This window comes from Coptis chinensis, unplaced genomic scaffold (assembly GCF_015680905.1).
Source record: "Coptis chinensis isolate HL-2020 unplaced genomic scaffold, ASM1568090v1 utg3369_pilon_pilon, whole genome shotgun sequence".
Classification (NCBI taxonomy): Eukaryota; Viridiplantae; Streptophyta; class Magnoliopsida; order Ranunculales; family Ranunculaceae; genus Coptis; species Coptis chinensis.
In genome coordinates this window covers 21458-82405 of record NW_028238145.1, presented here as the reverse complement: position 1 = coordinate 82405, position 60948 = coordinate 21458, and the positions used below count along the sequence as shown (strand labels likewise).

Here is a 60948-nt window from a genome sequence, read left to right as displayed (position 1 = left end):
ATCAGTAAAAATACTTATTGGAGTATGAACAATCATTGTTTATATCTCAACATGAGTTATGAACAATCATTGTTCATATCTATTTGGGATATGAACAATCATTGTTCATCCCTAAACATAATGTATGATCAATAATAACACTTATTGGAGTATGAAAAATAATTATTCATATCTATTTTGGGTATGAACAATTATTGTTCGTATATCAACATGAGGCCATGAGCTACTGAACAATCATTGTTCATACATATATTAGGGTATGAATAACCAATGTTCATGTGAACAATTATTGTTCATACCTATTTGGGGTATGAACAATCAATGTTCTTACCTAAATATAATGTATGATCAATAAGAACACTTATTGACGTACGAACAATCGTTGTTCATACTCCAAATGGGTATGAACAATCACCTAAACATAATGTATGATCAATAAGAACACCTATCGGAAAGATTTAACAATCATCGCTTTACACTCAACATGATCTATGAATAATCATTGTTCATACATCAGCAGAAGGTATGAACACTCATTGTTCATAGTAAAATGACAGAAATGGTAAAATCGGAAAATATTTATTTCAAATATTGGCTATTTTTCATTGAAAATTATTTTTAGGCGAAAATTGGTTTTCAGGGTTATTTTTACCCGAAATTTGTGATTGTTAGTGATTATAAAAAAACTCTGAACTCTGTAATTTGTGATTGTTACTGCTGTTGATAAGCCAGCACTTGTCATTTTCTTCCTTTTTCTATCAATTAGAAATTTAGAACTAAAGAACTACAAAACGAAGAGAAATTCTGTTACAGTAGTTTAACGCCTCACTCCATCTTTTTTTCTTCAATTGCAACAAACGTATATCCTTTAACCTGTACCAATTGGAACCTTGAAATATACATGGAGATTTAATATGAGGGTGATGATATCAATCTTGTTGGTAGTGTTGATTGGGTAGAAATTTCCAGCACACAATTGGAGGGTCTGCCTCCAAATTAATTACTTGGTAAGGGTTGTCTTCACTTAGTTTTCTTTATTGATGTAGTGAAACACCCAAAATACACTTGATTAGATATATTGTTTTCACCCAATTTTAATTATCAGTTGAACATTTGAAGTTTCTTTTGGAATTTTCTGACGTGTTGGATTAGGGTTAAGGAATTAAACCCAATCTCTCGACTGATTCTCTGCCCAAGCTATTAAGGGAACATTATACCTCTTGTATTTTCTGGATGGGTGTTTTCTAGTTTGTATGAGACTATAGGCCAAGGTTTAACTGTTCAAATGATTTCCTTACTGCCTATCGAGATTCGAATATTGTTTTCTCCGTTTAATTAATCGACAGGTGAGTATTTTTCCCAAATTGTTAGTTTAGATTGAAATGAACTAACGCGTTGTGTTTCGTTGGATTAGAACATATTTTCAGTGAATTGAATTGGGGTGTTATGATATTGCCTATTGTGGAGGAGACAGTTGCTATAGCTGATGATCATTTTGATGACTTGGGTGAATTTTAGTTTGTTTAATGTGAGAGTCTGAGAGAGTTTTGTATATATTTCTACAGTTGAATATGTATATGTATAACAGTTTACACTTAACTTGTATGTAAATATTATCACAATCATGTATAAAGCTAAGATAGTTATTTTGTGTATATAAAATGAGTTAGTCTTTTAATTTTTCTATTTCGTGAATGATGAAGTCAGCACTTGACTGCTGCGTAAGTTTTTTTTAAACAGGTTAGAATTGATAATGTGTATCCATAGTGCTGATGTAATGCCTTGGGATACGTCTCGTGTCCTCGAGATATGAGTTGGTCTGGAGGCGTTGCAGACATAGACATGTTATCGAAGCCGAGGATAGCTCGTTTTTAAGGTAGTGGGATTGTGATACCTTTGGGCGTAGCCCGAGGAGGGGCATGATGGAAATGCACCTAGCCTAGGTATGGTCACGGTTGCGCCATGGTGTGATCCCACTTCGCTTAGGCAGCTGTCCAAAGATCTTGGCTATAAGTAATTGATCATCCAAATCCTAACATCGATAAGTAATTGATCATCCAAATTCTAACGTCGTGGCTTTTTCCGGATCGTTCGGTTGTGGATTCTAGGGAACTCTGCAGTTAAGCGTGCTCGTGTAGAAGTAATCCAAGGATGGGTGACCACCTGGGAAACTGCTATATGGAGTCCAAAAACTAGACATTGTCAGATGTCCTCAGTAACCAAGTGGGGACAATATCGGCATGCTAGGATGGGGCGGGTCGTTACAGTTCTTCACCTGAAATTGGTCGATGAACAAAGCGAGTGGGTTCCTCTCTCTCTCATGCATGGATTTAGTGTTTGGTATTGTATCATTTTGCTGTTCTGTTTTGGCTTCTTGCATTTGATAGTTATTTGTTGTTTTTGCTGATGTCTTTGTCCTCAATTCTGTCTGATCTGTTGTGTTTAGTTTGAGAGTTACCTCTCCTTCTTTTGCTGTATTTGATGCTTGAGTTATTGAACATGATATGTCTTTGTTTGTTCAGGTTTGCACCATTTCGTCGGTTGCCACCCTCAATACGTAGTACCATAGCAACATCACATTTTAAGAAGAAGAGTGAAGATCGACAAAGATAGTTAGTTGGTCTGGAATGTCCATTTTGTTTCCTTTGCCATATCGCTCTTGTTATTGTGCGTTTCCAAAGTTCATGGCGAGAAGGAAGAAGTCGTGCACGCCTTCTAAGGTCATCTACCCTGAATTCTTGTTCCTTTTAGTTTGTGCTCGTCTATTACTTGTCTTTTAGTTTGTGCTCGTCTATTACTTGTTTAGATTTTCTGAGTTGAGATAAACTTATAGAACTATACTCTTTTGTTGATGCACATGTTTGATTGTCCCAACAATTTCTCTCATAGATAAGTAGATTAGATTTGCAAACTGGAGTGCTGGTGTCTAAGTTAATTTATGTTTGTATATGTTTAGTTTAATTTTGGAGATAAAGTTGATGCTTTATTTATATTTGTTAAAACGAATGATGCAGACTTGAGACTAGCGTGTGCTTGTGCTTTGCATTTGTTTCACATGTGGCATGTATTGTTACAAAGGGAGTTTGGATGCTATTTCACACATTCTATACACATCCATATTAACGTATAAGCTAACAGTGTATGGACATAAAAAAGTTTTAAGGACAAAAGAAATGATAGAAAAGGCAATAATAATAATAAAAAAACATATCTTAGTACTTGACCTTTTGGTGGTGATCACTCTGCTTCAATTAGTACTTTGGTGGTGATTGTTGGGAATTGTTTTAAGTAGCTAGTTTTGTTGGTGTTCTTTATTTTGCTTTGTTATGGTTTATAGTCTATTATAATGGGTCTAGTCTTTTTTTAGTTGTCATGTGACTAGCATGTGACTATTAAAATAAAAAGAGGGCTGAGATTTAAAGTTTTCTAGAATATGGATGGCTAGGATCTTAGGGTTGTTGGGTCACATTATAAATAGTCTTATTTAGTCCTTGTAAGCAGCATTTGTTCATTTCTATAAAGAATTCTGATTATATGAACTATAGGATTCTAAACCCTTCTCAATCTTGTGTTCTGATTTTATTTATATGCAACTCTTGTGCAATTTCTGTTTGATTTCCTGTTAAATCTCCTTCCCTAGTGTTGTCTATCGTCCTTTGAACTACTAGACTCCACCAAATTTTGTTATCATAGCTAAACCCTAGATCTACAACAATGGTTGGATGGGGTAGATGTCGTGGTGGAAGAGGAAATCAAGCCCAACAAACAGAGATGGCTGAGATGCAGCGTGTGATTGAAGATTTATCGCGACCTGTGCAAGCTCTTCAGTAACAAGAATGTGTGGATGCCTGTATGGAGACTCCGGAAGGCAACCACAAACCCTTGGTTCGTACCGGAAGGCAGTCTAGAGGATGATGACTTTGAAGGAGAGGAAAACCCATTCTATGTTCCTGCACAAAGAGGTTTTACTGATTGTGGTGGACTAGAGGACATGTTATTACATGCATTATATCTGAACAATGAGGGAACTAGAGTTGAAGTTCTTGAGTTCTTTGGAAAGATGCACTCTGAAGATTACTTGGAATGTGAAGCAACTTTACAGAATTATTTTGACTGGAAACCCATGGTTGAAAAGCAGAAAGTGTTGTTTGTGAAGCTGAAGTTGAAGGGTAATGCACTTCTGTGGTGGAAGAGGATTGAGGAACAACGTTCTCGACAGGGCAATCAGCAGAAATTCAGTACATGGGAACACATGAGAGTGAAGTTGCGGAATCAGTTCTTATTGCTTGATTAAACCAATTGGTGATAAGTGGAGGCCCCCTGACTTATATACTTTTATGCGTGGCTTAACATATTCCATATGGGACTAAACATCCCACCCCCCCTCATGTGTGGCATTACTTGAGCCTAACACGTGGACAAACATACTTGGGTTACGTGGAGTAAACAACAAACCCTTTGGGTCAAACACAATAGCCCGCTCTGATACGATATTAAAGATGAACTTCTAACTTAAAACCAATTGGTGATAAGTGGAGAGGTCCCATGACTTATATATTTTTATGTGTGGCTTAACATCTCAACAGGTGCTACAATAATTCCTTAATTATTTCACAGTTGTCGAACTATATGCAAGTTCATATAGTCGACTGTTCTTAGAGAGATGCAAATGTATTCAAGGAACTTTAGCTCAAGTATGCATAAACGATTAGAAGCTTGACATGCTCATCCCCCCTAGAAGGACACAAGGTGATTCATTTTTTGGTCCAAATGGATCCCAAGTGTAAGATGGTTGTCGTGGATATTATGAGGTTGATGAGCTCTATCTTTTGTGCCTTGAAGTGGATTCAATTATGGCCTATTATGTGTGATGTTTTGTATGTTTTGGTTAACTTTTGCAGAACTAACATTAACTTAGTAACTAACCATTAGTCTCTGATGTAGAACAAGTTTGTTACAACAAAAGAAGAAAGGAAGATGCCTAAAAACCATATATCAAATTACTCTTGCCTAAACCCTATTTTTATTAGTTGGCAGGGCAATACTTAAGTACATAGAAGTGTTTATAGCGTCCATCTTTTTTTGACACATGCATGTAATGAGAGCTTATATCTTATAGAACCTGTGTGGGTTTATCTTAAGATTTTTTGATGTAAATTTATGAGCGGAAGTGATTAAGAAGAAGAAATCTACAACTTATATGAAAAACAATTAAGAACCCTAAAATAAAGAAGTCTCTTTTATTGACTCCGAGAAAGAAAATCTCTATTAAACATCAACTGTCTAACCCTAACCTCAAGTCCCTTATTTATAACTATCCTAGAAAGCAATAAACCAATAGTAATATGCCACATGGCATTCTAAAAATAAAAGACTACTAAAAAGATGGACACCACTTTATGCATCTAGGCTTGGGCCTATTGATGTCCACATCATTTTTGGTAAGGATGATCTCGACGCCATGGGGATCGGCATTAATAAAAAAACTAGCTACTTTCGAAATTTCAAACTCTACCAAATTCAACTTGCAATTTTCAACAACTCTCAATTGTTTTCTGATGTTAATTTACATGCAATATTAAATCAGTTTTTGTGAGCTTAGAATCATTAAAACGAGCTGTTTTTTTGGTATGACGGCGTCAAGATCTTCTTCATTAAAAATTATGACTTGAACGCATTTGTGTCCAAAGAAGTTGCACACTATTATTATCTTTGTGCTAGATGTGTTTAGGGTCCCCATCTATCGTACTAATTGTGGAATGTGAAGGGAAATAACTCTGAGTTTTAGCATTTGGCTAGAGAACGCACCATTTCATTTTTTTTTCCTGAATTTATTGCGTTTCCAATTTAAAATGTATTGATTAATGACTAACAACTTTTTCGATTACAGGATTCTGATCTAGGTGCTCGAAGGATTACGTCAAATGTCAAACAGAATTTGCAATTTTTAAAACTATGGAGGGTAAGGAATTTTGGATATGTGAAGAACCCTAATCACTTTTCCATTAGATCTTGTCAAGTTATGGGAAAACTATTTCTTCGATGATAAACTTATTCTAAAACTATTCCAGGAGTTTCACAAGAAAAAGTCCAGCACACCTAAGCCTGCTACTAGTTACCGCAAAAAGAAGGGGCAGAAGGAGGAGCAGCTGGAAGATACAGAACTCTATCTAGATCCAACTGTGACGCTATACTAGTAATTATGTGTATCCATGCTGGTTTCTGTTGTCGCAGGACTGGACATGATTTTGACTGTTAGCCAATTATCTTCAGAGGTGCTAGGATGTTGAAGTTGTGGGTTCTTTATTCTTTTTACAGTACAAGTCAGGGTATTGAAACTGCTGTACCCGTTCTGCTTGTTGATGGTTATAATGTATGTGGTTATTGGACAAAGCTGAAGAAGCATTTTATGAATGGCAGACTTGACATTGCTCGCCAGAAGCTCATTGATGAATTGATAACCTTCAGTACACTGAGAGGTTTGTGTCCTTTCTTTAGTAGCTTTCATAACTGTTCAATTGGGAGGTTTGTGATGTGATCTACAATATAATATCCTGCTAATCTCAGCTATTATGCCCGATTGCTTCATTCTTCATCTTCGTAAAAAGCATAAGCTGGTTTTTTTTTTATTGTTATACACAACATATCCCATATGCGATACAACTTTATTCCTAGATTTAACTATAGAGTAACAATACACTGAGACATAATTGTCAACTATACCTCTATACCCCTTCCGTTCGGCAAAGCTGAGAACATTGAGTTTCTGTTTTCTACGTTTACTCATGTTGCCAGCACTTTAAATCTGAAACTAATCACCTCACTCTGTTTATAAGGGTCATCAAGCTTTCTCGTATCATTGGATAAACATATCATCAGTAAGACAGATTAGCATAGTACCTGAAGGCTGTATTATAACCCCCTTTAAGAGTCAAAAGCTGTCATGCTTGGTGCTAAACAAGCTATCTCACAGAATTAGAGTTACTGATCACAACACCATTTTTCGAGCTAAATAGCTAATTCTCCAAGCTTTGAGCCAACAAGATTTATTTTGTATATATATCCTCCTCTCCTCTCCCCCTATATATATATATATATATGGGGAGAGAAAGCCACTCCCAAGAACTTAAAAGTTGAATTAAGGGATGATATTTTGTAGATATGATCTCCCCACCATGAATAACATGCTCACAAAATTTTGGCTCATTCAAATATGTCTAACCTATTCAAATGTTATTATAAAATCGGAAAATTTTGGACCGTTAGATAAAAGTTCAAAATTGAATATTAGTTTTCGCAAGGTTAGACATATCCAAATAGGATGATTTTTTGTGAGGATGATCTATATTGTGAGCTGATCATATCCACAAAAGAAATCAAGCCCTAATTCATTTTGTACGTCTTGGGAGTGGCTAGGATGTGGCTCTATGGGTTTAAAGGGCGTACGATGGTTAGTATATATATATTGTCAATCCCGCTCTTAGAAGTACATACAATACGCAAGTAAAATTTCACCTAGAAAATGAATTAAAACCTAATGTTCTGTGGATATGATTTATTCATCATAAATATCATCTTGACAAAATTTCAACTCATTTGGAAACCTCTAACCTAGGCAAAGATGATTGCAAAAACTCGACATTTCTGGATTGTTAGATTTCTTTTTAAAGATGACAATTTTTTTTATCTATATTAGGTTAGATATAAGTCTACTTGATCTTCCTAGAGATTTAGGTTTGACCAAATTTAGGTTTATAGTCATAGAAAACGAAAGTAGAAAAGTCTCTTATAAACACAAAGCTTAACTCCTTAAAATGCAAAAAAAGTAAAAAACAGTTATTATCAATGATTACCAATAGAAATACCAAGGTAAATTGTCTAGCAAACAAAAAGTAGCAAACAAAAAGTACTTGAAGGACAACACTAAGAAGTAACTCTGGAAGTGAGTGTAGTGTAAAAGAGAATGTTAAGAAGAAACATTTGACATACTACAGGAGCGTAATTGACACAGTTGCAAAACGCAAGTCATGATGTAAAGTAGGTTGATTGAGCAGTATCACAACGACAAAGAGAGAGTGAGAGATAAAAGGAAGAGTTGTCCGTCCATACACTTGGTCAATCAGTTCCAATGCCTTGAAACCATGTATTATGTTTTACAGAGAGAGGGAGGGAGGGGTGCTGATCTCTTCTTTACATTTTGGGGAAACTGAATGAGAATGGTAGAGTACAGGAAAGTAGTGGGATGAAGCTTGTGCATGGAGCGTGGAGTAGTGGATAGAGTTTTTTCTATGGTCATCTTTAGACATTTTTATCCTTCTAGTCTTATAGTATCCACTTAACTTTTGATGGGAAAAAGGTATAAAAAAAGACCTGTTTTGGGGCTTTGGCTATCTATATGGTACAGATTTTTACAATCGTTAGTGCTTACTACGTCTGAGTTAAGATTTTTTTTTCCCTGAACATTTGAAAGAATTAGTAAGGAATCATTTGTTTGATAGGTGAAAGTGGAATTTGTACTTGCTTAATTTGGTTCCATTTCTCTATGTAGTTAGCTCACACCATAATCTGTGGAAAATTTACAGAGGTAAAAGTGGTGGTGGTATTTGACGCGTTGATGTCCAGATTCCCTACTCACAAGGAAGATTTTGCTGGGTAAGTTTGATAATTCATGTCTCTTTTTAGTTTGTTGGTATGTGTTATTAAATTACTAAGGGGTCCTTATCCTAACACGAAAACGAATCAGAGAACACAACACTGTAATTCTGGAACTAAGCAACCACAAGAAAGATCTCTATATCATTACGCTAGTCGCAAACAATACCCTAAAGTGTAATTGTGTCAATCAAGAACCCAGATCTCCTTCATTAATACCCAGACAATCCACATAAAACAAAACAACTTAAACACTATAAGGTAAAACATAAAACCTTGAATTTGGCTAGTCATCCGTGGTAGATTGACATTTAATTGCTTGCTATAGTTACTGACATATTTGAAGGAGATGAAAGAACCCCAAGAAATCGGAAAAGAAAAGGATCAATTATGACCCAAATGTTAATACTTACAACTGACCTGCAAAGGTTGAAATCGTTTGTTCAGAAAATTCCCATGAAATTAAGATCGTAGTACTAATAGGCCCAAAAAAAATCAATCAAGATCATAGCCCTACCACCGGTCGACGAGCGACGGCGGTGGTTGAGCTCTCTCTCTCTCTCTCTCTCACAGTTGAGCTAAGTTGTTTTTAAGTTAAAATCACCAATCCTTGCAATTTAAAATGATAATGAAGTACCATATTTAGTTCACTATTCCGAAAGCTTAGCGTGGTAAAAGGAATGTTATCTCATGTGACATCTTTCTACTAAGTAATGTAATGGGTCTGTTTTAGTACAAGTGTAGAAGATAAATAATTTAAAGAGTGATTTCAGGAATTTGGATAGAATGCCCTTACAAGTATGCCTAGATTGATTCCCCTTATACAAGAAGAGATTCGGTGGTTGTATGTATGGATAATTGAGGTTTTATATGAATGCTCTATTTCATTAATTGTATGATGTAACAATCACTGGCATGGTAGGATATCATGCTTGTTTACTAGTGAAATTATTCTTTTTGGTTTATCAATTCTATTAACTTTGTTTTTTTCACATTTATTAATCTTTCATTTCCTTTTCGTTTTGACATTTTTTCCCAAGTTCTTACCAGGGTCATGATATTAACTTTATGTTCCTTCTGTCTTTTAATGCTACAGTATTGATGTAGTTTTCTCAAGTGAGTCATGTGCTGATGCATGGATTGAGAAAGAGGTAAGTTAAGTAGAATCACATATAGGTCCTTTAAAACAACTTTGGATTGCTTTATATGCAACTGCAAGGTCGAGTATATTTATTTTCGATCATCAATAATGCTTCACCACGTATTGTTTATTTGTCCTTCTATTGCTCTTTGTTTTATTATCATGAAATAGTTAAAATGATGTAGAATGTTGGAGCTGTTGTTTTAATTAGGAGTTCAAGTTAGATTAGTATCTTGTTTTCATTTCAAGCAAGCTTAAGAATTTCTATATTCTTGGTTATGTCCTTGTAAGCAGAACCATCTACTACTGTTGCAATCCGTTTACAACAAACTTGTGGATCAACTTGTTTCGTAAATCCTGGAATAGATAACTATCTATCTAAGATTTTAACTTGAATACAGGTTAGGGTCTGCCCAGCCCCATAACCTTAAAAAAAATAAAAAATCGGGAATATCAATTTTGATATGAAATCACATTTGTAGACATTGTCACGATTTCCATTTGCCTACCTTTTGCGCATTAGACATTAGCTGTTCGACATTATTGGTTGGAGGAAGAACACCTCATTCGAAGAGCTATTTCAGGTGCTTTTATTTGCTTGCTCTCGGATTTCGGAGTCACCTTTATTTAATCATCAATGACTTGAAATTCCTTGTTCTTCACTGTATTGTTTTTTCTCAAAGATTTAAATCAATTTGGATATTACCCTCTTCAGCTAGATGAGGTAAAGCAATAAAAATGGAAGAATAGAGAAGATCGGAATGAATCAAGTATTGACGTGACTGTTTCCACGTTCTTCAGATCAATTACAGAAGTGAGGAAACGAAAAGCAAAACTTGAACTTTGCACTATGCCACTAAGGATGAACGTTGTATCTCCATAACTTGGTGGTCTAATTTTACAAAAGCAAAACTTCTTCTGTCATGGTCATGTGCCTTAAAATTTAAGAGAAACCAAAGAAACATACGTGTTTAGTAGTTGAGATGCTGGGTTTTCAAGTTACGGTGCACAATTGAAGAAAGGAAAGGTGTCGAAACTGATTAAAATGTGAGTCGAAATGGTCTTTGACAGGTAAATGCTGCGCACTTTGGTACCAACTTTGATGTAGACTGGTTTTGACCAAGTAATTAAACTAAATTTACATGAGTTTCCAACTTACAACTCGATTTCATTTTATTTTTTTAGAAAACCTGACAATTATTTAGAAATTCCGGGATAGTCTTTACAAGAAATGAAATTCGATTTTAAGATCCATTCCTAATTAAATAATAAAGAAAAGTAATATTCACCTTTCATTGAAAGTACAGTCTGTTCTGTTACTGAAGCAATGGTTTTTTATCCTTGTCATATTTATTCTTATGCTTCCTCTCTTGAATGATACCACAGGTTGTAGCTTTGAAGGAAGATGGTTGCCCAAAAGTATGGGTTGTGACATCGGATCGTTGTCAGCAGCAAGCAGCACATGGAGCAGTATGCCTTTTACCTGTTTATTGGTTATATATATATATATATATATTGATTGATTGTATGCATCTACAAGTGAGCATGCAATTCACGTGAGTGTGCACTAGAATGAATGCACAACACTTGATTGATTTATTAGAATTAGCTTTAATTGCTATTTTTCGAGTATTTAATTCCAAATTTAGAGAGTTTTATTTGTTTTAAAAGTTATTCTTCTATATAAGAACTTGTAGACCTTTGGCTAATTTAGTTTTGGAGATTGAATTAAATTGATTTAAGTTGGGAATTTTTGGAATTTGTTTTTTTTGCAATTGTGATTGCATCAATATCCCTTCGGCCTCCCAAAAAAAAAATAGGCATTTTAAAAAGGTGATTGTTCAAAATAAGCATTTTGGGGAAGGAATCACTATGCTAAAAGAGATAGACGGAATTTACAATCCCTTGCTAATATTTGAGATAGACGGAAGGAATCACTATGTTGTTTATTTTGTTATTTTTCAAGAAATGAACAGTTATAGAGATGGTTTGGCTTTTACTAGAAGTGCCGCTATATTTCGGTGTTGATTTCCCCCAAAACCGAGATTTCACGATATTGCAATTTTTTAAAAATGAAGTGGTATTTGTAATATGGTTTGTTGAATATATATGACTTTGAAGTCACGTGTGTTGTGGTGCTAAGCTTAGGTGTAAACAATTTTCCACATAATTTTATATTGCCGAATGGAACAAATGTTCACAAGACAAGTCAGCACTTAACTGACGTCCATCTAGATTTAGATATAATTGTTAGATCGACAATAGTACATTTACATAAGTGTTAAAAAATATTGTACATTGCTAAAAGTGTTCCCCTCCAAAGTACGTTGTTCAATTAAGCCAATTAAGAACAGGCATCTCTTTACTTTACTTTTATTGTTTGTAACTCATTATTTCAATCTTCATTTTGGGAGAAAATGTTAAATCATATGTGCTATTGTGCTAATAGTTGTGCACTAAAGCTATCATATGTATGATTGTTGATTGAAATTTTACTTTGAATTGTGTATCCCAGGGTGCATTCATTTGGAGCAGCAAGGCTTTGGTTACGGAGGTGAGATATCTTCTTGACTCATATAACATTGTTTGTAATTTTTCTTTCCTTGTTTATTTATTTTTATAGGAGATTTCTGAAACTTGCTTCAGGTTACTCTTTTTTAGATGCATCTATGGATCTGATACCATGTTTTCAGTTAACCTAGATGTTGTAATGCTACGGTTAACCAAAAATCTAATAATAGAAAGGGATTTTGAATTGTTGGGTTTTAACAAGGGTTATTTTGGTTTTGTTACCACTTTTTAGACTGATATTAGAAAATACTACCACTTTTCAAATAAATTAAGAAATAGTACTACTTATGTTAATTGACCGAGTTGACCACGGTCAAACTGTTTCAATATGTTTGAGTTTTCATATTGTCTACAGTACCCTTTCATTGTGTCTTTCACGTAAAAAAACATAGGGTTTTTTACGTTTTGGTACAACTTTTAATAGTGATATTAGGAAATAATACAACTTTTAAAATAAATAAGGAAACAATAAAACTTAGGGGGTGTTTGGATCCTATTTATTTATTGCCAAAAAGTGTTTATTAGTGAAAAAACATTTTTTGAAAAAATAAATGTGTTTGGTTTCTATTTAAAAAAAAAATAGTTTTTCATCCAAAAAACACTTTTTGATCCCAAAAACTTGTTTTATGATAATTAGGTAAAACTTGTTTTTCAAGTTAAAAAACTATTTTTCTTTGAAGGAAACACTTTGGGTGCTAAAGGCAAATGAACTCCCCGGATGTTTTAGACTTTAGTGATTTATGCCACGATATGCCAAAATATATCGAGAAAGATAGTGCAAAATCTATTTTGATAAAATAGCTTTTAAGGAAAATCACAACCAAACATGTTTATTGAAAAACTGTTTTTAGAATAAATATTTTTTCATAAAAATATTTTTTAAGAAAAAATGATTTTTTGAAAAAATGAGAACCAAACACCCACTTATGTTTGTTTTAAAATGACGATGAAATTTAAAGATTATGGTAATAGTGGTGAGAAGTAAGAGTTTATGTTCTAAATTTTAGATTTCGAGGAAATTGTTTCATGTGTAAGTGTTTGAGAAAGTGAATAAGTGTTAGGGTTTGAGTGAGAGAAGATGATGGGTCTGATGGATAGAGAGGAAGATATTGTTATGATGGATAGAGAGAATGATATGTGGGAATTTACCCTCCTTATTTTATCAGTTTTTTCGAGATAAGCAAATTATAAATTAACGGCCAAGAACATATATGATCGCAATGACCAACAAGGATGTAACACGTGGTGAAGTGACTACTTAAAAGGTTGTAGCAAAACCTAATTACTTTTTAAAAAGTGGTACTAAGTCTAATTACTTAAAACATGTTGAAGGGTAATGTCGCCATTTTGAAAATATTAGCGGATTGACCACGGTCAATTGACAACAAGAAAAAAAGTGGCACTATTTCCTAATTTATTTGAAAAGTGGTACCAAAGCCTAAATAACCCTTTTAACAATAGGTCTTCAATAACCATTGGAAACATATAGCTTCAATTCCTGCAAGTGTTGTTACTTAAAAGTGTAATAATGTATCACTGGATCATAAATGATGGGTTTTGATTTCTCTTTTAGAAGAATGAGACCCTTTTCTTATACCTTTGTGTAATAAGAATTATTCTTTTTATGGTGTTGAGCGTAAACATTGTTAGTAATGTACATCTTCTCGAAACTATGGAAAAATTACAACCAAGATTGATTGGATTACTTTTGGCTCTATCTATGATCTAGATTTTATTTTTATTTTTTATTTTTTATTTATTTTGTTTATTGACTTTATTCTATTAAAACAATACAAAACCAAAGTCGAGATACACGAGGTTTACTATATTAACCTATTTATAAAGGTTAAAACACTTATTAGTAAGAGTGGGAGTCAATTCCCCATTCCAACTAGGATTATACTACTAAAACGGTTGATCCCGTAGTGGTAGGCTTATAATAAAACTAGCGTTGTGGGACGAAAGTGTGGTAGGAACTGTGGATCCTGATAGGTAAGAATTGTATAGCTGGTTTGGTAGGATGGTTGGACCATCCATTTTAGTAGGACCTATCCCCTTTCCTTAGACCATCCACCGACCTGGTAAATCCTTTTGAATAGATCCTTCGAGTATAAACCCTTGTTCTTATCTTGTCGAGCTTCTTTGAGCCTTATTGATGTGATTAACCACGAAAGGTTCGATTATGCAATCCAACATCAATTAAATAGATGGAACCCAAAATTACAGTTAGCGGAAAGAGAAATAAACCCTAAAAGCCTAGACTTTTAACACTTTTAAGAACAAATGTACCCACCTCCAATCTATTACAAAGCCCTTATTGGTAACTTAGGGTTTGTCTGACAATAATGTAAACCAATAATATGCCACGTAAACCAACTGAACAAAAGTAATAAAAACAAAAACTCATAAGAGGAGATGTTTCTTCCTTGCTTCTTATCTCCCTGTTAACCGTTGAGGTAGAATTATTCTTGATTTTCGTAGATCTTATATTTTGATTGCAAAAATACCTTGTCATGTGGTGTGCAACTCATAATAAGATCTTAACTATTGATAACCTTATTAGGAGAAAACAAATAATTGTTAAATTTTGCCCTTTGTGTATGATGTATGATTGATGGCGAGTAAGTCACACTCTCATCCACTGTCCCCTCTCTCTGGGGTCATTTTGTGAGTCAACCTAGGATTTATTGGGTAGTTTCTTGGTCAGTGAAAGAGTTGTTGGTCTCTTGGGTTTCAAGGGTCCATTTGTGGCTCTGGGTTCATTTCCCTTTGGTCAATGTTTTGGGAGTGAAGAGAGTCCACGTTTTTTATATTCAGATTAGAGAGGTTACTTGCTTGGCTAAGTATAATTGAAGTTCCTAATTGTTTGTTTTTGTTTGTATTCTCTTTGTATTCTTGCTAGTGTTCAGGATTACGAATGAAATATCGGAATTCCGCCCAATATTTCGGTTTTTCAAAAAACCGGAAAAAACAACATAAGGTCGAAATATTAGTGATTCCGAAATTAGTCGATATTCCGAATTTGACATGGGTCGAAATGTTATGAATTTCGGTTTTTGAATTTGTCGGAATTCCGATAATTCCGAAATCCCGAACTATGATTCTTGCTCAGCCAAGCATGATCGAAGTTCCTAATTTTTTGTTTTAATTTGTATTCTCCTTGTATTTCTTTTATTTTCGTAGCCCTTCTTGTAATCTTGTCGTATTTCTATGGGATACTTATACTTATATTCTGATTATATATATAAAAATCCACTTTGATGATAAAAGAAAAATGTAATAAAAACACAAAAAATAATAAAATGAAGTCTTGGGTTTGGCTTGGACAGGTACTCTACATGATTCACATCATTCTCCTTGACTTTGAAACTCTCGTCCTTGAGTTTCACTCTAAATGAGTCAACCAAAAGACTTCTCCCCGACTTTCAAGTTTAGTGTGTATTCGGCATCGTTATCTTTCCTTGTAGCAACTTTTAAGATAACTTTTGAAGATCGAAGACAAGCAACAAAATGAAGCAAAGGTAGAACCCAGCAAGACAGAAAAGTGCAAGTGTAATCGTATGGGCAATATATGATTTCGGAGCATCTAAAACCTTTTATTTTCCCTTATCCTTGGCCCTTAGAGGATCAGCCCATCTACCCGCCAGACTAGGATCATCACCTTCTTGGCTCGGACAAGAAAACGTGATTGAGGACCATTCATATATGTCATATATGAAGGCTTCAACAAACCTTCGGATGGAAGAAATCGAGGCACGAGGTACCTCTCTCCATCAGCTCTACTAACTTCCACTGCATAAATTTTCGGAGCCATATCTTTCACCCCAAAAGTGCTGCTAGCAGCATCACCAATATTCACCTCAGCATCAGCAGTTGCAGGAGCATTATGATAATCAACTTCGATCTTCTTAACATCACTTACACGGGGCAAAAACGTGTTAACAGAGCCGACCCAGGTAGTCTTGATGGGCTCCACCATGTGGACCCTCATCCCATCTAAGAACATTATAGGAGATTCAAATCTCCTCTCTTCCGCAGATGGCTCCATCACAGTCTCATTAGCACGTCTTCCTTGAAAATGTTTTGCAAAAGTCTCAAATAAATCCTTGGCAGGATAAGACGAGAAATGCACTTCATCAGTACCTCCCACTTCTCTGATCCTGCCTTTGGAAGCAGAACTCAGATCATTTGGGGCACTCCCCCTTTCATCTCTTCAGAACCATGGGCCCAATCGGATCTAGCCTAGTAGCAATCCGTTGAGTTTTCTGGTAAACATACACGATCTCATCATCTAGAGAAAGATCATAACATACGTCTGGAATTCCACCAGCAAACACTGATTAGATGATCATCTTGTTTATATCCATCACTTTCATCTAGTTTATAGGTAGATTCACCCTAAATGGTACCCAACATGCAAAATCATAAGGAAGTTGGTAAAATGTCCCTACTACGTGTGCAAGCAAAAATTGAACTGTCGAATGACAACCTCTATTAGACTTTAGATTAGAATGTGATGTCGATCTTACCTGGGATCGCAAATCCAAGGCTTAACCCCATCTTCTTCTATGTGGAGTTGTTGATACTAGTGGATGATGGCATGATTCCAATTTTGACACTCTTGTAAACTACGCAAAAGAAGGCTGTTACATTTGTGAATGGAGAGTGGAAATAAAGCTTGCAAAACAACATATGTAATCAAATTGTCCATCTATTCGTGTTTGTTACAACTATTAGCAACTCTTATGTATTGTCTAACTTGTCCACAGTGCAAGTTTAATTTGGTGAATATTTTGCAGATAAAAGCCTCACAGAAGGAGTTTGAGAAGATGCTTCATGAACACAGGTTAGCTTCTATTACATTTTCATTTTTGCTTTGTCACACTCTGATCCATTGAAATGGGATGGAATAATGATTGATTGTGTTCCCATAACGCGTGACGAGGTTTCTAACAAAAGGAAGGAAGTTTTATTAGTTATTTCGAATTAGAGAACATGAGCGTATCGACCATGCTGCATTGAAAAATGCTTAAGAGTTTTTTTATTTTTTAGCCGTATAGTACTATAGTCTATCAGATGATTTATGATTTTCCAGCTGTAACCTAATATGTGAACATAAGTTGCTTCATTTTATGGGAAATTTTATATTCTCCAGTAACATCACATTATGCTATTTTGAAGACAAATAATTTTTTTTCTAGAAGGTTTTCGAGGGACCCATGTCTATCTTGTATTATTACATCTTACACGTTAATTATGGGTTTCAGTAGTGTGGAAACAATGAGTAAATGCTTTGAACATGTCAGTTATCTGTAGGAATCTTGTGCAAGACCTTTAACAAGTTTGTTGTGGACTCCAATAAAATTTACTTGGCTATATTCCAATAAAATTTACTTGTCCAAAAAAAAAAAAAATCGTTTTGAACTCCCAACATGTCGGATAAACCCAAAAGTAAGTAATAAGTTCATACAAAATAGCATATCCATTCTCATGCTAATGTGGGTAGACTTTATTGTAAAACAAGTACGATGGTATGAGAAAGTGAATTGGAGAAAGAGAAGGGGAGCACTGAAATTAGATGAATTGCTCTTTAGCTTCGTAGCACACAATCTTTTGGCAACAGTTGCATTCATAATCTTTTAGCACATAGGCTTTTATGTATGATTTGCTGCTTGTATTTATGTTTTAGAGAATTATCAGTGTGGTCTTGAGGAAACAACAACACTTTTGTTCTTGTTGTAGTTGTAGTTGGGTTCTCTATTCATAATAAAATGCGTATGAGCAGGATATCGATCTTGTTTGTATACATGCTTTTCTTTATTGTTGTAACTGGATTTTGACTTTTCATAAGATCCTGTAAATGATTTTTAACAGTCATTTGTATGTGTTGTTTGTCACTGATCGCTGTTTTTGGTCCTTTGTTTGGAAGGTCCAACTCTGTCCAAGGGAAATTGCTCAAGCACAATCTTGATTCGGGGGTAGTAGATGCTCTCAAAGATCTTAGGAGTAAGTTATCTGGAATTTAGTAGACCAATGTTGTTAAGAGATCTTGTGTTAGTAGGGTGTGAAATTGGTGAGGAAAGTTATTATTAATCTTACATTTTAAATAAATCCAATTTTTGTAGCTAACCTTCCATAATGAATAGGTGCTTAGATGATTACTCCTCTACTACCCCCTGTTCAATTTGTATTTGGTTGATAAAAGTTACCCTAAAAGGAGATTTGATTGGTAGTTTTTCTAAGGTATGACCACCTAGAAATGAATCTACATGTTGGGGTTTGAGTCGGGGAAGAGTGTGGAAAACAAATTATAGGGAGATATATATTGCTTAGGTGCATTTTCGGGTGTTTAATACATGTGACAGAAAGGGGAACTATTTTATCTGATTTGGCCCTCACTGACGAGATTAGCTCAAGGAAAAGACACTTGATTTTTCCAATATGGGAAACAAAATTACTTGGATACACAACTTTCTGGTGTGAAGTCCAAAATGACAGGCAACGGAAAGTGGCAGGATATGAGAAGAACTTCTAGATTGGCAAGTTGTATGCAACAGAGTTGATGTGAAAAGAATAATTTGCTCAAACCCATACCCGTGTGGTGAAGAACAAGAAGTGTAAGCAAAATCAGTTCTCCAATTCACATTCTAAAGGTGACGCCTCCTTCCCAATCTACAGGAGGAGAAATATGTGTAGATAGCAACAATTATCAGTTTGTAGAAACCTGGCAAGAGTTGTATAAATACGTGTACAAAGTTGTCCATCGAGTGATGTTTGTTTGGAGGTTTCATTGCGCAGAGAAAGCAATTGTCTGTGGTGCACTGAAGAGGCAGTTTGGAAAATGTGTGTGAGTGTGATGGCCTAAGTTATATAAAAAAATGTAAATGTATTTAGCTTTTGGGCCACATTATAAATGGGAAATGGGTAATATGCAGTTGGTCACCAATTGTTCGTTTATTAGCTATTGGGCCAAAATTAACGGTGATCCGTCCATATTTTCTAAAATGGCACATTTACCCTTGCACGTGATTGAAATAAACTGCTAAGATCAAAGTTATTTTCAAATCAATAGCCACCATAACGTTTTATCCTGACCGTTTATTTGTGACACGCGTCCTAATCTCTCACTACATATCCTATTAGCGGGAAAAACACTAATTAACCGCCCAAAAACACCTACTTCTTTTAGATGTCATTCTTTCAGACAACCTGTTTTCAAACATCATTCTTTCAGACAACCTGTTTGTGTGTGAGGGTAGCAAATCTGTTTCAGACAACTTGTTTTCAAACACTAAGAACCAACTTAACACATTTTCAAATGCTAGGAATAAATGTGGTAGTTTTGGAGAAGATAGACTGGACTTGTAGATCTGATCTGTGCATTCAAGCTTAAGGAAGTTAGTTTGTAAGTAAAAATTAAACCTTTTTCAATTTAGTTACGTTTGTTCAATTGTTTATACTGTTTTGCATAGTTTGAATGTTTGTTTGTTTAAAGAAGTACGTGGGTGTCTTTTTGGACCAAACCCTAATTATCAATTAAAAAAATGACCTAAACCTTAATTGTTTATTATGTTGTGGTCCCAAACCCTAATTCTTAAATACAGTAATGAGCCCAAACCCTAATTTTTAATACAAAAAATTAGGGCTTTTTAAGTAATCTGGAATACTATAGGTACATTTTTTTAATATTGGTCAATTAGAGGTATATAGTAGTTTGTTGCCACATTATTTTACTGTTTAAAAAATGTAGCACCTTTTGGGCAATGTTTAAAAAATGTAACACAATGTTCACTTGTTGGTTGTTGTCTCACAGACCTATCAAATGGGAAAAAGTAAGGGCAAGGGTATAAAGGGCAAGGGCAAGAGTCCAAAACAAAGGAGAGGTGAGAAGTATCCAGACCATTTAATGTTTGTTTGTAGATTTGGGTATAACAATTGGGCAGAGGATGAGGTTAGGGCTGCTAGAGCTTATGTTGATGAGCATGGTGATGATGTAACTCGTGAAGAAGTCCATGATCACATATTTGAATATAGGGACAAGAAAGAAGCAGACAGGGTTGCTGTAGGACTACCTCAATTTGATTCTGATGATGATCAGGATCTATCTGAGCATGACTTGGAGTATCTGGATTGGCTTGATGCAATAAGTAATCCAAATGCTACTGGGGAGGGTGAGGCTGAGGGTGAGGATAGGGCTCAGGCTAAGGTTAAGATTAAGGGTGAGGGAAGTTCAAGTCAAGCACAAACCGTTGGAGGGGGAAGTCAAGCACAACCTAGAGTGGTTGTGCACCGCAAGCGAGGGTTTGATGTGTCCCCGAGAGTATAAAGCTATCATCGCGACCGAAAAAATAAGAGGAAGAATAAGAGGAAGTGATGTTATTTTTGTTTCAATGTGATGGTGTTATGTTTGGTACAATGGCTCTAAGGTGTCATGCTTTTGCTTGTTATGTTTAGGGTCTTTATGTTTATGTTTTAGCCCTATGTTTTATTATGGATTGTAATGTAGTTTATTATGGATTATAAATGTTTTGAAGTTTATGAATGTTATGAAGTTTATAAATGTTATGAAGTTTATTCCATTGTTGATTTATATAGTTTATTTTCATTTTATGTTCCAATAGTGTGGTTGTATCTGTTATGGGAACTCTGAGAGGTGATAGGGTATTTGTGTTGCACTATGATGGTTTTTGGATGCCTTTTGCACCCGAGAAGGTTAATTACTCTATGTATAGGGGTGTGGAGAGGTGTGACTATGAGGTAAATGGTGAAGAGATGTGTTATCTTGATTTGCTCAAGGAGATACATAAGCAGTTTGGGGATGACAAACCAGTATCATGTGTCAAATTCATTGCTAGGGGACATCTGACTTACTTTAATAATGATAAGGATATGTTGAAAATGTGGGATTTGATTAAACCTGAAAGAGATAAGAGGTATCATTTGTTTGTAACCACATCAAGTTTTGAAGATAGCCTACAACCAAGTCAAGCCCCCACCAGTGTCAATAAGCCCTTGAAGCCCCAACATCCAACAAAAAACACCCAAAAATCCTATCAACACCAAAAGCAACAAACCAAATCAACCATGAAGTGAGAAAATCACCTAGGCTTAATCTTAACCCAACAAATTCCAACAACACCAAAACAAAAAAAAAAAGGTGGTTGTGTGTCCGAGTTAGAAAAAATCACCTAGGCTTAACCATGTTCCTTCCACAACCCCAATAACACCAAAAGCTCCAAATCGGACCATTGCTTTCGACTAAGAAAGTCACCAAGACTTCATCCTACACCTCTACAACACCAATGAAAGCCAAAAACTCTATTTTGAAGTTTGGGTAGGTGGAACCTCAACTCACCGCAGAAGATGTTCTAAAGGATTGGACGGTACCGTGATTGATAGTGGTGTGACATTTGAGGACTTGGTTGACAATGAAGTGGAAGATTGTGAGGGTGGAGTCGATGAGGATAATGAGGTTGATATGTTTATACAAGTGGGAGATGAGTATGGTCCTAGTATTAAGCTAAGTCATCGCTTATGTTAGTGAAACTTCTTCCTCATGAGGAAGATGTTGATTTTGTGCCTAACCCTATAGATAGGGGGCAAAGTGAAGGTGAAAAACCGATTTGGTGGATGAGCAACCCGATTTGGATGGGGATAATAATGATGAGGATGATGACATCGTGCTTTTGGTAAGTTACCAAATAATTTGTATCTGAGATGAAGAACGTAAGAGAATAGAAGGAAATGGAACCACGTAGTGAGATTGCAAGAATCACGCCCTAAAATGGAATGGAGAACATTTAAAAGAGTGTAGGGAGTTTATGAAGAACCTTGCAATATATCGAAGTTTAGTTATGTTCAAGTTAGAAATAACAAGACCAAAAATCCACTTGAAGTGTAAGGACCCGCATCGTGGATGGAGGGTGTATTGACTTGTGATGAGTGACAAACACACTTTCAAGTTGAGGAACTATGTGGAGACTCACAATTGTGAGGTCGATGGAAAAAAAATAAGAATGCACAAGCAACATGTGGATGAGTGGCTGATAAGTTGGAAGGGTTTCTAAGATCTCATCCACAGATGAAACCCAAAGACCTAATTTTGGAAGTGTTGGATAAGTTTGGGGTTGACATTTCTTATTATACTGCTTGGAAGGCTAAAGTTAGAGTACTTGAGAGGATCAATGGTAACTATGAAGCTAGTTACCACACGATAGCAGAAATGAAAACACAAATACTTAAGAGGAATGAAGGATCATTGGCAAAGTGGTATAGGGATCAAGATGGTGAGTTTATTGGTTTTTTCCTGACCTATAAGGCATCACTTGATGGATTTGTTCAAGGATGTAGACCAATAATTGGTCTAGATGGATGCTTTCTGAAAGGTAAGTATGGGGGTTGTGTATTGAGTGTCATTGGATTAGATGCTATGAATGGGCTGTTTCCTCTTGGTATATATATGCAGAGGTGAAGATAAGTGCACATGGAATGATTTCTTGAAGAATCTGAAACCTCATTTGAACAAACACCCAGAGAAACTTACATTTATATCAGATAGGCAGAAAGGGCTTATAGATGCTGTTGATTTCAACTTTCCTTTTGCAAATCACAGGTACAACCAAACAATCACAAGTAGACCTAAAAAAATAGAGGATAAGAGGTGATGATGAAGAGAAGGCAACAAGTAAGAGAAAGTGTAAGAAATGTCTTGAACCAGGGCATAATAAGAGGACATGTCCACTAGGGAAAGATCAACCATCAAAGAAATCAAGAAAAGCAGATGGAGCCAATGAAACTGAAGACATTGAACCTGAAGTTGGGAATGCGGAGAACAATGAAGGTGAACGGGCAGAAGAGGTGGTGGCAGAAGGTGGGCATGATATCCCTATCCTACAAGAACTAGAGGTGGTAGAAGAAGAGGTGGTGGTAGAAGAAGAGGTGGGGATAATAATGTGAATGTGCAGCTAGTGATTGATGTCCCTGAAGGTGAAGTTCAGAATCTGCAAAATGATGTCCCTAGAGCAAGGAGAGGTGGAAGAGCTTGTGGTAGGAGAGGTGCAAGCCAACATGTGATTTTGCATCCAGTGATTGATGTCCCCGGGTGAACACGAAGGTCGAGAATCGCAAGTCCCCGGAAGCAAGGAGAGGTGGAAGAACCGGTAGAAAAATTTGAAAATGTTGTTAGGAGATATGGAACAAGAAGTGGTACAGCAGAGGAGGTGGTAGAGGCTTGGGGTGGTGGTTGGGTGAAGATTCACAACCTCCCTCGACACCAGGACAATCTACACCTTGCATTGTGTTAAGTGAGTCTCTTACTCAATCCCAACCTCAGTAGTGCAGGCCAACATGTTACTTAGTTGAGACACTCTATTTATTTTAGATACTCTGTTGAAGTTGGCAATGCTGCTTTCGTGGCTGTTTATGGGCATCACATATTTTTTGTTATTTTGTATGCTTTATTTATGGAAGTTCACTTTTGCAGAATGATCGATTATGGAAGTTATAGAAGTTCACTTTTGAAGACTAAATTATGGAAGTTCACCTATGCAAACTAAATTATGGAAGTTCAAATGATCAATTATCAATACAGATTTAACCAGCTTTATTTTTGTTAGAAAAACATGTTTATTCATGTTGCACTGAGTACACACTCACTCACTCACTCACAAGTACTAGTAGGTAAATGACATTGTGGGCACAAGTGACGACTCTTTGCGAGAAATTCTTCTTCTTTGCATAATTGGCAACTTGGAAGCACCTCTTTGTTGGAGTAGATCTCTTGCACAATACTACAAGCCTCGAATGAGCACTTAAGCAACTTGGTTTCTAGGGTACCAGCCTCGTTATACTGTAAAATCACACGCATAAACCCACAACACCAAGCTTTATGGCAGTGAACACCTATGTAAGTACATGTTGAGGCATAATGCCCTTCTTCCTTGCAAAATTGGCAGACCTGAAAAAACACATATTAGGGATTAGTGCCAACAATAATCTACCATATTAGGGATTAGTCCTAATTAAAATTGCTTATTTTGCGTTTGGTCCAACTGAACTGTCATTAAAGAGAAAGGTCAAACATGTCACAAGGTGAGAAACTTACCTTTGGAGGAGAGAGAACCACCATTTCACTTCCACCCATTTTTTTAAGTGTATGTTTGAAGATAGGCTCCCATGGTCGAAATATATAGGGAGTGGAAGAAGACAGCTTCTAACGGCTATATTGATTGGGGCCGTTGGATCAAATCTTAATTTTACTGTTTTTTTGTTTGATTTCAAATTTCACATCATAGACACGTGCGAGGAGTGTTTTAGGCATTACAAAAAATCAGTTTTTCAGACTAACGGTTCAATCACGGTCAACTCAAAGTCAACGCAGTCAACCATTAATTTTGGCCCAATAGCTAATAAATGAACAATTGGTGACCAACTGCATATTACCCATTTATAATGTGGCCCAAAAGCTAAATATCCATTTTTTTTGTGATTATTTATTTATTTTTATCATACTTTGATTATGTATATCAATTTTAACTACGTATACAAAACTAATTCTTATGCCTGAGAGAGAGAGAGAGAGAGTACTCTTAAAACATCTACATTTGTCATACTTAACTATATTGTTAGGCTGGATTTGCTTTTATGTATGACTTATATACCTATCCTTCAATCAATTACAAAAAACGCATATGTTATGTTTATGTTATAATTTATCCCCTATTCAAAACTAATTTAGTGATTTTTTTTTATACAACTTAGATAATTATAGTATAATACATAAATATAATATAAAATAACAAGAAAAAATATGAGGGCCCAGTGAGGGTTGGTGAGGGCTTAATGAGGGCCCGGCTCATGCTTCAAAACCTATGCCCGGCCCGCCCCTCAATTTTATGAGAGGCAACTTTTGAGGGCTGGGTCGGGGCCGGTTGAGGGCCAAATTATCACCCCTACCGGCCATAGGACAGAAATGGCTGGGAATTACGAGTCAACAGGGTTTCAGGCCTGGTTAAGCCCATTAACAGCCCTAGGAATTACGGGTCAACAGGGATTCAGGCCTGGTTAAGCCCATTAACAGCCCTAGGCTTGAAGGGACAAATACGTAAAATGTGACCCACCCTATTACTCCCTAATAAACCCAGTCGGGTGAGTTTTTGTCGAACGTTGAGAAATGTTTAAGAAGGCTTTGGAGGCGAAAGGGCAGCAACGTCTGTCTGGGGCTGATCGGAAGAAGTTGAGAAGAACCGCCAAAGAAAGGTTCCAAAACGCTTCCGATGCTGATATCGATCTCATTCTGCCCCCTAAAACCGAAGTAACTGTTTCAAAGTATCCAAATCGAGTCCTCGTTTATAGCGTCCAGAACGAGGGGGAGCCTGCCTTTCCCATGCTCTTCGATGTCGACGGCAGAGGCATCGATATTTTCCCCACCGGTAACTCTCACTAACTTCCTAATAATTTTTTTTTTTCCCTACTAAGAGAACCTTAGCATTCACCTCGCACCACAATCCCCCCTCACTTCTTAATGTGATAAGTAACTATGTATCTAAGCTCATAGTCTTAGAATACAATTTTGCATTTAGTTTACATCGGTTTATACTGATGTTCCTAGACAGTATTTTTCTGAATATTCTCTTCCTAAATACATGGCCCTCCACACCCATGTATGACAAGCTCAAACTCGAGTGCTGCTTGTTTGTGCTGTACTTTTTTCGAGGAAGAAAAGACAGGGCCTAGAACACCCAGGTGGTGCCTTAGAGTGAGACTAGAATCAGATTTTTTTTTCTGTTATATTGCATGCAACTCTCTGGAGTTTGCTTTTTATCCATACATTTAGGCCTTAACTTGACACCCTTGTGACTCCTGTTCTCAACTTGCAGTTTATGCACTCTGGAAGGTGCCTGAACTCCTGCCAGCTTTTATGCTCAAGGGGGGCGAGGTATCACATTTTATCATTGGGGGAGCAGATTTGATGTTTCCGGGTATTAGTATACCTGCTGAAGGAGTTCCTCCTTTTCAAGCTGGGCAACCATGGGCAGTAACAGTCCCCAACAATGTAGCTCCAATTGCAGTAAGCAATTATTCCATGGACTTCTTTTCTTATTTCTTCCCTGTACTGTAAATAATGATTATTTTGGTGGAGTTGTCTGTTGAATACTACTGGAATATTTGACAGGTCGGGACGACCACTATGAGTAGCACCGAAGCACTGAAAGCCGGTTTGCGTGGAAAGGCTTTGCGAATAACCCACTGTTACCGAGATTCACTCTGGCAAGTATACTGAGCAAAATTAATTGTTTTTCCAAGTTGGTCTGGGACGTATATGGTTTATTTATGGAGGGACTTTTGTACAGGGAATCTGTAGAAGGTCATTACGTTCCCAATGCTGGATTTCTAGAGGATGTTGTGCTTAAAGATCCTGCTTTAGCATTGGGTGGTCTGATATCTGATTCATGTGGAGGCACCTGTAATACTTCAAGTCAACACAATGGCACAAATGGAGAAGTTGCAGACATAGGAGATGTCGACTCAGAACATCATCTTGACAAGCCACATATTGAGGATTATATTACTGAGGAAATAATTTCAGAAACAAGTGGTTTGAAGATAACAGGAGATACTTCTGTTGAGGCAAGTAATGAAAAGGACCAACATGACATGTCCACTGAAGAAGTAGATTCCTTGTTGGACAGATGCCTTTTGCAAGCATTGTACACAACAGTTAAAGATAAAGACCTTCCAATGCCAGGAAGCACTTTATGGTCTCTCTCTCTCTCTGTTTATGCGCTTTACTTTGTTTGCACTCCTCTCATAATTCCTTGAGTTAAATATGTTTTCAGTTTTAGTTTGATTCCTATCTCTTGTGCTCTCCCATACGATTTTTTTGAGTGGCCTTTTGATTTGACTGCCAAAAACGGGCCAAGGGGATGGTAAATCATAAATGATAAGTGGTTAAAGGGTGCTAACCTGGTTGGGATAAGTCCCTGTAGGTGCCTAGACAGCCTCTCCTATTACAGTACTTTTTCTGCTGCTGTATTAATGAATCTGTGTTTTTTTTCGTACATAGCCAAGACAAAGGGAAGGAAAGAGAACAAAATATTGAATTAGGGAAAAATCAGAATATGGATTCAAATAAGTGTGATGTGATTAAGAATGAGTATGGCTCCTTGAGTCCTTGATTAGAGAGTCCTTGATTGTTAATGTCAGGAATAACATTTTGAAAGGGAGGGATCTTTGTGCTAGATGGTGAATAACATGGCAAGTTACATTTTCCACTTAGTAATTAAGTTGAAGCTTGAGGTTCTTGCTTGTAGACTTCGATTCTCGGGAAGCATGTCATGTATAGATACATCTGATCAACTGCTGTCACGTTCTTTATTTGTATCATTGTTGTATCTCAATTGATGTGCTAATAGTTTCTGTATTCTGTCTCTGTTGCTTGCATAGGTCAAGCCATGTATTGCCATGTAGGCCTCCAGGAATGACACTGGACATCAAGAAATCATCACATAAAAAACTGTCTAAGTGGTTGCAATCTAAATCTTCTGCAGGACTGGTGTGTTTCCTATTTCTTCCTTTCAACTTCTTTTGTTGCACATAAACCTAGATCTAGATCTAAAACTGTGCAACTAATTGAATTAAACTATTCCTTAAGGCTAAACTAAGGCATAAGGCAATTGTGAACAAGAATTTATGGGGTCTTTAAAGGTGGCTTTTACATGACAGGTGAAGCTATGTACTTTTGTATAAATGGTTAATTAGGATTGAAGATCCAAATTATGTATTATTTCATTTTTGTGCTCCTTTTGTTTCAAAAAATTCCTCCCCGATCATTTTCACGAATGGAGGCGGCTGATTTAAGGCTTAATAATACATTCCAAGATGAAGTTTGGCAGCATTCCAAGATGGTCGTTATCTTTTAATTAAGTAATTGCTTCTTATGTATCTTAGAAAATTTAAGATACCTCTGATATGACTTGGGAAATTCTGTATATCTTTCGACATGGAAAAATTGGACATTTCCCAGAAACACCATTTTTAGTTAAAAAATGGTGTGTTTAGCAAGGATATATTTCATTTGAAGTGTCCATACAACAGAGCTTTTACCTTGATTATGTGTGTGCAGATTTCAGCAAAGGAAGATAAATATAAGAAGGAGGTCATATTGTTAGCTGTCAAACGCACTCACCCAGACTACACATCCTTCAGACCAGAGAAGCGGCAAAAAGAAATTGTCGATAATAGCATTGATCAGAAGGCCGATGAAGGTCAGCAGCATAAAATGCAGCTTGAGTTGGTGGAGATCTACAAACCTAGTGTGCATGTCAATCCCGTATTCCTATCTGTCGGAGCTAGCACAGTTGACTTTTATAGTGCATTGGAAGCCACTGATGTTGTGTTTAAGTATGTTGAGAAGGAAAATTTGGTCAAACCGGCTAACAAAGCCATTGTTGTTTTAGATGCAACGCTATGCGATGCTCTCTTCAAGGGGACCATTAAAAAGGGGTCAAGCTACCCTACTGAGGTTCATAAGAAGGACCTATCTACTGCCTTTTTAAGCAGGATGCAAGCGCATCACAGGGTGACAAGAGGTACGGAAACAATTGTGCGCAAAGGGGCTCTAAAAACAGTTCAGATAATGACGGAGAGGCGGCAAGGAAATAAGAAAATGACAAGAGTTTCTGGGTTGGAGTCATTTCTGATTGATGCTGAAGCATTGGCGTCAGAGTTGCAGAAGAAGTTGGCATGCAGTACAACTGTGGCAGAATTACCAGGTAGACACTATGTTAGGATTTATGTCTTTCAGTGGAAGCGCATTTGGTTACAGAACTATTATAGGAGTATAATTGGAAAATTTATTAAAATGGGTGAGACACTTTCTCAATCATTTCCATTTAGTTGTGGTGAGGAAATGCAACCCATTTCTTCCTGATGTATATGTGTAGACTAAGTGTTATGGGTTTCTGTATTTTCATTTTTCCAGGTAAGAAGGGATATGAAGTGCTGGCTCAAGGGGGTGTGATAGACAACCTGGCAAAACACCTTGTAGAACACTATGGCATCCCGAAGAGATACATTGAAGTGCTTGATAAAACTAGGAAGTGAGAAGCTGATTAGATTAGGTTCCCTTTCATTTTGTTATTTTTGTATATACAAATCAAAGGCGAGAAAGTTTTTGTTTGGAGAATGGTGTACTTGAAAGTAACGAAAGCTTTTATTGGAAGTTTATTTTGGTGATATGCGTGTAGTATCTTTATGGGAAAAGGCAACGTGAATGTTAATGAAAGTCGATGCTCGAATAGTTGTATATGATGATGATGAAAATCCGACTTATTGTATCTGCTTTGAGTTTAGTCATAACCTTCATGGGAGCTCAAATACAGAAACAATCATGGTTTCTCTCTTTAAACTAGACCCGATGAATTAGTTAGTGTGTGTTGCATGCCCGACTTATTACTATTGTTGTTTAGTTGGATGAATCAATAATGAAAACAACAAAAGTGGGTTGACTTATTATTATTGAGTTGCACACATGGCGAACAGTCACGCCAAGGGGAAGAAGAAGAAACTGGTGGTGAGAGTGTCGTCGTTCCGAAGATTGCTTCTGATTTTAGCATTCTTAGCTGTCACTCCTCCCATCTTCTTCCATTTCAGACTCAGGCGCTTTCAACAGGTCAGATTAGATCAGAGAGACTCTTAATTCATTTCTCGTATTAATTAAATCGGTTATAAAGAAATAAACTATTGTGATTGTTAATTAACTAATGTGCGTGTGGAGAGGCAGATGCGGTTGAAAAAGTGCACTTGGGTGAAGAATCCACCACTGGTTTGTGCTCACGGTGGTGATCCAACCAACGCCTTTCCCAACACTGTATGGCATCCTTTTTATCTTATGCCCTCGATCACTCGTTCATAATAATTCCAATGCATACTACTCTGATTCCAATTTTCTTACAGATGTCTGCTTATCGTGCCGCCCTTGTCTCTAAAGTTGATTGCATTGAGATTGATGTTTCTCGCTCTTCCGATGGAGTTCTTTTCGCCCTCCATGACAGGTTTTCGTTTCTTTGATTACCTCCTGCTTTTTCTTTCTTTCTTTCTTTCTTTCTTCTGTTACAGATTTTCATATATTGCTTTTTCGCCGCCACCACTTGATTCTCACTTGACACAGTCAGGGATTTGCAGCGCTTGTCTGGTAACACTACTGCCAGGGTTGGCCACTTCTCCATGAAGCAGGTAGCTTACCTCTTATTTCCTCCACCTCTACGGCTCTACTACCTTTCATCGTGAGGCACTGAATTTTTGACAGTCAAAATAAAACATGTTCTCTGGATTGATTTATATTAGAATTGCATTGCACATTCTTGCCTTAGGTATAGCTTTACGAGTGGTAGACTTAATAGTAGTTTGTTTGCTGCAGATCAAAGAAATTGATAGAAGTCATCTTTTCCCAACAGAGTTTCGTGATCAACAAATTCCTACCGTAGAAGATGCTTTGGTGGTATGTTGAGGAGTCTGTTTGCTGATCTCTTTCCTTTTTCCTTTGTTTTGTTTTGCTTTGTATTGTTCTGTTTTTGTTGTTTTAACTGTTTACTTCGATTATTTGTTTTTCATTCTATAATTGGTATTATGCGTATGATTTATCGTATTTTTTCTGGTCTGAGCAGGCTTTAATTGATTGGGTCAACATTTTCTCCATGCTCTCATGCTCTGTGTATATGTCCTATTGTTAAAGCTCTTGTTCACAATGACCGATCCTGATGTTGCTTCTGTTGTTTCATTTTTTTATATGGGCAGTTAGTATCAAAATCCGTCCGACAGGTGATTTTGGATGCAAAAGTTGGGCCTCCTAATTATGAGAAAGGGTTAGCAACAGATATTCTCTCTGTTGTAAGTTGTTATTACGTGATTTTGACTGCATTGGTCACTGGCATACATATTTATATCACGTTTTCACAGATACAAATTGAATAAGCAAGTAGACAGAGACCATAGAACAAAGTTAAATCCAGACCTATTTGTATGACAAACTTTAGAAACTACATCAACAACTTCCATAATCTTTGAAAACTTCCATAATCTTCCATCTAATAATGGGCGGGGTAAAAGAAGCGTTCTTTAAATTCATGTACTTCTTTGACCGAACAGTAAAGTGCCATTTTTCTAATGATAATGATAGAGTAGGTATTCTATTGCATTCAAATTGCTCTCAATTGAGTGAAGGAATATGGTTCGAAAGAAGCTGTAGATTTTGGTGTAAATGTCTCATTGGTGGATTTTTTTTTAGAACCTGTCAAATAGTAAAGTTGGAAAGAGTCTGACAATAATTTAGAAAAAACATAGTAAAGACGGCTAAAAGATACTTTGAATCAAATGTGATACTTTAATGAACTAAAATTAGCATGTTTTATTTTGGCACAATTGCCCCCGATATGCAGTCTGTGATGCTTCTCTGTGAGTTTTTTTCAGGTGGAGAGAACAAGGTGTACAAATTGTCTTGTATGGGCCAAAAGCGACACTTTAGCAAGGGATGTAATTAAACTCACTGCCGAAATTCCTGTAAGAAACAATAACTTCTGCCTAAACTCTTTTTACACAGATACCCAATAACTATTGGTAGCATGTGGCAACGACACTTTTCGGGGACTTCAGCCCATGTAATTATAGCCAATCGTGTTGGCACGCAACTACTTTTTTGTTTGTAGTAGTGGTTGCTATCCTTCTACGGTATCTGTCGAATTAAGCATCACAAAGATATAGTAATACTTGTTTTAAGTGATCCTGGTCCATCGAGAGTCCAGACGAATTGCATATTTCATGGCTCAACATATGCATATTTTGTGCCTGGTTGGATCTCTGAATCTCTTGTGCAGGAGCTGAAATCAACAATTCTTTTGTTCCTTTATTTCCACTTAAACACAAACTGTTGTCACGAATTTCACAACTTTATGTTGCTTTTATTGCAGGTAGGCTACATTGTCTTGAAGGATTCATCAACTGGTACTAGAACCAACTTATTGAGGATCAAAGCTGCTGAGGTTGTTGGTGTCTACCATCCTCTGATCAATGAGAGCCTTGTAAAAATTTTGCGTGGGTATGAGCTTGCACTTAGTACGTCTTTTTGTATTTCCATGTGTGTGCACATTTATCCCGATTAGTGTTTTGCTGATTGGTTTACAGGAGGAAGAAGAAAGTTTATGCTTGGACAGTCGATGAAGAAGACTCCATGCTGGAGATGTTGTTTCAATGTGTAGATGCGATTGTTACCAGCCATCCAGCACTTCTTCAGCGCCAAATGCAATATATCAGAACAGAATGCCTTGAAGAAGGTTTCTCTTTGCTTTGAACATTTCTATTATGAACTGATCCTTATTTTCATAAACGGAAACCCCATAGTTCATTATTACCATTTTGTACTTGTGTAAATGTCATTCCAAGGTGTTGCATGCGATATTATTACTACCTAGTTTACCACGTAATTCTGCTTATTTTATGATGATGAGATGCACATGTAGTTCTCATCACTCTGATATACATTTCAGATCACTCTAGTATAAAAAACTCTTGGTACGTTCCTCGAGGTCTTTTGGTGTTTGGAGTTGAAAGGAAGAGTTATCTTCATTCCTCTTCTGCACGCCTATTGGTATCCAGTGACTTCATAATATGCCCATTCACAGTGCGAAACTACTTAAATTTAGCCTCAAGGTGACCACTATCTGGAGTTGAACTTTGGACGTAGGTCAACACTTTTAACCAGTCTATCTCGGTCAGTTTAGGAGTTTATAGCTATTTACTTGACCTGAGATCTTAACAAAATGTGGATGATTGTAAAATAATATCTTGTACCAAGCTAGCTATTCAAGATAAATTGTGTTACTGCACACTGGGGCTTGTGTGTTTAGGAATCTGCATTATGAGTTGAGAAAGAAATCTTGTCTTTGCGATTATGTTGCGTGTTTCATACTTTCATTGGCAAAAGAAGGTTTTAGCAAAATTTTGGAAGTTTCTCGAGGGCTCTGGTTGTGTACTAGTACGTGGTAACAGTTACTAAACTTCACCATCAAAAACACCGTTGCATGGAAGGGTAGTCTTTGCTTCATGGGAAGAAGACCAAGCACACAATTGAATCCTGTTTATCAATCTGCTTTTCCAATTCTTGGTATGTTCTGACTGAGTTATTTGAATCAATTTGGCAAAAACTTGAGAAGAGGGCAATCACGGGAATTGTTTTGCAATGGTCTAATAAAATCACATTTGCAAAGAAACAAGGGGCATGGATACCAATAGGCGTGCAGAAGGGGAATGAAGTGAAAAAGACACCAGATTGATTCTGAGTTTTGCTTGCAGGCATGCAGATCTAATACAAAACTAACCATGGATATTCTCCTTCATTAAGGCATGCTCACTTATTTAGTTATTCCTGTTTTCCATTCGATATACGAGGGAAAGTCAGGTGTGCTGTGCCGCTATGCGACGAACCACATAGATGTTCTGATCTAAACGAGAAAAAAAAAATTAAACTTGCCTTTGTTTTGCTTTCTAACAAACTAATGATGTGTAAACGGTATTTCAAGTATGTGAGGTATCCTATACTTTGTCCTAACTGGCATGTGACTATTACCAGAATGCTAGCTATAGCTACTTTTTGTTTCTTCTTAAGAATGTCTTTCAATTCTCTTGCTCCTATCTTTTTTCCTTTCGACGTAAAGAAACTGCCGAGTACAGTTCATGTTCAGTTCGCCCTTATTGGGCTCCTCGTCTCTTTCTCTGCCGGTGTTGTACGGGTTCAGTGAACAATAATACCATCTTTTAGTCGAGGTTCGTTTACTGCTTTTTTGTCATTGGAATGTAAATCCAGTTATGATTTTTGCATATATAATTGAGTTAAACTTGCATCTTCGATGCTAGAGAAAGTAGAAACCACAGAAACGTGTAGTAACTCAATGCTAATTTTGTGGTTTTATCTAAGGACGAGACTAGGATGCACATGATACCAATACCTTGATGAAACATCACCACACATCAATGAACATTAGAAATACCGTTAACTGTGAATCTGTGATAGTTCTAGACTTCTAGGGAGTTGAGATACGTGTAACATCTTTGGACGCTATGTGTGTATTTGGTTTTTGACGCCTGACTATACTCTTACTAAATCCGAATCACAGGACTCGTATTTTGGGTGTGCTGTTGGTTAGTGTTGTTCGTCCTCGGCCTAATCTGACCAAACTTACCTGAATGATCATTAATCTATAAGTATCATTAAATTCAAGGGGCGTTTATTAATGTTTGTTTTTCAGCAACTTGTTAAGTGGTAGATTTTATTTGCTACTTATAAGTGCCAAAGTGTCAGTAGCAAGCACTTGTACATAGCAAAAAACAAACACCCTGTAGGCCTAACACATCTAGTCATCTACTCTTTGAAAAGGCAAGTCCTTACCAGGGAAACAGGGAAAATAGATGCTTCTATACCAAATATTATCGTCTCTATGGAATGAAGTTAGGGTTGCAAGTTGAATTATATAAAAACGCTCCCGGAATATCTTGGCAGGTTTAGGTATCACATTCAGCTAGAAGGGCTTTATGGAAAAACCGGCATGCAGTAACGCGCAGGCTTCGACACCATTAACAACATTTGTTGAGGCAGACACTAAGAGCTTTCGGGAACTAGTTCAGCAATTAACAGGTCCCTCAGGCGCTGACCCTGATCGTAAAACTCAATGGGCTGCGGAAGCAGCATCCAAAGAAGAGGCAGCCAATCTACAAGTGGTAGGATGTAAGAGACCGAAGTCCAAGCTCCATGAGAGAAGACAATACACAAGAACCAAACTTGAGATAGAGAAGCTGGGTATCCATTTATTCAGACCAGGTTCGCATACAATGGAATCCGAGTATAGTACGAGCCCTTTGGGCACCCCTTCAAAGCCCTTCTCGAAACTATCAATCCTGGAAGATGAAAAAGATAAAAGGGAAGTTCCGGATTTAAATAGAGACGAGGAAGAGAAAGCTATTAAAGAGAGACGATTTTACTTGCATCCTTCACCTCGATCTAGACCTGGGAATGGCGAACCAAAATTGCTTACATTGTTTCCACTCACATCTCCAAAAACTCAAGAATCTTAATTAGTGAGATAGATGTTGATCATCATGCCACTAATTTTGTTGTTATATATTACGGCATTTTAGATATATTACGGCATTTTAGATGAGTAGAATGGGAGGGAAAAACCTAAATCACGATTTGTTAGAAAATTTATATATGTATAGTTATGATTGTTGAACAAATTTTCAAAAGAACCACTGCGTATGTATGGGCCTAGCTACATCAATATAAATATATTAATATTAAAGCTCCCACAATGAGAATTTTTCTAGCTCTTTTAAAATTCCACGTCATCAACTCTTATTAAAACGGAAATTTTTTTCCCATTAAAAAGAGAATTTTAACACTTTTAATTAAAACGGAAATCTTTTTTCTATTATAATGAAAATTTCCCCCCTTTTAAAAATGAAAAATCTAGCATTTCTAACTAAAACGGAAATCATTCTCCTATTAAAAACGAAAATCACACTTTTAAATTAAAACGAGTTATCCCAATAAAAAAACGGATTTTTAAAACTTAATTAAAATAATTTGTTGAAAAATTAAATATGATAGTTATGATTCTTGAGCAAGTTTTTAAGAATCAGATATTTTCTAGTTAAAAATATTTCTATATATATAGTTATGATTCTTGAGCAAGTTTTTAAGATAGCCTGTCGATATTTTCTAGTTAGTATAAATATATAAGAAATGTCCGGTAAAAAAAAAAAAGATTGAAGCAATTATTATGGTGTGACCGAGGTAGTGGAAATAGCAACTATATTTAAATGTTACTTTTGGTAAAATAGCATCAGTCTCGTGTAAGTAATGAAACGAAATTAATTTGGATTTATTACAATTCGTAGTAGTGTTTGTTTGATCAGTGGTACGTACTTGGACGATGGACTAGACACGTCAGCAGCAGCGTAACGGTTGTTGGATGGTCTCAACTTGGTTCTTTTTACTTCTTCTTCTTCTTCTTTGTGTCATTGAGATTCAGCAAATAAAAAATAATTAAAAGACAAAGTAGTAATAATAACAAACACAGCAAAAAAAGGAGGGAAATGGCGATATGGAGGATCCGATTGATGTCGTGGCTCAGCAAGAAGGTCGTTGATCCTCTTATTCTAATTCTCCGGAGGTATCTTTTTATTTATGTGGACGAATTGATACTAAATTTCAAATTATAAATCGAATATCTTTGTGTTTAATATGATCATTATTATTGTGGTGTGCAGAGGGGCGGAACCCAAGCAGCTGGCATTTTCCGCTGCTCTTGGAATCACCTTGGGACTCTTCCCCATTTGTGGTGTGTATAGTTTTAGCACTCACTGTCTAGATCTGCACCACCTAGTCTCTTCTCTTGCTTGATTTCAAATCTTTATTACATCTTTTACATACAATGAACTAACATCACCAAACCTACGCTTTTTGCCATGTTATCAGCCTTCCCAACAAATGGCCGGAGGGTTTCAATTTCTTTCTCCATCAAAACTACAAGTAGACCTTGCTTCTTTTTCATTTTTCAACACATCAAGACCACCTAAACTAACCAAAACTAGTATCTCCATTTAGATTGAGACAAATAACATGGCCTCCTAGTTCTCCATACACCATCGATGTGAGTGTGTATGTGTGTGTGTTTAATCAAATATGGAAACTAGCTACTATGTATACATTTTTGAGTTTCATTTATATATATCATTTTGAGATGACCGTTTCACTCACAGGAGTAACCGTGTTTCTCTGTGGAATGGCTATTGCACTGTTGCGATCTCTTTGTCACTCTCCAACTGTTATGCTTGCCAATTTCATTGCTACTCCTCTAGAGTTGAGGTGATAATTTTTAATTCTTTTACTTTATTTTTATTTTTGGTCAAGTATAAAGTTTGAACCAGTGAGTACTTGCCCTCATTAGAAACTCAGTAAGTCATAAGTAAGCATTGTGCGTATATAATTTTCTTCACTTTTCATGATCCTCCTCATTACGTAATTGCAATTCATTTAGCTGCAACAGTATCAACACGACTAAGCAGCATTTCCTTCTTAACAGAGGTTATAAGATAATCCTATTTCTACGCAACATTTTATCTCTTCCGCCCTCCTTCATCTTTTGCCATTGCTTCCAATTATGTTTGCATGGTTTTCACCCTACTGAAACATTTGCAATTTAAATACTAATTGATTGGGCCTTTTCCCTATATTTTTCTTGTGTTCTAGTTTGGTGGTTCCGTTCTTGCGATTTGGTGAAGTCATTTCCGGCGGCACTCATTTCCCGTTAACATCTGATGCATTTAAAAAAGTATTGACAGGACAAGCTTCAAGGGAAGTCCTTACTCAGCATTGTTCATGCGGTATGTCAGTGTCTCTTTATCTGAAATCTTTTGCCACTTTAGCAAATGAATCTGACCATCTATAGTCTCTCTCAGTTGCTAGGGTGGTTGATTGCTGCGCCTTTCATCTTGGCCATCCTCTATGTGGCATTTCTCCCTTGTTTCAAGCTTTTGGTTCACAAGTTCAGTGCTCTACCCTCAAGCCCAAAGAAGCAAGTCCATTCCCAAGCCGAAGACAAGCTCAAGGTAAGGGACGTTTAACATCCCTGTTGTATTTTATTGTTCCTGTCATCCCAGTAAGCTGCGTGGAGCAAGGTCATGAATCCCAATATACCACATGTATATAATTCCCTACTGAGATATGTATATTATAGCTTACAGCCTTGTTGGATTTGGGAAATGGCGAGTTTCTGCTGCAACTCAGTCCACTGTCTACTGTTACTTTAAATGGAGATTCTGACATATAATATTTTAGTTGTAACCGCTCCAGTGAAGTTCTATCCAAGGCTCTGGTCAAAGGTAAAAGGTTGTGCTGTACTACTCTGTTGGTTAATAAGAGAAAAGAAAATTCCGAATAGCTGCAGCTATCTCTGTCTTCCCTTCTCATTACCGTGGATTTCCATAGGCAGTATCATCAAATTTGTGCAATGCAACTTTCCTCTAAGAATAGACATTAGTATCAGAGAATTTCAATTAGATCATTGTTACTCTCAAAACGCACGGGCCTTTTGTTACTCTCAAAACACACTGGCTAGGGAGGTTCGGACTTGGCAGTGTTTATCTGTGTTTTTAAATTTTAACACCGTAGTGCAGAATTTCGCGAAAGTTTGTAGTAGCATTGAAATACACTTGCATCAATTTTTTTTTCGTTCTTTCTGAAGTATGGAATCTGCCGATACAATTGTACACACTTATTTTCATCCCAACGGACTAGCCTTAGTTAAAAAACTGAAATAAAAATCGTTTGGCCTTTGTTTTTGCCGGCAAGAGAGTGTAGCTAGTTTCTTGGAGACGCAAGAATAGATGGACTCGGATAATCAAACTGTCATTTTCAACCAACGAATAATGTCAAAAACAAAAAGACCAAAAATAATAGAGTAATATTAAGTCTGCTGGGTTTCCGTGCAATTTGTCTGTTGGGGTTCTTTGACTCGGATCTGGTAGTGTAGATAAAAAGATCGACGCTGGTATAAATCCAACTCTATTTAAGCTTGGAATAGATTGGTTATGTCTTATAGTAGCTACACGGACACACCCAGTTGTTGTTCATCATCAAGTAGTACTTCAGCTGAATTGAAACTCTACCAAGCTTTCATATTTTCTATTCCAATTTTTTTCACTCTTTTCCTCTTGTTCTTGTTCTACTTGCTCTACCTTCGTCGATGCCGCAGAGTAGATTGGTCGTCGTCTCTGCAGATGAGAGCTTCCTACCTCAATAACAATCCCCGGGTAAACATTTATTTATTCATTTGTACCCTTTACTGGTGATTGTAACTTGTATGTTAATTAGTGTGTTGACTTCATTTCTGTTGTTTGTTTTAGCTATCCGAGTCGGGCTTGAAGAAGGAACTTCGAGAAATGCTGCCAATCATCGTCTTCAGGGAGAGCTTCTCAATCAGAGATACACAGTCAGTTCACTTTTCGCTTCTTTTGGCTCTAAGATAACAACCAACACTTGCGCACTGACTTGTTCACTTCGGCAAAACAACTTGAAGGCTGGAATGCCACATGTGGCTTTTGTAATGATAATAATCACACAAATCTGGTTATTGGTGCAATTTGAAAGATGAGATATGAATGCTTTCTGGAGTACTGATGTTACAGAGATAAACTTCATGTGTTACGACTTATGGCCTTTTAAAGTGTCCTAATGATAATAGGATACAAAATAACTAAGATGGTTAACATTTTCTTTTTAGGCAACATGTGAGTATTGGATACACATCACCTTAATGATAGTACCAATTCCACTAATCCTTTTTGATTATCAGACTTGCTATTACGATTGAAAGGTATAGGACCTGTGTAAGCGGATATCTATCGAGCCCAGATAACTCTGATAAATTCTGTAGCACACGCGTCCTTATATCTAGTGGATGTCAGGGAACGTTCTGGAATTAGTGTGTTGTTAGAGCTTCATAAGTCATAAACAGTGTCCAATTTATATGCTCCTGCAATTAGTGTATATCTGAAAGCTGGTTGGATCTTGCCATCAACCTCTTGGCCTTAGACAATGAACCAAGGTCTCCATTCTAAGACCCTCTTTACTGTTGCAGATGCTCCGTATGCCTTGCTGACTACCAAGCTGAAGATAGGCTTCAACAGATACCAGTATGTGGTCACACATTTCATATGGATTGTATTGACCACTGGCTTGCTACCCACACCACTTGTCCTCTTTGCCGCCTATCCCTTCTTCCTGCTGCCAAATCTGACAACGGGCCTTCACATAATGTACAAGAAATCCAGGCAGTTGTAATGCAGAATGAGGTCATCTCTGAAGGTAGTAATGTTGAAGATAGAAGGTCAAGGTCTCCACAAAGTACTGGAAGGACACGAGTATTTGAGCAGGGCAGCTGTCGTGTTAGAAATGAGGAGTTCTTCTGCGATGTGTGGAGAGCAGATGAACACATTGAACAAAGTGAGGAGGGTTCTGTAGTACCTGATATTGAAGCACATGGTAGTGTTGAGCGAGTCAGTACTGGGACTCTTCCTTAGTGCTTAGATAATTTAACGTTGTCGTGTATCATTTTAAGTGCTTGTAGCCTTGTACACATCCATATGTGCACATTGATGTGTGTATGTGTATATCATGGTCTAATCATACAACTATCCTCCCACTGTTATCTTATGTGCACAGCAGCACAGCCGTGAGTTTGTTTCCTAATTCCTGTATTGGAGTACTTCTGCGAGATCGATCTGCTGTCTCCGTATGACCTTGTCAAAATTTACTTATTCTTTCAAGAGAATGGAATGGAGAATAGTGGAACATTATTAGTTTGAACCATTCAACCCGGAATAACTCTTTGACACCCTTTATCCACAAATAAGAATAAAATGAAGCTTGAAATGGGAGGCAAAGCTCAAATCAGGTCATTCGTAGCGATGCTTGCTGTGCAAAAGTTTAGATCACCGTCTCAAGGCGATGGTGATTGGTGTAATCAGAGGAAAATCCATAAGATGTAATAAATTAAGTTTTACACCAGCTTCTTGAGATAACTCCAGACAAAAGTAGTGACAAGCCGGGATATTCTCAAAAGTTGGAGGTGCGAGTGTGCGATATTCTCAATCAATTAGGTGCTCACCCCACCCAGCACACAATTCCTACATCAAGACCTCCATACCCAATCATGCTGCGTTATGCATTAATATAAAACAAATATAAGAGCAAAGCACCATTCAACCCCGAGGCAGTCGGATCACACTGGACGAGATGCATACAACTTTCTTATAAAAGCCAACACTCTCTGGTTCACTGTTTCAGGGCTCAAACAAATCAATGTCAGGTTTGTTAGAAGTGAAAAGTGGAAGAGATAGGCTTCAATGTACCATCAGAAACCTGGACCCACAACTGAAGATTGGTCCTCAGTGCCAACACTTACGTCAGAATCTGGCTTGCTTGGTTTCATCTCATTGCCGACTGTGGGTAGCTTGGCCTTGGGAGACAGCCTCTTCACCTCATCTACTGTGTATATGAAAATCTTTCTTACCATGCCGCAGAATTCACTGGAATCGAAAAGAACCGAGGAAAATAACCTATATATTTTTAATACATGCAATGGCTGATTCCTCATGATATTGAAGCCACTTGGTGTACATATTGTGGTTATTTGTATCATAGTCTTGATGGATAATTGATAGTTGTTTGTATTTTAAGTGGAGCCTTTGATGGATAGTAATTGATAGTTGTTTGTACTTTAAGTGGAGCCTTTGAGATGCTTATGCGTATGTATTATGTATCTCTTCCACTTGAATGGTTCTCTTGGATAGCGGTTTTCTTTGCTATTTGGGCTTTATGATTCTCATATGTTGTGATTGTTTTAGTTTTATTATGATTTTTGCTTTTTCCCTCTCTCTTCCAACAATATGTAAATTTTGTCGCATACGCAAGGGCTCCGCTCATACTCCACTATTATGCAGATATACTAGTATTTTCATGTAATGATAAGTGTTGAATTGGGTCACAAGTCACAACTAATAGCAGCTAGTAGTAAATTGGAGTAAATAAGATGATTCTAAAAATGGAAAACGAAGTAAAGAAAAAGTTGGTGAAGTATGAATAAAGGTGGGTGCGTTTATCATCAGCGTAAACCTGAAACTAGTAGAAAGGAAAGAAGGGAAAGACGGACGTGCGAAAACACGAGCGTGTATGGAATACCGAATCAAACAAAACACTGAAAACAATCGTGTTGAAGGAAACACAAAAGTAGTATTATTATTGTTATTAGAAACAAACAATCGACTTCTCCTCCTCAGTCCTCAAAGACGATAATATAGTATAGAATTATTTTATTTTCCTTAATTGGCCCCGGAGTGATGGCGCCGCCGGGAGAGGTTCAAGAGCAGCCTCCGAGACAGCAACAGCAGCGGGGAGGGTTCGGCCAGAGCATAACGGGGATAATAAGGCTGGCCGTCTTCTGGTACTTCGCATCCAAGTTCTTTTCTCCTAAGAAACCGGCCACCTCCACCTCCTCCGACGAGCCTTTGGTCCAGATCTCTAATCTCTTCCACCAAGGAGAAACGCTGGTGCGTTTTCAGATCGTTACTTCATTTATTTACATACTACAGTTGTTGATTGATTATATATTATATGACTCTGATTCTCACAGGACATGTGGCTCTATCTCTCGGAACACCAAAAATTCACCGATTTTGGGAACGAATCAGCCCTCGTATGGCACGAAACAAACCTTCCTTATGCTGTTTGGGGTCCAGATAGCACCAGGACTCTTTCCATCTCCTACGCTCCCTCCGAGGTAACCTCTCTCCCTACTCTAATTCTATTTTATTTTTCAGCTCTACTGCTAATCCATATACCTGTCTTCGTTTTAGGCGCTCAAGCACAATGGAACTCTCTATGCTCATGTTTTCTTCGCCCGTTCTGGTTATCCCCCAGATCCCACTGACCCTGAATACCAGCCTTTAGCTGCCTTTGGGAGAACGCATTGTATGTTTTGTCTTCTCTAACATCTTATTATTGCTTCTCGTCCTACTCACTCAAATTTATTTCATTCAGCTGTTGTAACGTATTTACCCAAGTCAAGAGCGGATAAAAGGAAGAGCCTTTTAGGGGATTCCAATGAAGCTGAACACACTTCTCAGGTCCATCTTCATCTCTCGTTATTTTCTCCTTCATTTTGTTTGATAACCGCTACCCATCATGCATTTATGTATGTATTTCCTCTCATAGCCGTCATACAAAATAGACCTAGTGCAGCCCTTATGCGCCACTTCAGCTTTGAGGGAGAAGCGTAATAAACCCCACTTCAACATAATTGTCATCCTTGAAGAACTCGATCATTCATTGCGTGTGTTTTAGGGCGCAACCTAATGTTCCACACTTAGCAGTTAGTGTCACAAGACTTATGATTTTTGCTCACGTCCTTTTTCGCTTTTCTATCTTTCTTTTCTCCTGTCATTTTTTGCCCTCGACATTTTTTGTATCGCTTTGCAACTCTTCTTAAGGTTTACGTTCGCTCTTATAGGTGATTGATGAAAGTCAGAATGATGCTAATGACAGTGACGATGGTCCAACGGAATATATTTCTTACTGGAAACCCAATATAACTATTAATCTGGTTGATGACTTCACACAGTAAGTTATACTGTTCACTGTTGTTGGTATTACTTTTTGATTAGAGGTGCATTCATATTTACTGGTACAAATTATTCTAAACAAGTGATTTTCTATCCCAACATATACTCTCTTAACTTACTTCACACAATCACACATTTTGACCACTAGTTATATGTTGAGACCTGGGTACGGAAGTATTTTTGAGAAAGAGTCTACTATTTAGAAAATCCACTCTGAATGCCCTAGCTGCCTCTAGAAGTCTCTCAGACCAAGTATAGGTCCCATTCCTAATGAAGAGGGGGATAAAGCAGAATCTTTTATGGGAGATCCTTTCGAACAACCTGTTATAATAGGAAAGTCCTATATCGTGAATTAAATCATCAAGCTGATCATAAAATCCATGGACGTTCCAGTGGACATTATGCACTTGTTACACAACAACCCCTTAGAGGAAGAGCCAAGCAAGGAGTCCCTCTCTACACTCAAACTTCCGCTTCCTTCCCAAGACTCTTATACTCCAGTGAACAAAAGCCGATTATATGGACATACTGCTTAAAACTTGAAAGCAATTTTTTGGAAATGCTTGTTGCTGCACTTTTTTGCAAAATTCCTTGCGTCAGGCTTTTAGGATTACCACAGTGAAGCCTGCCTTATGGTATTACTACTAACTCAAATATTCGGCCCACTTAAAATACAGAAAGAGTCCAAAGCTAAGATTCAAATGTCATTAGGGAGTTTAGACTGCCGCCTGAAAGGCGCTTAATTTTAGGGTGTTGGTCTTTCAATTCTTCCCCCAAAACATATCTTCTCTTCACAGGTTCACTTCACTTGGTTAACTAAACCTCCAGTCTTTTATTAATAATGTTATGTCTAAGGTTCCTCTTTTTCATAGTGTTACAAATCATGTTTGTGTTGTTTCTGATTCTGTTATAAGTGTTATTGACATATGTTCATGAATAGTCTTACTAGTTGAATGTTAAGTTTGGCATCTGTTTTATTCTTTTATATTTTGCAGATATCCCAAGAACGCTGTTCCACCAAATATAGCTCCCTGTATCCTCAACTATTCTCTTGTTTTAGTTTACCATATTAATTTTTGTAGCGTGTTGGATGATGCTTAATAATTCATACTTATAGAAGTTCAATTCTTACGTTCCCTGTAGGTCTTCTTCTTTTGATAGTTTCTTAAGAATTCGGTGCAGTAGTTCTGATTGGTTCTACTTTGGGTGGGAGTGGTTTGGACACTCCAGTAACTAAGGTCCTTTAGTTCCTCATATGGAGGTTCTCTTATAAGAATCAGATGTAATTTGCATCCTTTTCAGTTTATCACACTTTATCAATTTTCTGTATCATCATAATAGAATGATTATCTGAACTTCGGATAGTCATCATATAACCGTCTTTGTATGTTCTGTAGTCATAAGGATATTATGGAATTTCTTGACTTAATAATTGCAGACTTGAGTGTTGAACCCAGTACAGGGAACTACTATCCAACTGTTTCCTTCAATGAGTTTTGGCTACTTAGGAATAAATTAATACAGCTGAATGACTCAGTGAATGAAGTACCCCTACATTTGGAGGTTGGTCCCATAAGCATGACAAAGTGGCAACTATTTATACAGATTGATCAGTCATTCCAGATTCATCGTAGTTATGGGAGCATGCTTGAAGGGGAGGCTGATGAACTAAAGGTAACTAATGTCTTCCTTCACATGTGTATCAGTGTGTGGACCTGTTTTTTGGGTTTTCAGGTGAATACCCTGGGAAACATAGAATATGGCCTTGGGAGCATTTTTTTTCTCAGCCAAATGATTTGTAATGTTAGAGGAAACACCTAATACATTAAACAGAGACGCTAGAAGGAACTTTGGAATGCCAAATACATCTGCTAGGAAAGTCTGAATGGGCCTAGATCTATGAAGCACGGATGCAGCTCTTGGTGGGCTGTGTGCCTGTGTCTGAGTCTGAAGCAGACGGGCCATGGACGTGCGTCCGACGCGGTCAACATGGTCAGGATGCGGTCAACTAAACTGGACACTGGTCAAGACTCAGATATTGACTCAACAGGAAAAAAAAAATGAATTAAAATACTGTTAAAAAACTCAATTTCTTCCGGTTGTGGTTTCTTAAGACTTATGGCATGCTTTTGAAGTTTGATTAAGAACTATGTTATTTAATCTTAGGGACCCTTAATCTTAATCTTGTGGTTGTTTATCTTGAATAGTTTTGAATTTATAAATTATGATACATTTAAATTAGTTTCTAATGTTTGAATTATATAATAAAATTACAATTGTTATTTTATATCCGCGTCCAAGTCCTACTTTTTGGAGATATAACCGAGTCGTTGTGTTTGTGTCCGCATTCATGTCAATGTCTTCTTCTGTCTAGATGGTGCGACTCGGGAGACATGCAAAGTGCTTACTAAAAAGATCAAGAAGAATAAGTTAAACTATATGTGACATAGGATGAACCGTGGAAGATCAATTTTCAAGTTTCAACTCGATATTTTTTTTTAGAAAAAATCAGCGATGTCATTATCTTTGGTGTAAAGTCTTACCGAGTGAAAGCTGTTGCACAGGGAATTCAAGTTGATTTTATTACATTTCTTTGCCTTGTTTTTCAAATGCACGATTCTCAATTCTTTTTTTACATTTTATTGCTAGTTATTTTTATTTGACGATATATCTGATTAAACATTGCACTTTCCTCTTTGTTATTTAATATTCTTTGTTTTTGTTGTCAGAGGGTATTCTTGGAGGGGAATCCTTACCTCTTGGGGATCACAATGGTTGTTTCCTTACTTCATTCAGTATTTGACTTTTTGGCTTTCAAAAATGGTATGGATGATATTTTCATTTTATACACTCTTCTCACAATCATTTGTTACTCCAATGTTGCTTCACTGACATGGCCACTAATTTTTTTCTCTGTTTGCTCTTGTAGATATTCAGTTTTGGAACAAAAACAAGTCTATGGAAGGACTGTCTGCAAAGTCAGTGGTTGTGAGCTTTATTTGTCAGTTGATCGTGTTTCTCTATCTTCTAGACAATGACACTTCCTGGATGATCCTGGCTAGTTCTGGAGTTGGCTGCTGCATTGAGTTCTGGAAGATAGGGAAAGCCATGCACATAGAGGTGTGCTCTTAGTTACAAATTTCTTTCTGATTAATATCACGAGCTTGAACTGCAAAATATACCGAAGTAAATTTGGTTTGGGATCGGCGAAATATCTAGTGATGTTCTTGTAAAGGAGAGTTTTGTTACACTTTCTCTTATTCTCAGAGTTGGTATCCCTGTCCAGAGTTTAGACCTTGAGAGTTGATAAACCAAGTTCCTTTTTTGAAAAAGACTTTTTCTATAATCATGTTTTTGAGAGCTTGCTTTTGAACTTGCTACAATCTTGGTGGTGATTAATCCTCTTCCGAAGGATTATTTTTTTGTTTATGGGTGGCTAGGCTGGGCAAAGCCCCCCCAACACACACAGAGTCACACACCAAAATAAAAAGAAGATTACAAGATAAAAAAAAACTAAAAAAAAAAAAATAAATAAAGGAAAAAGAAAGAATGAAAGATACCATACACCATATTCCATTGGAGTATACACCATACTCCATTGGAGTTTGTTTTATCTCATAAAGATTTCATAAGTAGTACACTTTCTTTTTCTTTTTTTCAAATTATAGAGAAGAAAGAATGGGCCGTATTACACACATAAATAATACAAAAAATATATAAATAATAGGGTTTACATCCAGAAAAATATGGGTCGAGGGTGCTTCTTAATAATAAAAAGAATCAGCATTTAGATAGTAATTTTTCTTTTTGAAAGTTTTATTGTCGAAAGAAGTTGAACAGACCATGTGTTTACCATATCTCTGTTTATAATGCGTACGTACTATTGCACGTATCCTGGTTCATCCTACTTTGCTGAAGTTGGGCTATAGGTTATGAGGTGAGTACTTTGCAACATTTATGATTATTGATTCTCTTTCTCCTTTTTTCAGATTGATAGAAGTGGGAAAATACCAATGTTGAGGTTCCGAAACAGGGATTCTTATGCAAGTAATAAGACAAAGGAGTATGATGATTTGGCAATGAAATACTTGTCCTACGTTCTCTTCTTCCTTGTAGCATGCTCTTCAATATACTCTCTAATGTATGAGCGCCACAGGAGTTGGTACTCGTGGATTCTTTCTTCACTTACAAGCTGTGTTTACATGTTTGGTATGCCCTTCCCTTATTTTTTTTTGTTCCGCTAATGTTGTCTTGTTACTCCAAGGAATGCAATTTCTCTGATTGTAGTATTCTCATATATATTTTCCGCTTTTAAAATCCATGGTACCATGCTAATGGATACTCAGACGTTTCTAATTTCTATTATAGTAAAAACTGATGCTTCTTACAACTTTTTTTTTGATTGGCAAGCTTGTTTTAAATGAGATCAGTAACTCTTTGATACTGGTGTGGTTCAAGCCCCAAACCTCTGGTATCATCACCCAAAGGTTTTACTGACTTCGCTAGTCAGCACCTGCAAAAAAATGTGTGGGCAAGCCTGTTTTTTTAAAGAGATCAGTAACTCAATAGTGTGTAGTGTGTATAGCGGGGTTCGAACCCCAGACATCTGGTATCATCACCCAAAAGTTTTACCAACTAAGCTAGAAGGCACTTACATGCTTCTTACAACTCGTCTTGATATGCTATAATTTTGTGCGCACTGTTACCATTCTTCAAGGTATCAACGGGCTTTGCATCTCTTAGATTTGCATTAAACTTTCTTCAATTTTGTTATTGATCGCTAGTATTTGAATACTGATATTCCACAATAAAGAAGTATTCGACAATAATAGCGAGTCTGTAGGGAAGACATCCAGCTTCAATGATCATTACTGATAAAAGAAAACTGTTTTATGATCTTTAGGGATAAATGATCATTCACACTAGAAGTTTTACCTTAGCTATTAGAAAATAAAAGAAAGATGACGTACTAGTAAGTCTTTCGTCAAGGTAAAAGGGAACCAAGGGAATCTAGATAGCTGTGGTTATTATTTGGTTTTTCCTAAAACCGCATTGGAAGGTTCCCGGTTTTATGTCATCCACTCATGCTTGACAAATTTATATTGCTTGTTTTTGAGTGACCTGTGGTTTTTGACTTGGCACTTAAAGTTTTCATAATTTTTGTTTCTGAGCTAAAACTGCTTTGATTTTACCATTTCTGCAGGTTTTATCATGATGTGTCCCCAACTTTTCATAAACTATAAACTGAAGTCAGTGGCACATCTTCCGTGGAGACAGATGACCTACAAATTTCTCAATACCATTATTGATGATCTCTTTGCCTTCGTGATAAAGATGCCAATGCTACATCGTTTGTCCGTTTTTCGAGACGGTGAGCTTATTTCAATGTATCTCTTTCTAGATATCTCAAGTGACAGTACTTGACAGTAATAGAGGACAACTAAGTGCTATACTACTATTTTAGCTAGTACATAATGTAAGCTACTCATATGGTGTATTAAGTGTCATACTGAAGTCTATTCCAGTAGTTAATGGCGTCAATATTTTAAAACTGCACAAAGTATCCTGATCAGCGGTCAAGACCAAATTGTTCTACTAGACGATGAGCACAACATCCTGTGTAAGGTGTGAACCTTTCTTACTTAGCATCAATAATTGAATTAAGGCAACCTATCACTATTGTTGTAAGCCTTTATCTTTATACTTAGAGGAATGCTAGCATGCAACACACCTCGTGAGTTGCAAAGAGGCTACTTACTAATAGACAGACATTTTGTCTTGGGATGCTAAAAGATTATGCAGATTCCGAAATAGTTAGAATCAAACAAAAAGTGTTCGCTAGTGAGTGGCCTCTATGTGATTGAAAAGGTGTGTTACCTGGTGACGTTCCTTTTATGCTTATTATTCTTTTTCTGGTGTTTGTCTTGCTCTAAAAGTACTTCGTTGCTTCTAGCCTGTTTATTTGTTGTGTCGTGGATTTGGAAAATCTTCGTTACAACATTATCTTCTTTAGCTTAATATATAAGTTATTTTTTTTATTAAGCAAACGTGACTCGTTTTAAAATCACAGAAAGTACGGAATTATTATGTTCTTTCACCTTTGTATTGGATCGGTAGGCAAATGAGGTGATGCTGGTTCTTATTGTTGTAGTTTAAATAAAGTTATTCCGTTTAGTTCTCAATTGTTTCTCCTTGTTTCCCTGCAGATGTCATCTTTCTGATATATGTATACCAGAGGTGGATTTATCCAGTTGACAGGAAGCGTGTGAACGAATTTGGTTTTGGTGGTGAGGATGAAGATCAGGCGTTGACCAATACTGAGGTGGCAACGGGAGGAGCAGAAGAAAAGAAAACCAACTGATGTTTCCTATTTCGCCGAAACTCTTATTGCTGCACTTGTTATGGATAAATGAAGTAGGATATATATTCTTCTTCTTGGGTCTCCTTAATTTAACATGTTTCATAGTTATCTCCAAAAATGTTAACATGATTATTTTGCCGTATGTCACTTGGCATTGCGTTTATGGCTGAGCAGGATGAGGTTGCTGGAACATACACAGTAGATTTTTATTAGGCTGTTTTCAGTTTTGGCAAGTATAATTCTTCAACTAGATGATTTTACTGGCATTTTAAGGTTGTTCTATGTTCTAAATTGTAGATTTTAAAGTATTTCAAGATATGATTTTGTAAGTAGATGGAGTGGCTCTATGTCTCCCTCTCTCTCTATATATATATATATATATATATCTCGAGCATTATACCATAGTTTATACTACACTACCTTACGAGATGAGTCAAGTGCTAATAATTTGTGGATATGATCTACTAATCATAAATAATATCTTCACAAAAATTCATCTAATTTGGAAATCTCTAACCTAGTTAAAAATCATTCTCAAATTTTTTTTTTTTAAACGGTTAAGATTTTTCGATTTTGTAATCATCTTTTGATATAGTTAAACATTATCAAATGAGTTGAAATTTAGTAGAGGTGATTTTCATGGTTAGTTGAACATATCTACAAAAAATTAGATTATAATTCACATTGTACGTAAAGTTGTGGGGAATTGTATAAACTATGGTATAAAAGTGTGTAAACGGAATCTGCTCGTGTATATATATATAATAATATTTTTTATATAACTATTTATACAATAGTCTCAATTTGACTCTACAAATTTATTTATTTTTTTGTAGATGCTATTTTCCTACCATGGAGAACATCTTTAAATAAATTGGGCTCATTTGAAAATTTCTAAAGTTGCTAAAAGAGGGGTTAGAGATTTTGGAATGATATGGAATTTTGTAGATATGATCTCTATAATAGTAAGATCATACCTACAAAATATTAGACTTTAGTTCAATTTATAAAAGGGTGTTATTATATAAACTGTTGTACAAAAAGTGTTGTAAACGGATTATCTATGGACATTTTATATAGTGTTTTGACGCATCTATTTAGTGTCTTTAACAGTTTATTTAGTGTCTTGCTTTAAATGAAAAAGTTATTCAAAACACTATATCCATGACACCATATCTGTTAACGGAGAAGGCCTGACGTATTGATACGTATGTTAGTATTTTTCATTTCATTTATTTATATATTTTTTCCTCGAAAGGATTAGGTGGGGAGGGCTGAAATGGCTTGGTTAGTTTCGTAGGTAGTGAATCTATTCTTCAATCTGACAAGAGGTGCCATTTATACTTCTATAATTAAGGAAGCATTTTTTTTTACTGTTTCTATCAAATCGTTAGTCTTCTATTAAGAGCATTCTGTGTGCGGAAAATTGTACCCTGAATCGTTGATGGTCAACATTCTTGGAAGCTTCTATTCAGTAAGCGTTAACATGCTTGTTGTATCATGTATCTTAAGAGTTCTACTCAGATATAGCTCTGAACTCCGTGTTTTTAGGAGCTGAAACTTGAGTTTCAGTTGTCTGTAACGGAAGTTGAAGAGAGTAAATTATTCATCAGCACTTTTTTTGTTCCGGGGGAGAGTTTCTATCATTTAATGTCCACTTTCTACCGGCGACAAACATGGAAGCATGCCGGCCACTTGAGTAGGTAAATGGCCTTCTATGATGTTGGCATATGTAGTTAGAGACTTTAAGAATGCGAGAAGTCAGAGTAGAAAGTAGCAGTCGAAGAAAACTCTTATTCTTGTTAAACTCAAGTTTAAGGCCTTTTTACTCTAACAATATGTATGGAACAATCAACAATGTGTATTCTGCTATTCATGTATTATTCCAGAGGAGAAAGAAGTCATCTTCATGGGTAATAGCTGCTATAACACAGAAAAACTCAACATGCACGTGCATGTATTATGGAAGGAAGGGAGAGCAAGGTAGACATGTTTCTATTGCTTAAATTAGAGACATCTGTTGCAGGTTGATTGGGTAGCAATCAAAAGGTGGGCCGGTGAAAGCTCTTTGAGCAAGGATTGCATTTACAGACTGTGTTGTATGGAACGCATCCCAGAAGACATACTGGTTCCTGTTTGGGCAAGGAGTTGCGAATGGCATGCAAGTCATCTGTCCTTGGTTTCTTCCAATTCCACAGCACCCGGTATTTGTAACACTGATCCCTGCAAATACCATTTCCAGTAGAAACTTCAATCACAAGTCAGTCATGCATTACCTTGTTTTCATGCGTTCTACTAAGACCAAGAGCATGAGAAGTGGAAACTGAAAGGTTTACCGTAGGCAGCAGGATTATTGAGTATGTCCCCGACTGCACTGTAAGTATTGCCGTAAACAAAGATAGATCCTGGATGGTTGGAGTTAAGCTGGTCGACCAGCCATCTGAGGCCCAAGTTGAAAGTACCTAGCATCTCATTCACGTAGGAAACACACCTTCCAGGCGGGGCCTGACCTGTAGCAAGTTGATTTGGTATGCATCCTAGTGGGCCCACCCCTGCTATCAAGAATTTTCTGAGTCCCATGCTGTGCAGTGCCTGAAATTGTAGTGACACCTACATAAACAATGGATTCGGTTTCGAAAAACTGGCATGGAGTTATGCACGTTACTTACCAGAATTTGCCTAGTGTAGTGGTTGAGTAAGAGATTGGCGTAGTCTGGCGGACTGTAATTGTTACTTGAGGGGTACATGGAAGGCAGAAGATAGTTATTAATGTAGTCGTTGCTTCCAAACACCATGAACGCTATGGATTTGGCCAAATATTGGGTGAGGTTTCCTACGCCTTCCGTCTGACTCTTTAGTTGATTTACTGTATTCTGGAAACTCAGGACCTGTTGGCTCAAGCTAAAACGTTCTCCCTGTTCCAGGTGAGTTTTCAATGTCAGGATTGTCAGCAACTTGGTTTGCAGTAAAATACGGATGTTAAGAAATAGAAAACTCCCTTTATTAACTTTTTGGTGTTGGGACGATTTTAGGACTGCCAGTGAATTAAGACATTGAATTAGTGTGATTCAGAATGAATCCAACGTATTATCCTAAAACAATCTGATAATAATTGTGTGAGTCCAAAATCTCAAAATATGTTACCAGTTGCTTTGTGCAATTTTAATGGTTAGGTATAGAACGCTATTCGGAGTTTGCTCACGCTAATAATAATTTGTGCTTAATATGAATTTGCGCAAGAATGGATTACATAGTGCCGGCCAGTTTCGTCCAGTATGCCAGCAGCTGCTGAGGCATAATTCACACCACTACGTATTCTTATTCCAACAGTGTTAGGATCCGCGTAAGCTGGAAGAAATGGGAGACCCAATTTCTCTCCTGCAAGCTCAAATTTGTGTTAGTTTGCTCAACATGACAACATCTGTATGCAAGCTGAAAAGAAAATAGGAGGCTTTAAGAAGGGTAGCCAACGAAATAACCCAGGTCGCAGCTGTGCCATAACCGAAAAATTTGACAATTTGTACCATGAAGTCAAAAGAAGTCGCCTACCTAACATATCAGCAATGGTTCGTCCATTGGTGAATCTCCCTGTAGGCCATCCGTTGAAGTCAATACCATAGGGCAAGTAGTTAGCCTTTGCTACGCAGCTGAGGAAGTTGTTGTTCCCACCATCTACTAGTGAATCTCCAAACACAAACATTGCTGGAACTTGTGGCGCTGCAACAACTCCATTTGGTACATAGAATATTATCGTAACAATCACCAACACCCATAACCACCCCAATTGGTGGACATTTAGGTTCATCCTGCAACTAGCAGTTTCTTTATGTTCGTTCTACTAAGGAAAGAGATAGCGTACAACTGGTTTCAATATGCAGTCTGTGTTTGTTAGCAATATGCAGTCTGTGTTTGTTTATATATATAAAGGTAAAGGTGTCGGACTGATCGAGTTTGCAGCGAAACAGATAATGGTCTCATCCATTTGAAACGGCTATTCCACGCACTCTTGCTTTTCTCATAGCTTTTTTCCTTATTTCCTCTTGCTTTTGAGAGATCGTTACACATACAAACAAAAACATCCAAGAGCAAGTTCAATGGAGGGCTGCTTTTAGCACGCCCAGCCATATTTAGCATCCCAAAATCAAAAAACCATTCCAATCACACTTTTTAGCAACTGTTAAGTTCGGGATACAAACGGCGCCGTCTGTATAGGGCAGTTACTAAAAACGTGAATTTCTTTCTCTTCTCCATTTCTCTCTTCTCTCTCTCGTCTCTTCCCTCTCAATCTCGCGGCATCCTCTCACTCAATCTCACGGCATCCTCTCTGTCACCTCAATTTCTATTAGATTATTTTGATATACATTCACCAAGTATTAATTATTACAACTTTGAAATTCAATTTTATTGAGTTTATTTTGATTTATTGTGAGTTATTTTGATTGTGAGGTTATTTTGATTAGTTTAATGTTGAATTAGAATGTTGAAATTGTGAGGTTAAAGGGATTAGTTTAATGTTTATTGAATTGTTTGTTGAATTAGAATGTTGGAATTGATATTTTAGAATGTTAGTTTGAAATTGTGCGTTTTGTTTAAATTGAAGTTATAAAGATGATATTGTTGATTGAATTGCAGGTTGAGTAACAAGGGTTAATGATTTTTCGGTCGAAAAATCAGTTAGTAGATTGACACAAGAGTCGACGTCAGCACTAAACGTCGATGAGGATGAAAACGTCGATGAAGTCTATAATTTGCAAAACCTTACAGTAATTGAATTTTCGGACCCAGTTGATCCACTAACACATGCTACTTGGCTAGAAACCCGGAAACTCACATCTCTCATCGTGTAAATATGGTAAACATTTGATCGTTAAATTTGATTTATTTAATATCATAATTTGTATTTTTTTTAAAATTTTAATGAATAAATGTTTTAAATAAATGTTTAGGGAGGGGAGGAGGGGGGGGAGATGAAATTGCGGTGTTGTTGGGCATCCGTGAACAATTGATGGAAGATAATGGTTACCAAAAGCGATTGTTTTGAAGACATAAGAAATGAAATTTTACAATTTCCATTTGGGTCATTGTTTCGATATGGTTATCAAAACACCGACCGTGGTTTGATATACGCTTTGATCGAGTGGTAGTGGGACACAACTCACACTTTTCACTTTTCACAAGGCGAGATAGACATCACTCTGATGGATGTTACTATGTTCACGGGAATGAATGTAGGAAAGGGAACGACCGTTACGTTTGGAGAAGGTTGGTTCGCGACTTTTGATTATGCACAACAAAAATGGCCGAATATAAGGCCGGAGCATTGGGCCAAAGGGGGTATCAAACCCTACTTTTTTGTGAATGAGTTCATGGAGAAGATGAAAGAGAGTGACGAAGGTTGGTACCCGACGGGTACAGATCAGGAGAGATATTTGAGAGCATTCTATTTTTATTTAATCATGCAGTATTTCTTCCCAACGGGTGATAGTTCACTGAGATTCCTAGGGGGGATGTGGTGGTAATTATTTGTTGAATGGAAGGAAGAAGATAAACAAGGACCATCCGATCGACTCTATTTGGATGGCCAATGTGAGGACACGTACATGTCCATATCTCAAATTATCTATTTAAAAATTTCATAGCTTTGCCACCAAAATTCATACCTGGGGTTACTTTCTTAAAATAATTTTTTTTTATTTGAAGAGTATAATAAACAAAAAAAAAAAAAAAAAAATTAAAAAAAAAAAAAAACAATTCATTTAGAGATATACTCTAACTTAGATAAAATTTGTTGTCCACTTTTGGAAAATATCTAACGGTAAAAAATGTCTAGTTTTTGCAATCATCATTTGTCAAAGTTAAAAATTGTCAAACATGTTGAATTTTGCCAGAGATGTTCCTTATTTTGAATAGTTCAAATCCACAAAAAATAAGGTTTTAAATCAGTGAGCATAGGCTTTAATTTCTGGATTTTTTCCACTGTTGTTGGTAAATTTTTAGGTGTGACTTTGGAACCCCTCTTGAAAGTTTTATTTAATTTGTCAGTTGAATACCTTAAGATTATGGTTAGAATACCTGTACACTTTCAATCCTTTTGTATATGGGATGATTGACCTTGAAATTGTATTGGAATAAAGAAAAACATTTATATTAATTTGTTTGTGAGGTGTTGCTAATTACCGATTATTTACAATAAAACATTTATGAGTATTATTCAGTGCCTTGTTTCTGTAATTGGTCACCGCATTGTCAGTCTATTTTTTCCAAGATAGATGATTAATTTACATAGTCATAACTTTTTTTTAAATGAGGCATTTCTAGACGTTGGATCTGAAAATTTGTACTCAATATTTATTTTATGAAAAAGTTTGATTTCAGTTGCGCATAAATTTACCATGTTACGTTGCAAATGCTATAGGAGGGTCTTAGGCCTAGGCGGGATCCTTGGGATTAGACATCAAGCTAAACTTTGCATTTGGTGTAGATTTGTTTCTAATTGCCGGTATCATTGCCTAACATCTCTCAGATCACCTTATTTCTTGAACTGTAATAATTAATCAAGACTGCAATGCCAGCATCTTTTAAGTTGTTGTAAATCAGCTTCTCTTATAACACCACCACTAAAGATAACAAAAAGATTCTTGAAGTAAATATAACTGAAGGGAATGGATTCTCTCGAAGGTGCAACGTGTATAGCTTTGTTGTGATCTTGAGAGGGAAGATGACAATGTTTGAACGAGGATATTGCAGTCTTTGGTGCGTGAGGAATAGACATCCGGTGTAGTTGATTTTATAGTACTGAGTTAATTTGAGATCGAATAAGGGATGGCGACTTTCCTTCGGTTCCCATTGAATTGGAAATTTGGAAATAAGATTTACTATAAGTTTTATTTTAGTGTTTTGTCTTTCATATTTTACTAAGTTGTTCACTTAGGATTATCTTTCAATGTTGAAATGTTATTTCTTTTACATGTTCTAAAAAAAAAAAAAAAAAAAAAAAAAAAAAAAAAAAAAAACTTTATTCGAAGAGTATAACACACAAAAATAAGAAAAAAAAAAAAAAAACGGATTTTTTTTTTTTTAAAAAAAAATTCATTTAGAGGTATACTCTAAGTTACATAAAATTTGTTGTCCACTTTTAAAAATAACTAACCGTCAAAAAATGTCTAGTTTTTGCAATCATCATTTGTCAAAGTTAAAAATTGTCAAACATGTTGAATTTTTGTAGAGATGTTCCTTATGGTTAGTAGTTCAAATCCACAAAAAATGAGGTTTTAAATTAGTGAGCATAGGCTTTAATTTATGGATTTTTTTTTCACTGTTGTTGGTAAATTTTTAGGTGTGACTTTGGAACCCTTCTTGAAAGTTTTATTTAATTTGTCATTTGAATACCTTAAGATTATGGTTAGAATACCTGTACAATTTCAATCCTTTTGTATATGGGATGATTGACCTTGAAATTGTATTGGAATTGTAAAAACAAAAAGAAAAAAACATTTACATTAATTTGTTTGTGAGGTGTTGCTAATTACCGATTATTTACAATAAAACATTTATGAGTATTACTCAGTGCCTTGCTTCTGTAATTGGTCACCGCATTGTCAGTCTATTCTTTCCAAGATAGATGATTCATTTACATAGCCATAACTTTTTTTCTAAATTAAGCATTTATAGACGTTGGATCGGAAAATTTGTACTCAATATTTATTTTATGAAAAAGTTTGATTTAAGTTGCGCATAGCTTTACCATGTTACGTTGCAAATGCCACAGGAGGGTCTTAGGCCTAGGCGGGATCCTTGGGATTAGACATCAAGCTAAACTTTGCATTGGATGTCGGTTTGTTTCTAATTGCCAATATCATTGCCTAACATCTCTCAGATCACCTTATTTCTTGAACTATCATAATTAATCAAGACTGCAATGCCATCATCTCTTAAGTTGTTGTACATCAACTTTTCTTATAACACCACCACTAAAGATAACAAAAATATTCTTGAAGTAAATATAACTGAAGGTAATGAATTCTCTCGAAGGTGCAACGTATATAACTTTGTTGTGATCTTGAGAGAGAAGATGACAATGTTTGAACGAGGATATTGCAGTCCTTTGCGTGAGGAATAGACATCCGTGTAGTTGATTTTGTAGTAATCGAAAGTTAATTTGAGATCGAATTAGGGATGGTGAATTTCCTTCGGTTCCCGTTGAATTGAAAGTTTGAAAATAAGTTTTACTGTAAGTTTTATTTTAGTGTTTTGTCTTTTATATTTGACTAAGTTGTTCACTTAGGATTATCTTTCAATGTTGCAATCTTATTTCTTTTACATGTTCTCAAAAAAAAAAAAAAAAAAATTTGAAGAGTATAATATACAAAAAAAAAAAAAAAAAAAAAAAAAAAAAAAAAAAAAAAATTCATTTAGAGATATACTCTAATATAGATAAAATTTGTTGTCCACTTTTGAAAAATATCTAACGGTCAAAAAAATGTCTAGTTTTTGCAATCATAATTTTTCAAAGTTAAAAATTGTCAAACATGTTGAATTTTTGTAGAGATGTTCCTTATGGTTAGTAGTTCAAATCCACTAAAAATGAGGTTTTAAATCAGTGAGCATAGGCTTTAATTTCTGGATTTTTTTTCACTTTGTTGTTGGTAAATTTTTAGGTGTGACTTTGGAACCCCTTTGAAAGTTTTATTTAATTTGTCATTTGAATACCTTAAGATTATGGTTAGAATACCTGTACAATTTCAATCCTTTTGTATATGGGATGATTGACCTTGAAATTGTATTGGAATAAAGAAAAACATTTACATTAATTTGTTTGTGAGGTGTTGCTAATTACCGATTATTTACAATAAAACATTTATGAGTATTACTCAGTGCCTTGTTTCTGTAATTGGTCACCGCATTGTTAGCCTATTCTTTCCAAGATAGATGATTCATTTACACAGTCATAACTTTTTTCTAAATGAGGCATTTCTAGACGTTGGATCTGAAAATTTGTACTCAATATTTATTTTATGAAAAAGTTTGATTTCAGTTGCGCATAACTTTACCATGTTACGTTGCAAATGCCACAGGAGGGTCTTAGGCCTAGGCGGGATCCTTGGGATTAGACATCAAGCTAAACTTTGCATTTGGTGTAGATTTGTTTCTAATTGCCGGTATCATTGCCTAACATCTCTCAGATCACCTTATTTCTTGAACTGTCATAATTAATCAAGACTGCAATGCCAAAGATCTTTTAAGTTGTTGTACATCAGCTTCTCTTATAACACCACCACTAAAGATAACAAAAGATTCTTGAAGTAAATATAACTGAAGGGAATGGATTCTCTCGAAGGTGCAACGTGTATAGCTTTGTTGTGATCTTGAGATGGAAGATGACAATGTTTGAATGAGGATATTGCAGTCTTTGGTGCGTGAGGAATAGACATCCGGTGTAGTTGATTTTACAATACTGAGTTAATTTGAGATCGAATAAGGGATGGCGACTTTCCTTCGATTCCCGTTGAATTGGAAATTTGGAAATAAGATTTACTATAAGTTTTATTTTAGTGTTTTGTCTTTCATATTTTACTAAGTTGTTCACTTAGGATTATCTTTCAATGTTGAAATGTTATTTCTTTTACATGTTCTCAAAAAAAAAAAAAAAAAAAAAAAAAAAAAAATTTAAGAGTATAACACAAAAATAAAAAAAAAAAAAAAAAAAAAAAAAAAAAAATTTTTTTTTTTTTTTTTTTTGTAAAAATTCATTTAGAGGTATACTCTAAGTTACATAAAATTTGTTGTCCACTTTTAAAAAATAACTAACCGTAAAAAAATGTCTAGTTTTTGCAATCATCATTTGTCAAAGTTAAAAATTGTCAAACATGTTGAATTTTTGTAGAGATGTTCCTTATGGTTAGTAGTTCAAATCCACAAAAAATGAGGTTTTAAATTAGTGAGCATAGGCTTTAATTTATGGATTTTTTTTTTTTCGTTGTTGGTAAATTTTTAGGTGTGACTTTGGAACCCTTTTTGAAAGTTTTATTTAATTTGTCATTTGAATACCTTAAGATTATGGTTAGAATACCTGCATACAATTTCATCCTTTTGTATATGGGATGATTGACCTTGAAATTGTATTGGAATAAAGAAAAAAACATTTACATTAATTTGTTTGTGAGGTGTTGCTAATTACCGATTATTTACAATAAAACATTTATGAGTATTACTCGGCCTTTGCTTCGTAATTGGTCACCGCGATTGTCGGCCTATTTTTTCCAAGATAGATGATTCATTTACATAGCCATAACTTTTTTTTTTAATTAAGCATTTATAGACGCGTTGGATCGGAAAAATTTGTACTCAATATTTATTTTATGAAAAAGTTTGATTTAAGTTGCATAGCTTTACCATGTTACGTTGCAAATGCCTAGTTTTTCTTAGGCCTCATTTTTCCTTTTGGGATTAGACATCAAGCAAAACTTTGCATTTTGTAGGTTTGTTTCTAATTGTTAATAGTTCAAATCCACTAAAACCTTATTTTTTAAATCATAATTAATCAAGACTTTTAATGCCATCATCTTTTTCAGTTGTTGTACATCGCCTTTTATAAACACCACCACTAAAGATAACAAAAATATTCTTGAAGTAAATATAACTTGAAAGGGAATGAATTTAATTTGTGCAACGTTGAATAGCTTTGTTGTGATTTTGAGAGAAAGATGACAATGTTTGAACGAGGATATTGTATTTGGGATGAATAGACATCCGTTGTAGTTGAATTTATAAAAACATTTACATTAATTTGAGATCGAATAAGGGATGGTGACTTTCCTTCGATTCCCGCTGAATTGGAAATTTGGAAATAAGATTTACTATAAGTTTTATTTTAGTGTTTTGTCTTTTCATATTTTACTAAGTTGTTCACTTAGGATTATTCTTTCAATGTTGAAATGTTATTTCTTTTACATGTTCATAAAAAAAAAAAAAAAAAAAAAAAACATTTTCTAAG

General features: G+C 36.2%; 7 protein-coding genes, 1 long non-coding RNA gene and 1 pseudogene across 12 annotated transcripts; 8 read left to right on the top strand and 1 right to left on the bottom strand.

Moving 5' to 3' along the window:
* The first annotated feature begins 655 nt into the window (after window positions 1–655).
* On the top strand, window positions 656–20215 carry LOC147473228 (yacP-like NYN domain protein). Of its 3 annotated transcripts, XM_086587695.1 has the most exons (13): window positions 656–1007; window positions 2109–2301; window positions 2523–2720; window positions 5891–5962; window positions 6072–6196; window positions 6319–6479; window positions 8583–8652; window positions 9749–9803; window positions 11180–11263; window positions 12309–12347; window positions 17164–17210; window positions 18294–18370; window positions 18863–19310. In XM_086587695.1, exons 3-13 carry the CDS (start codon window positions 2628–2630, stop codon window positions 18925–18927), a joined length of 888 nt encoding a protein of 295 aa, XP_086443821.1. In that variant the 5' UTR covers window positions 656–1007; window positions 2109–2301; window positions 2523–2627; the 3' UTR covers window positions 18928–19310. The 3 variants fall into 3 exon arrangements, with proteins under 3 accessions (XP_086443821.1, XP_086443820.1, XP_086443823.1); XM_086587694.1 differs by lacking the exon at window positions 2109–2301; XM_086587697.1 differs by lacking the exons at window positions 2109–2301; window positions 18863–19310 and adding an exon at window positions 20178–20215 and having other exon boundaries at window positions 658–1007.
* A 5288-nt stretch (window positions 20216–25503) lies between these two features.
* Window positions 25504–29599, top strand: LOC147473227 (eukaryotic translation initiation factor SUI1 family protein). The gene is made up of 7 exons (XM_086587707.1): window positions 25504–25794; window positions 26242–26432; window positions 26538–26632; window positions 26716–27123; window positions 27809–27917; window positions 28488–29136; window positions 29346–29599. Exons 1-7 carry the CDS (start codon window positions 25536–25538, stop codon window positions 29465–29467), a joined length of 1833 nt encoding a protein of 610 aa, XP_086443833.1. The 5' UTR covers window positions 25504–25535; the 3' UTR covers window positions 29468–29599.
* A 152-nt stretch (window positions 29600–29751) lies between these two features.
* Window positions 29752–35647, top strand: GDPD4 (PLC-like phosphodiesterases superfamily protein). The gene is made up of 10 exons (XM_086587708.1): window positions 29752–30035; window positions 30147–30233; window positions 30320–30417; window positions 30538–30598; window positions 30783–30863; window positions 31160–31252; window positions 31832–31921; window positions 32329–32456; window positions 32543–32691; window positions 34914–35647. The coding sequence occupies exons 1-10, from the start codon at window positions 29895–29897 to the stop codon at window positions 34934–34936; spliced, it is 951 nt and encodes a 316-aa protein (XP_086443834.1). The 5' UTR covers window positions 29752–29894; the 3' UTR covers window positions 34937–35647.
* On the top strand, window positions 34946–35485 carry LOC147473226 (VQ motif-containing protein 31-like). The gene has a single exon (XM_086587710.1). The coding sequence runs from the start codon at window positions 34946–34948 to the stop codon at window positions 35483–35485; it is 540 nt and encodes a 179-aa protein (XP_086443836.1).
* Window positions 35648–36368: 721 nt separating the features above from the next.
* On the top strand, window positions 36369–38260 carry LOC147473224 (uncharacterized; annotated as a pseudogene). Its single transcript, XR_015210521.1, has 5 exons — window positions 36369–36585; window positions 36683–36753; window positions 37175–37280; window positions 37665–37798; window positions 37874–38260. The product of XR_015210521.1 is annotated as an uncharacterized LOC147473224 (transcript).
* A 602-nt stretch (window positions 38261–38862) lies between these two features.
* LOC147473223 (RING-H2 finger protein ATL7-like) lies at window positions 38863–40789 on the top strand. Its single transcript, XM_086587709.1, has 3 exons — window positions 38863–39226; window positions 39320–39405; window positions 40054–40789. Exons 1-3 carry the CDS (start codon window positions 39005–39007, stop codon window positions 40493–40495), a joined length of 750 nt encoding a protein of 249 aa, XP_086443835.1. The 5' UTR covers window positions 38863–39004; the 3' UTR covers window positions 40496–40789.
* A 1270-nt stretch (window positions 40790–42059) lies between these two features.
* Window positions 42060–50287, top strand: LOC147473222 (uncharacterized). Its single transcript, XM_086587711.1, has 12 exons — window positions 42060–42523; window positions 42607–42753; window positions 42830–42944; window positions 43014–43099; window positions 43483–43592; window positions 44590–44627; window positions 45033–45268; window positions 46324–46417; window positions 46524–46714; window positions 47584–47803; window positions 48798–48965; window positions 49801–50287. The coding sequence occupies exons 1-12, from the start codon at window positions 42314–42316 to the stop codon at window positions 49953–49955; spliced, it is 1770 nt and encodes a 589-aa protein (XP_086443837.1). The 5' UTR covers window positions 42060–42313; the 3' UTR covers window positions 49956–50287.
* Window positions 50288–51255: 968 nt separating this feature from the next.
* Window positions 51256–54581, bottom strand: LOC147473221 (GDSL-like Lipase/Acylhydrolase superfamily protein). The gene is made up of 5 exons (XM_086587703.1): window positions 53505–54581; window positions 53206–53333; window positions 52625–52870; window positions 52292–52547; window positions 51256–52178 (listed from the first exon to the last, which is right to left on the bottom strand). Exons 1-5 carry the CDS (start codon window positions 53758–53760, stop codon window positions 51958–51960), a joined length of 1107 nt encoding a protein of 368 aa, XP_086443829.1. The 5' UTR covers window positions 53761–54581; the 3' UTR covers window positions 51256–51957.
* LOC147473220 (uncharacterized) lies at window positions 53633–55641 on the top strand. Of its 2 annotated transcripts, none has more exons than XR_015210518.1 (3): window positions 53633–53690; window positions 54588–54807; window positions 54902–55641. It is a non-coding gene; the product is annotated as an uncharacterized LOC147473220 (long non-coding RNA). The 2 variants fall into 2 exon arrangements; XR_015210519.1 differs by lacking the exon at window positions 53633–53690 and adding an exon at window positions 53745–53882.
* The last annotated feature ends 5307 nt before the right edge of the window (window positions 55642–60948 follow it).

What these genes read in the sequence shown, in the direction of transcription:
- LOC147473228 (XM_086587694.1), top strand. Translation starts at nt 2,628, where the DNA reads ATGTCCATTTTGTTTCCTTTGCCATATCGCTCTTGTTATTGTGCGTTT. An exon ending in AGTCGTGCACGCCTTCTAAG is followed by an intron (nt 2,721 to 5,890) that starts GTCATCTACCCT and finishes TTTCGATTACAG; the next exon opens with GATTCTGATCTAGGTGCTCG. An exon ending in CACAAGGAAGATTTTGCTGG is followed by an intron (nt 8,653 to 9,748) that starts GTAAGTTTGATA and finishes TTAATGCTACAG; the next exon opens with TATTGATGTAGTTTTCTCAA.
- LOC147473227 (XM_086587707.1), top strand. Translation starts at nt 25,536, where the DNA reads ATGTTTAAGAAGGCTTTGGAGGCGAAAGGGCAGCAACGTCTGTCTGGG. An exon ending in ACAATGTAGCTCCAATTGCA is followed by an intron (nt 26,433 to 26,537) that starts GTAAGCAATTAT and finishes AATATTTGACAG; the next exon opens with GTCGGGACGACCACTATGAG. An exon ending in CTAAATCTTCTGCAGGACTG is followed by an intron (nt 27,918 to 28,487) that starts GTGTGTTTCCTA and finishes ATGTGTGTGCAG; the next exon opens with ATTTCAGCAAAGGAAGATAA.
- GDPD4 (XM_086587708.1), top strand. Translation starts at nt 29,895, where the DNA reads ATGGCGAACAGTCACGCCAAGGGGAAGAAGAAGAAACTGGTGGTGAGA. An exon ending in GACTCAGGCGCTTTCAACAG is followed by an intron (nt 30,036 to 30,146) that starts GTCAGATTAGAT and finishes GTGGAGAGGCAG; the next exon opens with ATGCGGTTGAAAAAGTGCAC. An exon ending in AACTCACTGCCGAAATTCCT is followed by an intron (nt 31,922 to 32,328) that starts GTAAGAAACAAT and finishes CTTTTATTGCAG; the next exon opens with GTAGGCTACATTGTCTTGAA.
- LOC147473226 (XM_086587710.1), top strand. Translation starts at nt 34,946, where the DNA reads ATGGAAAAACCGGCATGCAGTAACGCGCAGGCTTCGACACCATTAACA.
- LOC147473223 (XM_086587709.1), top strand. Translation starts at nt 39,005, where the DNA reads ATGTCTTATAGTAGCTACACGGACACACCCAGTTGTTGTTCATCATCA. An exon ending in ACCTCAATAACAATCCCCGG is followed by an intron (nt 39,227 to 39,319) that starts GTAAACATTTAT and finishes TGTTTGTTTTAG; the next exon opens with CTATCCGAGTCGGGCTTGAA. An exon ending in TTCTCAATCAGAGATACACA is followed by an intron (nt 39,406 to 40,053) that starts GTCAGTTCACTT and finishes TTACTGTTGCAG; the next exon opens with ATGCTCCGTATGCCTTGCTG.
- LOC147473222 (XM_086587711.1), top strand. Translation starts at nt 42,314, where the DNA reads ATGGCGCCGCCGGGAGAGGTTCAAGAGCAGCCTCCGAGACAGCAACAG. An exon ending in TGCCTTTGGGAGAACGCATT is followed by an intron (nt 42,945 to 43,013) that starts GTATGTTTTGTC and finishes TATTTCATTCAG; the next exon opens with CTGTTGTAACGTATTTACCC. An exon ending in CTTTTTGGCTTTCAAAAATG is followed by an intron (nt 46,418 to 46,523) that starts GTATGGATGATA and finishes TTGCTCTTGTAG; the next exon opens with ATATTCAGTTTTGGAACAAA.
- LOC147473221 (XM_086587703.1), bottom strand. Translation starts at nt 53,760, where the DNA reads ATGAACCTAAATGTCCACCAATTGGGGTGGTTATGGGTGTTGGTGATT. An exon ending in AACCATTGCTGATATGTTAG is followed by an intron (nt 53,334 to 53,504) that starts GTAGGCGACTTC and finishes TTGAGCTTGCAG; the next exon opens with GAGAGAAATTGGGTCTCCCA. An exon ending in ACGAAACTGGCCGGCACTAT is followed by an intron (nt 52,871 to 53,205) that starts GTAATCCATTCT and finishes CACCTGGAACAG; the next exon opens with GGAGAACGTTTTAGCTTGAG.